Source organism: Haliotis cracherodii, unplaced genomic scaffold, assembly GCF_022045235.1.
Source record: "Haliotis cracherodii isolate W230 unplaced genomic scaffold, xgHalCrac1.p SCAF_7, whole genome shotgun sequence".
NCBI lineage: Eukaryota > Metazoa > Mollusca > Gastropoda > Lepetellida > Haliotidae > Haliotis > Haliotis cracherodii.
Window position 1 is genome coordinate 9,722,353 of NW_027266330.1, and position 60,948 is coordinate 9,783,300.

The 60,948-nt window shown below is 39.6% G+C and overlaps 3 protein-coding genes across 3 annotated transcripts; 2 read left to right on the forward strand and 1 right to left on the reverse strand.

Moving 5' to 3' along the window:
• Nucleotides 1–5,947: 5,947 nt before the first annotated feature.
• Nucleotides 5,948–15,181, forward strand: LOC139447337 (SPRY domain-containing protein 7-like). Its single transcript, XM_071228640.1, has 5 exons — nt 5,948–6,065; nt 8,686–8,802; nt 10,229–10,389; nt 11,489–11,591; nt 12,441–15,181. Exons 1-5 carry the CDS (start codon nt 5,954–5,956, stop codon nt 12,536–12,538), a joined length of 591 nt encoding a protein of 196 aa, XP_071084741.1. The 5' UTR covers nt 5,948–5,953; the 3' UTR covers nt 12,539–15,181.
• A 7,897-nt stretch (nt 15,182–23,078) lies between these two features.
• On the reverse strand, nt 23,079–39,628 carry LOC139447408 (PCI domain-containing protein 2-like). Its single transcript, XM_071228741.1, has 15 exons — nt 39,582–39,628; nt 39,166–39,207; nt 38,303–38,424; nt 36,448–36,514; nt 35,721–35,816; nt 34,107–34,210; nt 31,972–32,047; nt 30,965–31,059; nt 30,130–30,176; nt 28,274–28,374; nt 27,346–27,419; nt 26,557–26,682; nt 25,742–25,811; nt 24,723–24,779; nt 23,079–23,251 (listed from the first exon to the last, which is right to left on the reverse strand). The coding sequence occupies exons 1-15, from the start codon at nt 39,615–39,617 to the stop codon at nt 23,162–23,164; spliced, it is 1,203 nt and encodes a 400-aa protein (XP_071084842.1). The 5' UTR covers nt 39,618–39,628; the 3' UTR covers nt 23,079–23,161.
• Nucleotides 39,629–42,004: 2,376 nt separating this feature from the next.
• On the forward strand, nt 42,005–58,570 carry LOC139447475 (trafficking protein particle complex subunit 14-like). The gene is made up of 12 exons (XM_071228867.1): nt 42,005–42,367; nt 43,532–43,754; nt 46,334–46,420; nt 47,258–47,366; nt 49,255–49,402; nt 50,857–50,936; nt 53,096–53,173; nt 53,438–53,538; nt 54,661–54,739; nt 55,267–55,336; nt 56,888–57,186; nt 57,571–58,570. Exons 1-12 carry the CDS (start codon nt 42,005–42,007, stop codon nt 57,704–57,706), a joined length of 1,773 nt encoding a protein of 590 aa, XP_071084968.1. The 3' UTR covers nt 57,707–58,570.
• The last annotated feature ends 2,378 nt before the right edge of the window (nt 58,571–60,948 follow it).

Here is a 60,948-nt window from a genome sequence, read left to right on the forward strand (position 1 = left end):
TAGCCCACTGAGATACCATGTCGCAGTTTAACATGCCACTCAGACACAGTATACTGACTCCGAGCCGACCAGTCCTTGTTCCTTAATGCCGAGTGCCAGGCAGGGCAACAACACGTACCATCTTTTAACGTATTTTGGTATGACGCGGCCGAGGATCGAACTTCCACTTCGGACAACGTAAATATACAGCTACCTCTCTTTAACAAGACAACGTAAATATGGTATGGCACTTCAGCAAGACAACGTAAATATGGTACCTCACTTTAGTAAGTAGCATAAATATATAGATACGGCCCTTCAGCAAGACAACGTAAATGTGGTACGGCACTTCAGCAAGACAACGTAAATATGGCACGGCACTTCAGCAAGTAACGTAAATATGGTACGGCACTTCAGTAAGACAACGTAAATATGGTACCTCACTTTAGTAAGTAGCATAAATATATAGATACGGCCCTTCAGCAAGACAACGTAAATGTGGTACGGCACTTCAGCAAGACAACGTAAATATTTACGGCACTTCAGCAAGTAACGTAAATATGGTACGGCACTTCAGTAAGTAACGTAAATATGGCACGGCACTTCAGTAACAAACGTAAATATTGTACGGCACTTCAGTAAGTAACGTAAATACGGTACGGCACTTATGTAAGTAACGTAAATATTGTACAGCACTTCAGCAAGTAACGTAAATATGGTACGGCACTTCAGTAAGACAACGTAAATATGGTACCTCACTTTAGTAAGTAGCATAAATATATAGATACGGCCCTTCAGCAAGACAACGTAAATGTGGTACGGCACTTCAGCAAGACAACGTAAATGTGGTACGGCACTTCAGCAAGACAACGTAAATATTGTACGGCACTTCAGCAAGTAACGTAAATATGGTACGGCACTTCAGTAAGTAACGTAAATATGGCACGGCACTTCAGTAACAAACGTAAATATTGTACGACACTTCAGTAACAAACGTAAATACGGTACGGCACTTCAGCAAGTAACGTAAATATGGTACGGCACTTCAGTAAGTAACGTAAATATGGTACGGCACTTCAGTAACAAACGTAAATATTGTACGACACTTCAGTAAAAACGTAAATACGGTACGGCACTTCAGTAAGTAACGTAAATATTGTACGGCACTTCAGCAAGTAACGTAAATATGGCACGGCACTTCAGTAAGAAACGTAAATATGGCACGGCACTTCAGTAAGTAACGTAAATATGGTACGGAACTTCAGTATGTAACGTAAATATGGTACGGCACTTCAGTAAGTAACGTAAATATGGCACGGCACTTCAGTATGTAACGTAAATATGGCACGGCACTTCAGTAAGTAACGTAAATATGGCACGGCACTTCAGTAAGTAACGTAAATATGGCATGGTACTTCAGTAAGTAACGTAAATATGGCACGGCACTTCAGTAAGTAACGTAAATATGGCATGGTACTTCAGTAAGTAACGTAAATATGGCATGGCACTTCAGTATGTAACGTAAATATGGCACGGCACTTAAGTAAGTAACGTAAATATGGCACGGCACTTCAGTAAGTAACGTAAATATGGCATGGTACTTCAGTAAGTAACGTAAATATGGCACGGCACTTCAGTAAGTAACGTAAATATGGCATGGTACTTCAGTAAGTAACGTAAATATGGCATGGCACTTCAGTAAGTAACGTATAAATGGTACGGCACTCCAGCAAGACAACGTAAATATGGAGCTACGGTTCTTCAGCAAGACAGCTTAAATATACAGCTACGGCTCTTCATCACGACAACGTAAATATGCTGCGGTAATTCAGTAAGACAAAGTAAACATGGTACGGCACTTTAGCAAGTGGCATAAATATAGAGACACGACACGTAAGCAAGACAACGTAAATATAAAGCTTTGGCTCTTCAGCAAGTAACGTAAATATAAAGATGGGGAAATGTAGGTATGAACTGGGAATTAGTAGTTACCAGTAGATGTCGGGTAGAAAAAGCAGAGCATTATACATAGCTACGTTTACGCATCTACACAAACATATACCTGAAGCATGACATCAACACAAGTTAAATGTATAGTTACGAACCCGCCCAATGACACGCACGCCACAAGTGTGACCCAGCTGACTGTGTGTTATCACACTCATGATATTAACCACAGGTTTGCCAGCCGCAGACTCCAATTTGTCAGGCTACCGAGGCAGTGCTGGTTGCGCAGTGAATAAACATACACCAGTGCCCGAAAATCGCTCGGATTATATGTTCCTACAGTATTTTCTTATTTCAGCAGAACTGCCCGGGGTAAAAATGAGAACCATCTTGTCACTGAACAATATAAAGGCATCTCATGGGGACTTACAATTCATTCACTAGGGATAGCCAATCCGTAATTCGGGGACACGGGTGGCCCAGTGTGTCTAAGGCACCGCAATTCGCTGTGCAGAGTTGCGTCACTTGGGCACGCCAAAAACCTATGATTGTGGGTGCGAATCCCGGTTCTCCCCGATTATGTTTCTAGGTTTGTCAGCACCCCACCTCGTGGGTTTCACCAAAGCGGTAAACGTCTGAGGCTGCAATCACTTTGGACTTTCTTCTCACATTAAGCTGACACGTCGTGATATAACTGGAATACTGTTAAAAGCGGGGTAAAACACAACTCACTCACTCAATGTAGAGCTAGGTTACCTGTAGATTTAACCTCGCTTAATTGAATTTGGAACCGAACGCGCAGCTGTACATTGAAAACACAGCATCTTTATCTCCATTCTACTTCATGAATAAATTACACGTTAACTCTTTGGTGTTAGCAAATATATTGAGTGAAGCGGCATGGGTTGCGCCTAGGTTTTTGTGTGGAGTTGTCGAACATATAGTACGGCAACTTCTAAAGCTAACATGAGGTGGGCAGCCCTCAAGAAAACTAAGCAAGCCTTGCAAATCTTTCGTTCTACACCGCGCGTCACCATTACAACGTCATTCCAGGTCATTGAACGCCGCAGTCAGCAACATTCCAGCTTTATGATGGCGGTCTGTTAGTAATCGAGACTGGACCAGCCAGTCCAGAGACTGACATCATGAGCATCGATCCACAAAATTTGGATACGATGACATGCATCAACCAAGTCAGCGAGCCTGACAACCCGATCCCGTTAGTCGCCTCTTACGATAAGCATAGTCGTCTTTTACGACCATCTCCCAGAGGAAAATGAGTTAACTGACTATAAAAGTCTAGTTTCCACCCTTGCCGAACCAGGCTGGTATTATGGAGTTACATTTTGGCTGGACTAACGAGCTTATGCATAGTCAAATCAAAATCGAGCTCCGAAATCGAAATCCGGTACGTAAACTGTCATGCAGATTTGGATCGACTGCAGGATTTGCAAAGCATGTGCACCGCTAACTCGTTGTCAACAGATATTGTCAAAATATGTTCATGTTTTTAATCAAGGTGCTCACGTGATTTGATGCACTTCGCGAGGTCAGTGTAGCGCCAGCGCAGCATACCCAAGGAACCAGGCTGCAGTTTTGTCAATCTCATTAAAAACAGATCCAAGTCCCAATCAGTTAAAATCAGATCTTAGTTCTCGCTACCGCTAAACAAAGATCTGAGGACATCCCATTACGGGTCACGTCAGACCGTCCTTGCGCGAACTTTGATCGACCAATGGAATGACCAATCAGAAACCAGCTTTCTCGTGCTTTACCGCACAAATTTCAAATTGGCGACTACGCTTCGAAACATATTTTGACAAATTCTCGATTACAAATTTGAAACCTGAACAAAAAAACACTCTGCAATGACTAATAGATGGTCTAGAATGTAAGTATTCAGTCGTTAAACCCGTAACTATCGTTCGGAATACCCCATGTTAAAGTTTTCGAGATTGCATGATTAGAAATCACATTCCGACAGTCACTTTCATAATCTGGTAAGCGACGCACTGATTGGTCCCTAATGGGATGTCTTCAGATCTTTGTTTAGCGATAGCGAGAACTAAGATCTGATTTTAATGAGATTGCAGTTTTGTTTGAAGCAAATGCAAGTGATACGAGAGGTGGAATCTCATTGGTCCATAGGAGAGGCATAGAAGGGACATAACTCGTACTAGCCACTGGTGGCGCTACCATCGAGACAAGGAATTCCAGCCTTGTTCGGCAAGGGTGGAAACTGGACTTTTAAAGTCAGTTAACTCTCTTGCCTCGGGAAGATGTTTACGACAAGCATGGGTTGCTAAAGAGATATTCACGGGCCCAGTCGTATAGAGAAAAGCGCCAAATTCCAAGCGCTCTGTTGTCTTCAAAACTTAAAATACATTCTCTTTGTAGATGTCTAACCTGTAATTTTCAAATTCATGGTAGAATGTTCCGGTAGACATATACACAAAAAGTAAAAAATAGAGAATACTACACTCATTCTCGTTAGATACCATTTTTTACGAAACGAGTGGACTTTCTATGGTATCTGATAGAGCGAAAGCGAGGTCAGATACCACGCTCGCCAAAGACATTCATGTTAACTGTACGACCCGATACAGAAAACGTTAAAATCAACAAACAAGTCTGCTTGCATGTCAGTGACAGCTTCAAACGAAGGACAAGGTCACCATCGGAATAAGAAAAGACAACCGTGATCTACTCACAGTGTTTTACGTTAGGAAATGTTGTTGTTCGCATTTGGGATGTTCTGGGCCACAAAATCAGAAGTCAGGCACTCTTCCAAGGAGTTTTTTTTAAATAATTTGTATCGGAACTGTTCACTTTGGGTGATCTCGTCGTGCAGACGTGTATGTTTGTTCATGAACAAACACCTCACGAAACAATGCCACAAAATTCGCTTCTAAAGGGACACTGATGACACAATCAGAGCATCCATCGTATGTCCAAATATATATCCAGAAAGTTAAAACTGACTTTATATTCACCACGCTTATCCTTTTATTTTAAATCAAATTGAAAGTCGAGAAAGTGGTTGGGTGCGTCACTCTAATAGGGACCCTCGATCGATGACTAATAGTACATTACAAATAGATACAGCTCGATTATATAATGGCTGTAGTAGCTCTGTGCATAACTAAACAGAATGCAATGTGAAGTTGATGCGTGTGACTATCTTGTTTGGTTAGTAAAGTGTGTGTAAATGTCTCTCGCTTTCATGAGATTGCTTCAGATCTGCAACGCTCGCGATTATTTTATGAATGAAAAAAGTAGTTCCGGTTTGACAGAGGTCACGGTTATCCAATCAAAACGAATAAAACAAGGTCAACCTTGTAGGACACACATGTGACGTACGGATTTAGTATCTTACCACCTGGGTAATAAATCGGATATATTCCATGTATCGAGTGAAATGTCGTGGAATTATCTCCCTGCATCGGTCATTCTGTGAGAGGCTATATGGGAATATCCTCTATTTTACTCATTTATTTTTAAGAGAGAAAATGAAGAAAATAAACGCATGAAATGTCAACTCTATAGAGAAACTTCACTGAAGACAGTTTATTGTTCAGATGACGTAATGCAAACAATTTGTGACGTCATAACAAAGGAGACGCCATGTTGCATGTTCGCATAATAAAGCACTGTGACGTCATATGACTTCACCTGGCTAATCAGCACTGAGAATCGCTAAAATGCACACGTGCGTATATCGGAATATTACTGCACACGACCATTCTTAGACTACCCTTATGGGTAATATAAATATATCAGAGACCATATACCGGTATATGGTCTCTGTATATATGTATAGGCTACATTTAAGCTGTACCATGTATGGTCTGTCTATCTCCTTATATCTCGTGCACTGCAAACATGTTTTAATTTGGACATGAAAAAATATGTTTCAAAGTTTCTTATTAAACAGCGTTCAAGCAAGTCATTTGTTTACTTGCGCTGAGGCACACAAGGGAATTCCCACTGACGTCATATCCGCTTCCGGGTATTTCCCGAAAGCAAGATGGCTGCGTGTTTCTGTTGTTTTCGTTGTTGTTGGCCAGGATCGGGCTTTGGGCAGGGACACATCAAGTTACAGGAACTCCCGATTGTGAAATTAGACACAACGCATATGGGTTCGTTTCTACGTTAATCATGCTATTGTCTTTGCTCAGGTAAAATGAATCGGACGTGTAAGGAAGTTTGACAGGGCTTGATTTAGGTGCAATAGTAATGGCAATACGATGTCATCAATATCCACACCATGGATATGTGTTGGTCAAAAGCGACACTATAAGTATAAGCGTTAGTTAAGCATCGCTGTCAATGTTAGCAGCCCACTGTGCTACAGGCCTATCATGATTCGTTGTACGCAATATGCGATATCTCAAATTAAGATAACATAATTGTTGTGAACTAACATAGAAAATAAGACTCTCTTCTCTCTTGACCGCGATATAAGGACACGTCGCTTTTACAGTAATAAAAGAAGTTGTTATCCATAAATTGTGTCTACTTTGTGAACCGTCCACTTCAAAGTAATGCCTATCAAACACATCAAGAAACACTTAATTGAAAGACCTACCAAACACATACGTTAATATATGAGGATCAGAATGGAAATACACACTTTATTCTTCAAACCAATGGCAACACTTGTCGTAAGGCCATGTTGAAGTATGCGAGTTACGATTGTTTTAGCACTATTTATGATCGCTTTGTGCAGCGTTCGAAATTGGCACTAGTCCTTATAGTCCTTGCCAAACTACACAAAAATGGTTAAGGTATCATAAGGACTAGTACAAATTTGCCATTTTTAGGGGTTTTGCTATATGTTATCATTATAAGGACTAGTGGACTGAAAATGTTACTTTCTACCGCTTTTAGTGACCCATGTTCAAATCCCCAACAATGGCACAATCTGTGTAGCACATTTTTGTTGTCCCTTAATGAGACACTGTGGTAATATTTCTGTAAGAGGTGTCTAATCCAACTCACTTCCTCAATCACACACTGAAGACTTTACTCAATTCTCCAATTTAACATGGGTTCCTTCTATGTCCTCAACCCTTGTAGCTTGTTGGTTTGGGCTGTTGGCAGTTAGCTAAACACCACCTCATCCAAACTGTACAAGATAAAAAATGGTTCAGTGAAAAAGGAGCCTCGCCCAAAGCAAAAACGGCTACTATTGTGAGATGAAAAAATCAGTGCCTTATTTTTTATGTTTTCAACAGGCAATAAATGAAATATACTTGCATATTCACATGCAAATGCAAATAACTGTGAAATAAGAATGTTTAGATTAGAAATCAGCCTCTACTCAAATTTACTTGCCACCTCTAAACTTATTGTGAAAACATTATATACTTTGAAGCACCGTTACTCAATTCACTGTTTATTAGATGTGCCATAATCCTATAATTTTGGGTTCGTAGCCTGGTTCACCATGTTCACCCTGATTATTGGTATTGGGAAGATATACCGATGCATCAAGGGATCGCGATTTCTTTCTCGATATAAGTAACAATTAGAAGTGATAATTAGTATTGAAAATGTAAATATTTTAATCTATTGTGCCATACTTGACACTGCCAACTGTAAATCATCAGTGTGCAAGGTATTTGGCCATCCTGTCTGTGATAAATGCACCACAGATGAAAGCACATGCAGTATCATGAGCTAAGTATCGTGATACATATCGGATCACACTGTTGGTGTATCATCCAGGCCCTACTGATTATGTTTCTCTATTTATCAGCGCCATACCTGTGCTCATGGGTTTCTCTAAAGTGTAAGCATGTTGCGTAATTTCGGGCTCTCAAGATGACACACAGTGACAGAAGTACATGTACTGTTTAAACGGACACTAAAGTACTCATGGAAATGAAAAAAAAACTGTTTTGCTGGATTTGATAATCGACACAAAGCATACGTAGATGTAAATATGAAATAACAAAACAACTGGAAAAATACTAGTCTGGATTTGCTAGCTCTATCTCAGTGCTCAAAACAAAATGTACTTTACAGGAGGTAATTTGTAGGCACTTTCAACATTCAAAAATTGACATGGCTGAAACAGGCTATAGGCATTATGCAAATTAGCCTGGAAAAAAGTAATCAAAACAACAATAAAAATAACAGCTATGTTTATGTACATAATAATAATAATAATGACATGTAAGTTGTTGTTTGAGAAGGGAATATGTTACTTTTACCTTCTGATATTTTGACGATGATTCACTATCCCACAATGCCACTCACAAATCACTAACCACTGACAAATCACATGCATGTGGGTTTCAAGCACCTGTTTTCACCTGTCGTGAAGGTGTCATAAGTCATGGACATTCACCTTTATCTACTAACACCTGGTTATGCTCAGTTTCACAATAGTCTGTTTTGTTTATATTTTTACACACTTTTACGTGTAAAAAGACATAAAAACCTTTGATACACTGTATTTGTGCCAAGGCCCAATTAGTACTTATTGGGTTGTTTGAATATATATATATATTGTATATTAACCATTTTAACTGCATTTATTTAAAATCTGAGATCGAAAAAACAGGGTTTTTTTTTATTCCGTGAGTACTTTAATGAAACTGACACACTCATGCACTCATACACACTACTGAAACTAAGACATTTGGGCAAAGTTCTCTAAATCTTGTTCCCAGATTGCAACGTGCAGGGACTTGTGCTTTGAAAGTTATTGTTATACTGAAATATGATGAATATCCTTCTGTGTTGTTCCAGGAAATGATGTTGTGATTGTGAAGAGCGGGAAGAGGATATGTGGAACTGGAGCCGCACTTGCCAACGCACCCATCGTACAGAATAAAGCATACTTTGAAATCAAAATACAGAGCTCAGGTATTGTCCAGGACATAGAAAAGTAAACCTCAATATATTGAAGTAAAGAGAAGAGTAACCGTGGTGACAGTTAGGAAAATACTTAACAGTTAATCAGGTTCTCTTCAACACAGTGTTTGTTTGTCACACCTAAGTTTGATTCCCCACATGGGAACAATGTGTGAAGCCGTGATATTTCTGGAATATTGCTAAAAGCGGCATTAAACCATACTCACTCACTCATTCTCTTGAAGATACAGTTATGACAGTGGTGATTGTCACATGCAGACATCAGGGATTTATTTTTATGGTCTAGGGACTCAAAACATTTACTTGAAGGGGTTCAGTTTACATGGTTTAAACAATGGGGGTCCCAAATTACAAAATAGAAGTTTCCATCTGGTCACTAATACTTTCTGATTTTGTATTGTCACATGTTTATTTCAAACCCAATTGTAGCTGCTAGCCTGTGATAATGGGATCGGGTGGTCAGGCTCGCTGACTTGGTTGATGCATGACATCGTATCCCAATTGTGTGGATCGATGCTCATGATGTCAATCACTGGATTGTCTGGTTTGGACTTGATTATTTACAAACCACCGTCATATAGCTGGAATATTGCTGAGTGCAGCCTTAAACAACAAACAAACAAACATACTTGAACTCTATGGCAGTGATATGCGCAAGTGTGGAACATCTCGTTTGTTGTAACTAAAACATGGGACTCGCTTGGGGAAGCACCTAGATGCTAATTTGAAGTTACATGATTAATAGAATTTTTCAGACCATGGTTGTGAGTAAAGCCTACTGCTATATCACACCAAAGGGGTTAAAACAAGGACTGGTCGGGTCAGAGTCAGGATACTGTGTCTGACTGGGGTATTCTTGTCAAGATCCAACATGGTATCTCAGTGGGCCAGCACAATGAAACAGGCATTAGTCAAGACTAGTACAAGCAGCTGCACACATGCATGTCACTATATGGATCCGTGAAGATCTGGTTAGATTAGGTCTTCATCAACCCATGCTTGCTGTAAGCGGCGGCAATGTTTGTCATAAGAGGCGACTGACGGGATGGGGTGGTCAGACTCGCTGACTTGGTTGATGCATGTTATCGTATTGTTTGGATCGATGCTCATGATGTCAATCACTGGATTGTCTGATCCGGACTTGATTATTTACAGACCGCCGTCATATAGCTGTAGTATTGCTGAGTGCGACGTTAAACAACCAACAAACAAACACTATGAAACAGGAATAGGTCCAGATTAGTAAGAGCAGCTGCACCTACGTGCATGTCTCTATGTGAGTGAAATAACATTTAACACAGAGTTAAGCCCCTTTTCACCTCACCTCACTGATGTTCCTATCCATATCATTGCTGAACTCACACTACAAAAAAGTAACCGTGGTTGCCTGTGAAGAATGCTGTTATTTTGTGCCCAGGTGTGTGGGGCGTGGGCTTGGCCACACGGAAGTGTAACATCAACGTGGTGCCTCTGGGTGACACAACTGACTCGTGGGTACTGAGGCATGATGGGACGCTGTACCACAACAACGAGGAGTTCGCCAAAGTGGCCCAGATAGCGCAGGAAGGAGACATCGTGGTGAGATGGTCCATACAGACTTGTGCACACGAATCTTGATCAGCTTCTAATATTTCAGAGAGAACATTCACCTGATAAGATTCCTGAAAGATTTTTGGAAACAATAGCTGTTATCAATTGACTAAATGTTGTATAGTGATCTGTGCTTTTGTTACTCTAAATCTACACCTACGCCCTTTGTGAAACTGATACTTGATGGTTACACTTAATATGACACTTCTAAGTTTTGAAATTTCATTGTTCTTTCAGGGCATAACACACAAGCACATTTCTGTTTCAGGGCATAACACACAAGCACATTTCTGTTTCAGGGCATAACACACAAGCACATATCTGTCAGGGCAAAACACAACCTCATTTCCGTGTAAAAAAACAAACAAACAACAAGCACATTTCTGTGTCAGGGTACAACGCACAAGCACATTTCTGTGTCGGGGCAAAACACACAAGCACATTTCTGTGTCAGGGTACAACACACAAGCACATTTCTGTTTTGGGGAATGACACAAGCACATTTCTGTGTCGGGGCATAACACACGAGCACATTTCTGTGTCAGGGTACAACACACAAGCACATTTCTGTTTTGGGGAATGACACAAGCACATTTCTGTGTCGGGGCATAACACACAAGCACATTTCTGTGTCAGGGTACAACACACAAGCACATTTCTGTTTTGGGTAATGACACGAGCATATTTCTGTGTCAGGGTACAACACAAGCACATTTCTGTTTCAGGGCATGACACAAGCACATTTCTGTGTCAGGGTACAACACACAAGCACATTTCTGTTTTGGGGAATGACACAAGCACATTTCTGTGTCGGGGCATAACACACAAGCACATTTCTGTGTCAGGGTACAACACACAAGCACATTTCTGTTTTGGGTAATGACACGAGCATATTTCTGTGTCAGGGTACAACACAAGCACATTTCTGTGTCAGGGCATATCACACAAGCACATTTCTGTGTCAGGGTACAACACACAAGCACATTTCAGTTTTGGGGCATGACACACAAGCACATTTCTGTATCAGGGCATGATACAAGCATATTTCTGTGTCAGGGCATAACACACAATCACATGTCTGTTTCAGGGCATCACGTACAACCACATTGAGATGAACTTCTACATCAATGGGGATGCTGTCAACGTCCCATTCACAGGCATCCGAGGCACAACATACCCAGTGTTCTATGGTATTGTCCATGCAACTAGTTTACAGAACCTGATTTTCTTTGACCTCACTACGTTCAGTTGTCGGGAAAGCATATATATATATATATCCTTCATTGTTTGATAGAGGTTACAAATTTGACTGACAAGTTTTGTATTTTGTATGTTGCTTATCCTTTGGTTTTTTAATTTTGCAGAGTTATTGTGCATTTGATAGCATAACTATCATCTCTGCACTAATGCAGAAATAATTGATGCGAATCATATGTAGAACCATATAAGGTTTTCAGATTTTTAGCTTAAGGTTTAGTACCAATGAGCTTGAATCGGTCAAAATGATTGTCAGTTTGGACGTGTTGGCGGTCATTAATTCAGTTTATTTGTTTAGGTCGGTCAGTTTTTGTTCGTATTATATGCGAATAAATAAGTCTTGTATACATTCATCAATCGGAAGGGGTGCTAATTGGGATTGTTCACTAGCCAATATATAAGCAAATATCTCTGTGGGCACTTATTAGAGCGGGGCGCTCATTACGTTGAATACGGTATGTACTTTTGCCTGTCAGTAAGGCTTTGTTTTTTTCATGTGTTTGCAGTGGCCAGAGACTAAATGAGACATTCGAGCAAGAATTATCCATTTAATAGTTAACACTTACTTTTTTGTTTGATTATTGTAGTATCTTTTCATATTTCAAATCAAACAATGATCAATAGACCATATAACATGATATCAAATTTATTTAGCTTTTTTTATTTTATTTTATGATTATTATTTTTTTTTGCTCTGGTTGTCTGAATCTGTCTCCTGAAGAATAACAAACTGTGGCCTTGTGTCAACAAGCACCCATAAAATGCATATTTTCTTGTTTAAGTTGATGATGGTGCCGTCTTAGATGTCCAGTTTGAGAAGTTCTACCACCAACCACCAGAGGGCTACGACAGCATCATGATAGAGCAATCTCTGCTCTGATTGGTCAGTGTGAGGACTTCTTGACTGTGATTGGCTGAGAGAGAAACTGTGTTTGATGCTATGGCAACTATCACTATGGTTGCCACACATGTTGATGGGAGGGGAAGGAATCTATTTGCCAGGAGAAGCACCCAGAGATGATGAAGATGTCTTGGCACTGGGAGACAGACCGGTTGATGGAAACATGCCAGGATGGCGTCAGTCTCTAACACATGTTGAACTGCCAACTTCCAATTTGTGGAACATTTATCCAAGACAAGACAAGATCATTTCCGTATCAATAGGTACTCTGTGAACGAAGAACCAGCGCAAATATTTATGAACTTATTTCTTGATGAATTTCTTCTTAATATTCATATTAATATTTTTCTCATTCATAAACTGTAGTTCTTTTAAAATATATTACCCAAAAGAAGTCAGCATGACAGAGCTGCTATTGATGAAAGAATCAGGTGTTCTTTGACTTCTTTTGAGTATTATATTTGAACAATGGTTTTAACATATAGAGTGAAAGTCAAACATATTACATGTATAATCATATTTACTTGGTAAAACAGTTACAGTGAAATGTTGTGATGTCATAAACCTTCAGACGAAATAGAACCCTTTTGGATGTTGAAATAGTTAGTGTCTTGACCCACACTCTCTGAAGGTTAAAGTTCATTACATGACCCCTCACCTCCTCCTCCATCTTGGTCAGTGACATTCAGTTATTGTGATTTGGAAAATAGCCTTGGTCCTGAAAGACACATGTATATACTGTATGTATATACTTAGCTGATGGGCTGGCTTTCAGATTCAAGATACTTATTTTTTAAATGAAATTAAAATTAAAGTTCAGTTTGTAACAACACCGAAAAATACCTTTGAAGAAAAATGATTAATACAGACATCCTTATGATGTGTCCAGCTTCTGATGTTTAAAATGAACATTCACTGTAACCACAGTAACAGACTATATTAGCAGCATAGCCAAACCAATACCTGATATTGTTTTAATCCAACTACATCAATATTCTGGATTTTAGTACCCGTATATTCATGTTTTGGTTTGTATGGTTTATTGACCGAGATGAAGTATTCAAGTTGCTTGTAACTTAGCGTCAAGTTTGTTGGCATGTTACCCAAAAGCATGAGAAGGAATTATCGAAGTCTGGAAAACTTGTGCATTCTCTTTTTCTTCAAATTCGATACATTTCAATAAAACTCACCGAATATATTCATATATTTACAAATAATTGTACTTCATTGTAAAAAGCATGATATTCACTTTTTTATTCAATGAAAACCATTATGAGATTGGCGTCATGAAGATAAACACGATATAGACTTGTTATTGATATTATTTATCCACACGTCAATCTTAATTTTTCCCTTTTAATTCCAGACCAAAGTTCTTTTCTTGTTCGGCCATTATTTTTGTATTTCTGGATCACAGATCCGCAGAACCCTTTTTCTTCAAATTTGAAAATCATAAATAATCCAAATTTACACATATTTGATTTCTGCCAACACGTCATACACGTAAAATTGTTTTGCGATTACTCAGTGTTTTGAAACCAAAATCATCTGTAAAACTTGTGATGCCCTTTTTGACATTAATGTTTTGATAAATTGTTCAGTTCATGAGTTGTAGCAAAATTCCTTGCATAGTAAACCTAGAGTTATGTCCCTTCACTTTTACACAGATCTGTAGAATTAACTCCCTTCGTCTTTGGACAAAAGACAAAGCTTGTAGCAAATCGGGGCTAAAGAAATGGAATTCATTTATGTTGTATTTTCTTATCCCCTTACTCCTACCCACTAGATAATATAGAAACAATCTGTCATCCAGTTTAAAAAAGAAATTTGATGTCAACATTTTTTATAAAATCTTATTCCTTCCTCCAACTTCTGACTTTGACAAAACGAATCTGTCATCCATCAAATAAAAGAATAATGTCCTTATACAGAGGAGTCAAGCTTAATAGTTTGCATAAGTAAAACAAATGTGATAATTTGATTAAATATGTACTTTTTTAAACATAAATGAAAATGTTTGTGAAATTAACCTCAAACTTTGACAACCCTTTTATTTTTCAACTTTTGCCTCCTGTTGTTTGCCATGCTAACTGAATAAAATGTAGGAAAAAGACATGGAAATTAATTTGGTCTGGATTAAGATTAATAAAATTTCATTAATTTTGGTAGCACACTTAAATATATGACTAGAATTGGCTGCCGTCCTCATCAGATGTAGAAGAAAATACCTAAGAAACTATTGGTTTTATTTTTTCATTCGTGATCAATTATGAATGCTGAAGTACAAGGCGAGTACAAGATGGTAGTAGTTGTACGATGTGATGCTGTCATTGACTATTTGTGTCACCAGTTGTATGCTTGTTGTAAAGCTAGACTGTCTTCAGTCTCTACTCTATGTTTTGTATGTATGCTTCATGTCCAGATCTGCATACAGTCACTGTTCATTGCATTGATAACTGTTGATGATGTTGGTAGGTTGTATTTGTGAACTGCATCTTACTGTCAGCTGAAACTGTCAATTATCAGTAAATTAAAAACTATGTGTTCAGGGTTACCCAGGATGAAGAACAGGAGACAAAATCCAACATGGTATTAAGATTAAAAAATACTTGTCTTGGTTCTCAGGCACCATAATCATAAAATCTGCCGCACTTTTCTTTTTTATTTTCATTTTCAAAATTTAATAAGAAATCCTTATACTTAAAAAACATGTGATCCAATTTAGCAAGCAGTTACTTCCCTTACATGCACACTGCTTTACTGCATATCTCGTGTTATGGTCATGGCGGCAATAGGAGTTTGTGTGCTTGTTTATGTAGGGAGGCCCTTTTCCCAAGGGTGATGATACACAACTGTTTATTTGGTTACATACTTGTTTGAACAAGGGAAAAAAAGCACCGCCAACCCACCTGCACCATATTTGCAAAAGTCATTGTCTGAGAACCAATTTTTAAATTTTTTTAAGACCAACAGATGATTTTTTTCATTTTCTTTGTCATGCATAATAAAAAGAGCAGTTTTTATCATTATTTTTGTTTTTGTTGTTTTAAAACAAACAGAAGCAAAACAAAAAGGTTGTTGTTGTTTACATTAGTAACCATGGTAACATTAATGCACAATGATAACTGCATTAAACTGTTTCTTTACATCTTGCAAATCTTTCTTGATTCTAGAAATATCGACAATGGTCTTTTTCTGGTCTTTTTAATTTGATTTCTTTGGTAGTTGGATTAGAATAGGTCCCCAGGGATAGAATAGGTTCCCAGCAACTTATGCTGGTCATAGAGGTGGCCAAATAGATCAGGTGGTCAGACTAGTGACTGTGTTGTTAAAGTGTCATCGTACCCAGACAGTTTGGATTGTTGCTCAAAAGATCAATCACTGAATTGTCTGGTCCAGATTTGATTATTTACAGGCCACTGACATATTGCTGGAATATTGCTGAGTACAATGTTAAACAACAAACAAGCAAATCTGTATTTGCATAAGTATTCTGGCGATAATACTTCCCTAACTCCTACTTGTAAGAGTTGACTAAAGTGGTCAGGTGGTCAGCCTCTGTGACTTGGCTGACTGCATGTCATCGTGACCCAGATGGTGCTCATGCTTTCACTCACTGGTTTACAGGTACAGACTGGATTATTCACAGGATGCATCGATATGCATGGAATATTGCTGATTGTGCATTAATAACATTCACTCACTCACTCAAAGGTTTATCACATGAGAATCAAAGTCTCTTCTCATTTTGGAAAATCTTGTTTATGGAGACTTGGCACTTCCGTCGAACCACTCCTTGTCATGTATATATAAGACACCTTTAATATTGCTGTCATTGAATATAAATGTGTTAATGATTAATGTTTATTAAGCAGTAGTACCATCTATTCATTTTTTCCCACTAACCGACTGACCCCAAAACCTTCATGCCAAATATTTTTACCAAATATTGAGTTTCACAAATGTGGTTTTGTTGTGACAATCTCAAGTTTATTTGTAAACAAAATTATTTGAACCAAAATGTATAAATGCAGGGACCTGATATGGGTGCTTTAAATGTTTACTATTGAAATACATGTCAATAGTAAAGGTGTTAAAAGACTTCAGTGAATCCCCCTACCACCATATTGTTAGTACCGTATTTGCTGTAATAGGCACCTGGGAAAAAAGATAATTGACAAAAAAAGTGGTGCTTATTAAACCATACACAACAAGTTAAAATATTAAACAAATTTGGTTCAAATGTTGATGGAAATTGAACATTTTAATAATAGTTTCGTGGCAGTTATATAAATCTAGATACACTGCTGTTTTCTGTAATACATCTATAATATACACTAGGAAATACAAAATGTATTGTAAATTTTCGAGCTTACTATGAATCACTTATGACGATCATTTACAGACTGATGTAGTTGGGACACTTAATACTGACAATACGGTAATGAGAGCCCTACAGATCCATGTGTTCAGTGTTTTGTGGGTCAGTCTTCTATGTATGTATCTGTGTTCCCTGTCATGGAAAACCATGTCAAGTTGTTGTTATTTATTTCTGAGAGTACTTCTACTCTTGTTGTTTTACCTCTGCCCATGTTACAGTTCTGCTTTCTACATTGTAAACAAACATGCACATATGTATTTGAATAAACATGGTGAAACTGGAATTGAATACTGAAAAACATGTTAACTCATCATAGCATATTTATTTTGTTCTTCGGCTTAAGAGAAAGATAATGTTTCACAGGCATCAGTACATCACTCAAAAAAACAACAACTCATATTTCCTGCGTCCTATGAAGCAGACTCTATTATTCATTCAATGAACATAATTGCCTCTGTTTGTTATAAAGAGCTGAATTCAGTGTGTGCTCATTCGTGTTTGTTGGTATTCTTAGTGGTAAAAAGAGTTCATCTCTCATCACTTCATCTTCCGGAGGCAAAGGACTTAACTGACTATAAAAGTCCAGTTCCCACCCTTGCTGAATTAGGCTGGAATTTCCAGGCTCGATCGTAGTGTCACCAGTGGCTATTTTGAGTTATGTCCCTTCCACGTCCCTCCTATTAACCAATCAGATTCCATCGCTCATATCGCTTCCATTTGCTTCAAACAAAATGGCGGCACCCAGTCATGACGATCTGATCGAAAATCAAGATCTATTTAGTAATAAAACAGGTCTTACCCCGTGAAGTGCATCAAATCACTTGAGCACCTGGATTAAAAACATGAAAAAAATTGCAAAATATCTGTTGACGCCCAGTTGGAGGTACATATGCTTTGCAAATCCTGCAGTCGACTGAAATCAGCATGTTGAAATCTGTGTTTACAATGTCTAGTTCGTTATGCGATTTTGATTGGACTATGCATAGACTCGTTAGTCAAGCCAAAATGTAACTCCGGAATTCCAGCCTAGTTCAGCAAGGGTGGAACTGGACTTTTATAGTCAGTTAACTCTCTTGCCTCGGGAAGATGTCATCACTTTTGAGATGATGTGCCCAAGAAACATTGTTACGTAATACATTAGCATCCTTTTTTTCACAAAATATGAAACATGTTTCGAGATGTCAACATGCATATTTTGTCATTCAATGTTCATTTTACTAACATTTTCAACATTTCCTTGCCAGCCATCTTTCCTCATTCCACTAACTTGTGATGAGGCAGTTCTGTTGTCATGGAAACAACCTTTTTGTTTACAATGATGACAAACACTGTGTTTTGATGTTTGTGCTTGCTATAGAGCATTGTATTCCTGGAACTAATCTTGTTTGTCAGATGTGTGATATATAAGAACTCAGAGCCCATTTCAGTGATAGAGTATTGGGATTATAATCATTGAGATTGCACGTGGAACGAGAAAGGGGCATAAAATATTTCATGATATGATATTCATGATTTAGTAAGTTTCTGCTTGAACTAGTCAGAGGTTACATATCTGAATCAAGGCAACCACTTGAATAAGTGAATTACAATTTTCAAACCCGTTTGCTGACCCACCTGTCTCGGGATGTGTATGCCAACAATGTGATGTTTAGAAAGTTTTGGAATCCAGTTATCTCCCTTTGAAGTTGTCTCCCCTCTTTGATTGTTTAAATAATAGTTACTGTCTCTGCTGGTTATGGTAGATCACACTTCACATCCTTGAAGTCTTCAATGAAACAGGTTTTGCCTTCTTCACATGCTTTGAGAGTAGACTCTCTTCCGTGTTAATATTATTTTAAAGGCAATATCAATATTCTTGTTTCTCCAAACTGACTGGACAGGGAGGTAGTATTTTTCCATTTTTAAATTTGTTACATATCTGAGAAAGTAATCCTGATTCTTATCTACTTTGTGACCTTTTTTGACAACTGTATTTCAAGTATGAGTGAGTTTGGTTTTAGCTGCCTTGAACGGTATTCCAGTTATATCATAACTGTAAGTGATGCAGGCCTCGGACGTTTACCACATTGATGAAACCCACAAGCATGGGTATGGAGGTGACAAATCTAGAAACATAATCGGGGCAGAGTGGGTTGTGATCATAGGTGTCTGGCGTGCCCAAGGGGCACAATTCTGCACAGTATTCAACAAATGCTACCAAGTGCCATTAAGTGTAGCTATTGACCTTGACCTTTCCCTACTGACCTCCAACTTGTAGTGTTTGAGTTAACTCTTTCAATAAAAAATTAAAAAATGAATATGAATAAGCTGATGAGCTAATTTGTAAAATGTATAGGAGTGGGTGCTTGAATCTGTGTATGCCCAATGCTATCAGTTCCAAATGACATTTGGGCGGTCGGGTAGCCTGGTGGTTAAAGCGTTCGCTCGTCATGCCGAAGGTCCAGGTTCGATTCCCGACGTGTACAAGGTGTGAAGCCCATTTCTGGTGTCCCTCGCCGTGAGATTGCTGGAATACTCACTCACTCACTCACCCAAATGACATTGCTGTGCATCAAATGACCCAGAAACACCTACCAATCTGAATACACATGTTTATTGCCTAAATATTAAACAGTTTACATAAAATCAGCCTGTATTACACTGTTTTAGATGGAGTCTGTGTAGGTAAGAGGTCAAGGTCGCATAGAGATCGTGTAGGTAAGGGTCAAGGCCGCAAGTCTGGTAGGGAAAGGTCTCATGCAGTGTGTATGGTCTTAGTCTGGAAGGGTCAAGGTCGCATCGAGTAGGGAAAGGTCAAGATTGTTCCATGGCCCAGAATAGTTTTATCAGCTCGGCGCCTGTATTGTGATATCTATGTTGTGCGAGAATGTTGTGAAGTCTATTTTCTGTTATGTTGGTAAGTTATTCAGTGGATTGTGATAAACAGCTCAAGCTATGGTACTTCATCATTAAGACATCTGTGAAACCATCCTTACAAGGCCTCTGATAAATAAACACTGATTTCATTCTCAGTCAACTTTTGTAACATATGCATTTAAGAAAAATGGCAGAGAAATCGTGACAAATCTCTCAAATTTTGATATGGCTGTTTTGAGTATCTGGAAGGGCTTCTTCCTCTATTGATGCATGTTATCATGTCCCGATTGCGTAGATCGATGCTCATGATGTTTATCACTGGATTGTCTGGTCCAGACTCAATTATATACAGACCGCCGTCATATAGCTGGAATTATGCTGAGTGCGGCGTTATACAACAAACATCAAACATCCTCTATAGTCCAGTGTCTTCGTACTCCATTATGGCCTATTTTTAGGATCATGTCATTCAACCGGCCTCAAAAATGAAGCTGAAGTCGGGAATGGGTCCTTGGTATCTAACCTACTAGCATGAAGATATAACACCCTTGATAATGCAGGATGGATGACTATGAAGACTGTTGAATCAGGAATATGTAGTATGTGATACTCTCAAAGTACCGAACATTTTCAGCTTCATGTCATATTATGATAAATATAAGTACACATTTCATGATACTGGTGTTCATGATACTAACAGTATGAAGTATATCGGATCCCTATCCAACTTAAATATACATAGCAAGAACAGTCAGGACAATATATATACTGAGCAAAATAAGTTTGGGATCATGAATATTTTTGGGGATATCTTTTCTAGATTCATTACAAAAAATATTCCTCAAAATATTCCTGATCCCAACTTTATGTTTTGTTCAGTATATCATTATGCTGTCCTGTTTTGAGCCTTAATAAATTAAATAGACAAGAAAATGAAATATGTGTGTTTTTAATTGATCAGATATCAACCTTTTCCCGAATCTATTGTCATGTTGAGAATGCATTAGGCCAAACGAAAAAAACATTTGTATTTCAGCTTTTAGTTATCATGGACCAAGAGATGCAGCTGGTTTGTTTTAAAATTGAAAATGTTTTTCATATTTCCAGTTCCTGTATGAATGTTTATGCTTGTCAATTTGGCAGGAAATTCAATGTTGATTTTGGCGTGAACTTTGTTTGAGAAACAGTAAATCTGTATTCAAGCTTACCACTTTTCGTCCATTTTGTACAGCTCTGCCCTCTGCCAGTAGTGACGGCCTTCCTGTTGCTCTGTGTACACTAACCTCAATGTATTGTCTGTATGTAACATGTCAATAAAATGTTACAGTCATGCTATGTCTGTGTGTATTTCAACATCCAGTATCATGAGTATTGTCTGTCACAATAAGAGAGACATGTCATCGTGTCCCAATTGTTTGTTGTTTAACGCAGCACACAGCAATATTCCACCTATTTGACGGCGGACTGTAAATAATCGAGTCTGGACAAGACAATCCAGTGATTGATATCATGAGCATTGATCCACGCAATTGGGATCGATGACATGCATCAACAAAGTCAGCGAGCCTGACCACCCGATCCCGTTAGTCGCCTCTTACAAGCATAGTCGCCTTTTACGGCAAGCATGGGTTGCTGAAGACCTCCTCTACCCCAGATCTTCACGGGTCACAACTGCGATGGATACAGTTTGGTTCAGTGACGAGTCAGCTGCCATATCATTTAAGAAAGCTGATATCTGATTGGCTCAAGAATCCATGCAGCCTTCACGTAGACTGGGGGGTCAAAGTTAACGTAGGGTCATCGGACATGACTTCCTGTGGAGGTTACCTCAGATCTTCACACAGAGAGGTGTGGTATCAGAGTAAAAGATCTGATTGTAATGCGAATGATTAGGACTTGAATTCTCTGAATCTGAACTTTTAGTTGTTAACTTGTGTTGAGGAGCATATAAACAACCCTACACTTTATAGTACAAACAATCAGACAAATGGACATGTTTAATGTTTATTTGTACAGTGAGATGTATATGATATATACAACAGGAACATCAAGATGAATATGTACATGTGAACAACACAATGGCCGTGAAACATCTATCTTCCCGAGGCAAGTGAGTTAACTGACTGTAAAAGTCCAATTTTCTTCCCTTGCAAAACTAAGCTAAATTTATGGAGTAATATTTTGGCTGGACTATTGAGTCAAATCAAAATCACATAATGAAATTAACACCCAGTTTGTAAAGTCCCGTGCAGATTTCAGTCGATTGCAGGATTTGAAAAACATGTACCATCAACTCGACAGATATTTTCCCCAATCTTTTCATGTTCTTCATCAAGGTGCTCATATGATTTGATACACTTATCCCGTTTTATTACAACATAGATTTTAATTATCGATCAGAACGTCTTCTGGGGGACATCATTTTGCAAATTCAAATGCATGGTGGAATCTGATTGATCAATAGGGGGGACATAGGAGGGACATAACTCATAACAGCCACTGGTGAAGCTACGATCAAGGCCAGAAATTGCAGCGTGGTTCGGCAAGGGTGGAAACTGGACTGTTACAGTCAGTGATCTCCCTTGCCTCAGGAAGATGTGAAACATACTTCAACCTTACTTTGTCAATACTCCCAGGAGAGACAGACGGCAGTCAGCCCATGTGGGACATAGTCAGCTAAGTAGAGTATTTCTCCCGATTGCCTTTTGATATCAAATATATCAACACGATTTGATAAACGTTAATAACTCTGAGTCTTGTCTTGATATGTTTGATATCAAAAGACGAGAGTAAAATTCCATTAATCATCCGAAATCAGTCTTCCAACTATTTCAGTTTGTAATCAGTAAATAGTGGTAAATAATAGTCTTGGTTCTCAGGCACTGCCTGCATTATCAGAGTCTGCCGCACGTTTCGTACTTATTTCCATTTTTACTTATTTCTTTAAAAATCCTTACACTTAAAAACAATGCGATCAAATATATTTCGTGTGATAGTAATGGCAGCAACAGGAGTTTGTATGCTTGTGTATATAGGGAGGCTCTTCCCAGGTTGATGGTACACAACTGTTTATTTGGTTACATACTACTAGTATGATACTAGATTGAACAAGCAAACAAAAAACAAACACTGCCCGCCCGCACTATATTTTCAAAAGTCACTGCCTGAGAACCAATTCTTTTATTTTTTAAGTCTAATAGGTATTGTCTTGTGTGTGTAAAGTACAGCTAACCAACTTCAGTAGCAGAGAGAATAATGATGACATTTGATTTTGATGTCATGGTAACTGACAATGTCACAATGCTCCACAAGGGTCCACAATGATGCTGAAGTTGAGAATTGATTCGGATGTTGCTGATGGTGTACTATAAAACTGTGGCCAGCACTGGGAATGGGTTCTGTTTGCTGACAACAAGCTTCTGATGCTGATGGGAGATGTAGCCTTTGATTTTGTTCTGAAACCAAATGAAATATCCGTGTATCCATACAAAATGTTACAAGAATAATTAAGGGTGACTTAAAATTGTACGAGAATTAATTGTGACAAAGGTGAAGTGAGGTGAAATGGGGTTTAACGTCGCGTCCAAGATTATTGCACTTGTATAGCGACGTGCATGTACGTGTGTGTGTTTGTGTGGCTGCTTGTACTAAAGTACTCACGGAAATGAAAAAAACCTGTTTTTTCGACCTCAGATCTTAAATAAATGCAGTTAATATACAAAATATGTAAATATTCAAACAACTAAATTAGTACTAATTGGGCCGTGGCACAAATACAGCGTATCAAATGTTTTTATGCCTTTTTACATGTAAAAGTGTGTATAAATGTGAATAAAACAGACTATTGTGAAACAGGGCATAACCAGGTGTAAGTAGATCAAGGTGACCTATGACACCTTGACAACAGGTGAGAACAGGTGCATAATGCCTATAGTCTGTTTCTGCTATGTCAATTTGGACTTTAAGTTTTATTTTTGAATGTTGAAAGTGACGACAAATTACCTCCTGTAAAGTACATTTTGTATTGTTCACTGAGATCAAACTAGCAAATCCAGACTAGTACTTTTCGAGTTGTTTTGTCATTTCGTATTTACAGCTATGTAACACTTTGTGTCGATTATCAAATTGAGAAAAACAGTTTTTTTTCATTTCGGTGAGTACTTTAGTCTGGACTGATGCCGATTTATAGTGCTAGCACACTGAGATACCATGCCGCAGTTTAACATGAATACCCCACTCAGACACAGTATACTGACTCCAAGCCAACCAGTCCTTGTTTTAGCCCCTTAATGCCGAGCGCCAGACAGGGTAACAACAAGTACCATCTTTTAACGTCTTTTGGTATGACGCGGTCGGGGATTTGTAACAAAGGTGACTATGCTTGTCGTAAGAGGCAACTAATGGGATCGAGTGGTCTGGCGTGATGACTTGGTTGATGCATGTCATCGTATCCCAATGGTGTGGATCGATGCTCATGATGTCAATCACTGAATTGTCTGGTCCAGACTTGATTTTTTACAGACCGCCATTATATAGCTGGAATATTGCTGAGTGCGGCAAACAAAAAATAATTGTGACAAACTATTTCTGCTGGTTATAACATGGGATCTCAAGGCACTTAATTACCTCAAATCTACTAAACATTTTTTGGTTAGGTTGTCTCCAAAAATGGCAAATGGCAAATTTCATCCATAGTATTTTGCATTGTGTATTGTATCGACATCGCCCTATGGACAAGTGTATCAATACAAAGTCGTTGACAGTCCTAATTGTGTGTGGGATGGCACAGCTGAAGACACACGTTTGTCAGATCAATGGTGTGCTGATGACTTTAACCATCCAGGTCCATGTGAGCTGCCATTGTGTCCACCTGATCCCCGTCTTACCCCTGAATCCCACCAGGTGAAACCCGAGCAAGACACCTACCTCAAATATTAGGTTAGCGATGATACACTGCGTCTCGTCATCATCGATGTCCTCAACCTGGAACAAACATAGGGCACATACATAAACCTTTGACAACAAGCAGCAGTCTTACACATGACTCAGACCCACACAGTGCTACATCTTTAATAGTTCTGTGTATGGAAATATAACTAATCTCATTAAAATCACATCTTAGTTCTCGCTTCCACCAGTGATTGATGTTTTGAGTACTGATGTCATGACAGCCTTCATATCATCAACTCTGGACCAGACAAACCAGAGATTGATGTTGTGGGTACTGATGTGATGACAGACTATACATCAACTCTGGACCAGACAAACCAGTGATTGAAGTTGTGAGTACTGATGTCATGACAGACTATATCATCAACTCTGGACCAGACAAACCAGTGATTGTCTTGACATCAGTACTCACAACATCCGACTAGATCATCAACTCTTGACTAGACAAACCAGTGATTGATGTTTGGAGTACTGATGTCAAGATAGACTATATCATCAACTCTGGACCAGACAAGCAAGTGATTGATGTGAGTACTGGCGTCATGACAACCTGTATATCATGAACTCTGATCCAGACAAGCCAGTGATTGATGTGAGTACTGGTGTCATGACAACCTGTATATCATGAACTCTGATCCAGACAAGCCAGTGATTGATGTGAGTACTGGCGTCATGACAACCTGTATATCATCAACTCTGGACCAGACAAACCAGTGATTGATGTGAGTACTGGCGTCATGACAACCTGTATATCATGAACTCTGATCCAGACAAGCCAGTGATTGATGTGAGTACTGGCGTCATGACAACCTGTATATCATCAACTCTGGACCAGACAAGCCAGTGATTGATGTGAGTACTGATGTCAAGACAGACTATATCATCAACTCTGGACCAGACAAGCCAGTGATTGATGTTGTGAGTACTGGTGTCAAGACAACCTGTATATCATCAACTCTGGACCAGACAAGCCAGTGATTATATTGAGAACATACCTGCATGAGTCTCAGGGCAGTGGTGAAGTCGTCGAGAGGCAGGAGATGGTTCTTCTGATGGATCAAGTATCTGTAACAAAGCACCAATAGAGATAAAGATGTAGCATAAAGGTTAAAACATCTTTTGTGTTCGTTTGTTGTTTAACGCTGCACTCAGCAATATCCATACTATGATGGATGTCTGCAAATAACCATTCAGTCCAGTGATTGATATCATGAGCATCGATCTACGCAATTGGGATATGATGACATGCATCAACCAGGTCAGCGAGCCTGACCACCCGATCCCATTAGTTGCCTCTTACAACAAGCATGGGTTGCTGAAGACCCGGATGTTCACGGCTGACATCTTTTGTGATACCTAATAATAAATAATTTGCAAGTGATTCTGTGACATTTGATTGGCTAATCACAGTATTTTGCAAAGAAAAAGGCGGTCTACTGTTTCCTGATTGGTTGATGGTAGGGTGGGCAGGACTTGTGTTGCAATACAGCATTGAACGATGTCACTGTCTTAGTCTTTTTGTGTCAGTGATTAAATAAGGACTCTGAATTTATTATCCAAAATTGTTATTGATTAGAATTGACTTCAATATGAATTTGTATTTATGGTATAAACATAAAAGACATTGTGCACATTTTGCGTAAGTCTGATTCTGTGAGGATTTACACAGCGTGCACATCGGTTGCTGCAGGTGTACGTCCAATCCCTCAGTACTTCTTGCCACGTGTAGGAGGTACTGGAGCCTACTCAGCTGGATAAGTAGGAATGTTTCAAGACACCTGCACTGACGGGAGCTGGATGTCGGACTTACACTTTCTTGAAGAGGTTCCTGTAGGTGATGATCTTCAGCTTCTCCAGGATCAGGTAGATGCCACACTTGATGAAGAACGCCTCGTGTTTCAGGAGGGCTGTGTTCAGCTGCAGCAGGTTGCCTGAACTGGGGAACACCATGATGACAGTGTTAGAGACTCCGATAGTCACAGTAGTGTTAGAGAAACTAACAGCAGTGTTGAAGGGTGTCACAACAAAGTCAGAGACAGTAGGATGGATTGGTAACAGTGTTCAAAGATGGATTCTCAACAGTGTTATAAAAAGTTTGGATTTTCAACACTGTTAAAGAACAATGGGACCTTAACAGTGCCAAAGAAGGATGGGTCCTCAACAGTGTTAAAGCAGGGTTGATTCTCAAAATGTTAAAGAAGGATGGATTCTCAACATGTTAAAGAAGGATGGATTATCAACAGTGATAAAGAAGAGTGGATTCTCAACATGTTAAAGAAGGATGGATTATCAACAGTGATAAAGAAGGGTGGATTCTCAACAAGTTAAAGGATGGATTCTCAACCTGTTAAAGAAGGATGAATTATCAACAGTGTTAAAGAAGGATGGATTCTCAACATGAAGGAATGATTCTTAACAGTGTTAAAGAAGGATGGGTTCTCAACAGTGTAAAAGAAGGATGGGGTCTTAACAGTGTTAAAGAAGGATGGCTTCACAACAATTAAAGAAGGATGTGTTCACAAATGTCTATACAGACATTCACCAAATTCAAGGAATGTTAGATTATTCTCGATTCATGTGCATGAGTTATCTCCCCTACCTCACAGCCCGAGCAACATCTGCAAACTGCTTGAGGTTGTACTTGTGTAGAACGGCGAATGTCGGCATCTGTCCCTGGAGAGAGAGGACAAGATCAACACATGACTATATATTCCTAGGTAAACATGAACGAACGATTCGTAGGGTCGTGGTGGATGTAATTGATACAGGATGTATGCTCTTCCATCACACTGGATACATGAAAACTTACATGTTACATGAACGCTTCATCTGCATCTAGCGTACATGGTTCAGTTTGCGTCCAGTTTAGTCTGCGTCCAGTTTAGTCTGCGTCCTGTTTAATCTCAATCCACTTTAGTCTGCATCCTGTTTAGTCTCAATCCACTTTAGTCTGCATCCTGTTTAGTCTGCATCCACTTTAGTCTGCATCCTGTTTAGTCTGCATCCACTTTAGTCTGCATCCACTTTAGTCTGCATCCTGTTTAGTCTGCATCCATTTTCGTCTGCATCCTGTTTAGTCTGCATCCACTTTAGTCTGCATCATGTTCAGTCTGCATCCACTTTAGTCTGTGTCAAGTTTAGTCTGCATCCTGTTCAATCTGCCTCCATTTTTTAGTCTGCGTCCTGTTAAGTCTGCCTCCATTATAGTCTGCCTCCATTTTAGTCTGCATCCTGTTTAGTCTGCGTCCAGTTTAGTCTGCGTCTAGTTTGGTCTGCCTCAAATTTAGTCTTCGTCCTGTTAAGTCTGTGTCAAGTTTAGTCTGCATCCTGTTCAATCTGCCACCATTTTAGTCTGCGTCCTGTTAAGTCTGCCTCCATTTTAGTCTGCGTCCTGTTAAGTCTGCGTCCAGTTTAGTCTGCATCCAGTTTAGTCTGCGTCTAGTTTGGTCTGCCTCAAATTTAGTCTTCGTCCTGTTAAGTCTGCGTCTAGTTTAGTCTACGTTCCTGTTAACCTTGCAGTCACTCACCAGCAGCATCTTGACAGGGATAAGGTAGATGAGGATGAGACGTTTGTTTTTCTTGCACTGCCGATGACATCTCTCAAACGCAAAAGTGAGATATTCCTCCGCTGAAACAAAGATAATAGACAATAAAGCTAATTTACACAGTGAATCTCAGAAACATCAAAGAGTGGATTCTCAACAGTGTTAAAGCAGGGTCGATTCTCAACAATGTTAAAGAAGGATGGATTCTCAACATGTTAAAGAAGGATGGATTCTCAACATGTTAAAGAAGGATGGATTCTCAACAGTGTTAAAAGGAGGATTCTTAACAGCGTTAAAAGGTGGATTCTTAGCAGTGTTAAAGGATGGTTTCTCAACAGTGTTAAAGAAGGATTGACTTGCAACACTGTTAAAGAAGGATGGATTCTTAACAGTGTTAAAGGATGGATTCTCAACAGTGTTAAAGGATGGATCCTCAACAGTGTTAAAGAAAGATGAATTAAGTGATAAAATAGTATGGATTCTCAACATGTTAAAAAAGGATGGATTCTTAACATTGTTAAAGAAGGATATTTTCTTATCGTGTTAAAGGGTGGATTCTCAACAATGTATTAAAGAAGGATGGATTCTTAACAGCATTTAAGGATGGATTCTCAACAGTGTTAAAAAAGGATGAATTCTTAACAGAGTTAAAGGATGGATTCTCAACATTGTTAAAGGATGGATCCTCAACAGTGTTAAAGAAGGATGGATTCTCAACAGCATTAAAGAAGGATGGATTCTTAACAGTGTTAGAGAAGGATGGATTCTTAACACGTTAAAGGATGGATTATCAACAGTGATAAAGAAGTATGGATTCTCAAAAGTGATAAAGAAAGGTTGATTCTCAACAAGTTAAAGGATTGATTCTCAACATGTTAAAGAAGGATGAATTATCAACAGTGTTAAAGAAGGATGGATTCTTAACAGTGTTAAAGAAGGATGGATTCTCAACAATGTATTAAAGAAGGATGGATTCTTAACAGTATTAAAGGATGGATTCTCAACAGTGTTAAAAAAGGATGAATTCTTAACAGTGTTAAAGGATGGATTCTCAACAGTGTTAAAGGATGGATCCTCAACTGTGTTAAAGAAGGATGGATCCTCAACAGTGTTAAAGAAGGATGGATTCTCAAAACAGCATCAAAGAAGGATGGCTTCTTAACAGTGTTAGAGAAGCATGGATTAGATGGATGGAGATTACAAGCACAGAACACCTGGGACCTATTCTGAACCAGGACCTTCAGGAGAATACAAGCATGGGGGGGGGGGGTACTTGGGATCTGTTCTGCACAAGTATCCCCATTTGAAGACGAGAATTGTGTAGTTGAACCTTATTCTGCCCTGGAGTCCTGTAACGGTCAGTTACCTACAAGCTTATTCTCCCCTGGAATCATGTAACGGTCAGTTACCTACAAGCTTATTCTTCCCTCGAGTCCTGTAACGGTCAGTTACCTACAAGCGTATTCTGCCCTGGAATCATGTAACGGTCAGTTACCTACAAGCTTATTCTGCCCTGGAATCATGTAACGGTCAGTTACCTACAAGCGTATTCTGTCCTGGAGTCTTGTAACGGTCAGTTACCTACAAGCGTATTCTGCTCTGGAATCATGTAACGGTCAGTTACCTACAAGCGTATTCTGCCCTGGAATCATGTAACGGTCAGTTACCTACAAGCTTATTCTGCCCTGGAATCATGTAACGGTCAGTTACCTACAAGCGTATTCTGCCCTGGAATCATGTAACGGTCAGTTACCTACAAGCTTTTTCTACCCTGGAGTCCTGTAACGGTCAGTTACCTACAAGCAATGGAATACTAGTATGTTCAAGTCAACACTTACCCCCCTTGTAGTCGCTGTCAAACATGGCCTTCCTTCCGACATAGTACCTGAAATACGAAACAAGGGTGAAATAATATATACCAAGGAGTGCATGGAACAAACATTATGACTTTGGTCCTTAATTCCAAATTAATGGTGTTATTCTTTGTGCAGCAGGATCACAGCAGCTAGCAAAATGTCTTTTGATTGGTACATACCCACTTGTTGATAATTGTAAATGTAAGGTATTTTATGCTGCAGTTTGTAGAGGTGCAAGTGTGTATGTACAAGCCTCAAACCCACCTGCATGTGATGAGATGGGAGAGACAAAAACATACCTGTACTTGATGAGATGGGAGAGACAGACGGACCTACCTGTACGTGATGAGATGGGAGAGACAGACAGACCTATCTGCATGTGATGAGATGGGAGAGACAGACGGACCTACATGCATGTGATGAGATGAGAGAGACAGACAGACCTACCTGTACGTGATGAGATGGGAGAGACAGACAGACCTACCTGCATGTGATGAGATGGGAGAGACAGACGGACCTACCTGCATGTGATGAGATGGGAGAGACAAAAGGACCTACCTGTACGTGATGAGTTGGGAGAGACAGACAGACCTACCTGTATGTGATGAGATGGGAGAGACAGACATACCTACCTGTACGCGATGAGCTGGGAGAGACAGACGGACCTACCTGTATGTGATGAGATGGGAGAGACAGACAGACCTACCTGCATGTGATGAGATGGGAGAGACAGACGGACCTACCTGTACGTGATGAGATGAGAGAGACAGACAGACCTACCTGTATGTGATGAGCTGGGAGAGACAGACAGACCTACCTGTACGTGATGAGCTGGGAGAGACTGAACCGATCCTTGATCACCAGACTGTCGATGGCTCGAATCAGAGGTTTACACAAGTGAAGCTTGTTAATCTGGAGTAGAAGTGACACATAGTCAAGGCCAAGGCCACCAATTATATGTGGGACCAGGGGCATGAGTGCCTGTTTAACCCAGGTCACCCTACACTCAGCAACATTCCATGTCAATGAGGACAGCCTGTCAATAGGTGAGTGTGCTACAGACAATCCACTGACAGATACTATGAGCAATGATCCACACCATAGATCAAGAAAGTCTTAGAGCCTGAACATCCAGTTGTGTGGAGAGTGTGTGTTTACTAAAGCCTCACTTAGAAACAGCATACCGACTCTGAGCTGAACAGACCTTGTTTATCTTCTCAATGCAGAGCATCAGGCAGGGTAACAACAAGTTCCATATTTTTACATCTTTTGATTTAAGGTTTCACCTTCCACACTTCATGCAAAAGCTGTATCCGCTACACCACAGAGGCGGTTGTTCAGCAAATGAGTGAGTGAGTGAGTATGGTTTTACGCCGCTTTTAGCAATATTCCAGCAATATCACGGTGGGGACACCAGAAATGGGCTTCACACATTGTACCCATGTCGGGAATCGAACCCGGGTCTTCGGCGTGACGAGCGAACGCTTTAACCACTAGGCTACCCGACCACCCCTGTTCATCAGATGAACACTTTATACTAGTTCATGTGAGAGTGAGTGAGTGAGTGAGTGAGTGAGTGAGTGAGTGAGTGAGTGAGTGAGTGAGTGAGATGGGATTAGCACCACTTTGAACAGAATGTCAGTTACATCACAGTGTGTCTGCTTGATATGAGAAGAAGCCCGAAGTGATGCATTTCTTTGACATTCACCGCTTTGATGCAAATCCTCAAGCACGGGGAAGGAGCTGACAAACCCAGAAACATAATCAGATGACTCTGGAGTCGAAGACACTTCCGAGCATAGAACATATAGAGGCTCCTATTACCTTGAAGTATATTTTGAACAGCTGGTTGACAAGATTCAACATTCCCCACTTCTTGGAGTCTTCCACGGCGGCTCGGCTGTAATTACACAAGTTTGCAACATAACAATAGAAGTAGCTCACGACCAATCACACAGACGACAATCACCCCAGTACTCAGAATAGGGCTGGGACGAGTCTAAATTTACTACCTGGGTACCCACCCCATTATTACCCGACCCTGCCCGGGTACCCGCTGCAGGTCTCAAGAGTTGGATACAAAATGTCCGACATGTCCAAAAATGTCCAGAATAGTTTGACCGAAGCCCTGGTAAATTGTATTTTGATACATGTATAAAATGCTCTGGTCATGCATACAATGAAGTTGACTGAAGTTTTATTTTTATTCAAACCTGTAAAGGTCAGAAGCAATTCTTCTTAGTCAGAAATAATTAGTGACTTGTAGTGTACCCATAGAGTTCCAAATATTTTTTGTCATTAAACAATATATCACATGACTAACCACGGGTCCGGGTAGTCCTGTGGGTACCCAGGTCCTACTCAGTACCCACCCAACCCGAGTACCCGAGTGACCGATCCAAGCCCTAACTCAGAAGATGTCAGAAGGTACACATGTCCTTGTTTGGAACAGTGCTTACCATCTCATAACAGTGAGTGTGTCAGTGAGTATGGTTTTACGCCGCTTTAAGCAATATTCCAGCAATATCACGGCGGGAGACACCAGAAATGGGCTTCACACATTGCACCCATGTCGGGAATCGAACCCGGGTCTACGGCGTGATGAGCGAACGCTTTAACCACAAGGCTACCCGACCGCCCCTTCTCATAACAGACACAGCAAGTAGTTGTATGTGTGGTTACTTCTGCTATTTGGTAATTTGGTTTGAAAATTCCACAAATAACAACTTGTGACATTATTTTCATATGTGTGTACAACTGGTACGGAGTAAGCATCAGCCATTGATATAAAACTACCAAAACTTAACATGCTAAATGCACTGATGAAGGAACAAACAATATGAAGATGCAGCCATACTGTCCCTTCCCCCAGATATGGACGTGTGACTCACTTGTCACTGGCACACACACGGAAGCAGCCATACTGTCACTTCCCCCAGATATGGACGCGTGACTCACTTGTCACTGGCACACACACGGAAGCAGCCATACTGTCACTTCCCCCAGATATGGACATGTGACTCACTTGTCACTGGCACACACACGGAAGCAGCCATACTGTCACTTCCCCCAGATATGGACGTGTGACTCACTTGTCACAGGCACACACACGGAAGCAGCCATACTGTCACTTCCCCCAGATATGGACGCGTGACTCACTTGTCACTGGCACACACACGGAAGCAGCCATACTGTCCCTTCCCCCAGATATGGACGTGTGACTCACTTGTCACTGGCACACACACGGAAGCAGTCATACTGTCACTTCCCCCAGATATGGACGTGTGACTCACTTGTCACTGGCACACACGGAAGCAGCCATACTGTCACTTCCCCCAGATATGGACGCGTGACTCACTTGTCACAGGCACACACACGGAAGCAGCCATACTGTCACTTCCCCCAGATATGGACGCGTGACTCACTTGTCACTGGCACAACACACGGAAGCAGCCATACTGTCCCTTCCCCCAGATATGGACGCGTGACTCACTTGTCACTGGCACACACATGGAAGCAGCTGTACTGTCCCTTCCCCCAGATATGGACGCGTGACTCACTTGTCACTGGCACAACACACGGAAGCAGCCATACTGTCCCTTCCCCCAGATATGGACGCGTGACTCACTTGTCACTGGCACACACATGGAAGCAGCTGTACTGTCCCTTCCCCCAGATATGGACGTGTGACTCACTTGTCACTGGCACACACGGAAGCAGCCATACTTTCACTTCCCCCAGATATGGACGTGTGACTCACTTGTCACTGGCACACACACGGAAGCAGTCATACTGTCCCTTCCCACAGATATGGACGTGTGACTCACTTGTCACTGGCACACACACGGAAGCAGCCATACTGTAACTTCCCCCAGATATGGACGTGTGACTCACTTGTCACTGGCCCACACGGAAGCAGCCATACTGTCCCTTCCCCCAGATATGGACGTATGACTCACTTGTCACTTGCACACACACGGAAGCAGCCCATGAGTAGCTCGGCTGCCTTTTCCATCCTCTCCCCCGCCTTCCCTCGACTCTTCATCACTGCCTGCACGTCAGCCTGCAACATTATACACACTGTGAGGGGGAGGGCTGTGTCTTGGGGGGGTCAGGGGGAGGGCTGTGTCAGAGGGAGGGGGGTGTCAGGAGATGGCGACAGGGTGGCATCAGTGGATGATGTGGGGGTCGGTGTAGTGTCAGTGCATAGTGTCAGTGAATGTCGTCAGGGGCAGGTGTCAGGGGGGTGGCAGGGGATGGTGGCAGGGTGGCATCAGTGGATGATGTGGGGGTCGGTGTAGTGTCAGTGAATGGTGTTTGGGGGAGGTACCAGGGGTTGTAAGTGTTACCATCAAAGTAGATTTTCAGATTTAAGTTGTCTGTGGACAGAGTATAACTTCTCTAAAAGATAAAGTGGAAAAGATACACACTTTACACACATCCTCAGATCCGACCTCCAAACACACGGGTTTCGGAGTCCATACCACACAACCAACTAAAACCACACAATCCTTCCGACTCCCAAATAACCAATCAATATTCACGGCAGAACTAATGGGCATGGCCTCAGCCCTCCACAATCAAGAATCCAAAAACCACCAAAAAATCCTAATACTTACTGACTCCCTAAGTGGACTACAAGCCCTCCAAAACAAAAATACCAAAAACCGACCTAAATTAATAAAACAAATACTTAAAAGCTCCAACGACCTAACAAAAGCAGGCAAACAAATAACCTTATTGTGGATACCCGCCCACGTAGGAATATACGGTAATGAAAACGCCGATAAAGCAGCTAAACTATCCCTCAGAATCCCAGAAATAAGCTTAAACTTACCCATCTCAAAATCAGAAATTAAAAGTGTAAACAAACAAAAAATCACAAAAAAATGGCATAACCTATATCTAAACTCAAATAGCCAAATCAAAAGAGTGCTCAGCAAACCACTAACCAAACCAAAAATTCTCCATCCATCAAAAAAAATCGACAGAGTAATCACTAAACTCCAAACAGGACACACCAACCTAAATAACCACCTAAAAAAAATTAAAAAACACACTACAGGTAACTGCCCAGAAACCCCAGAACACGCACTCATCCACTGCACACACTACCTAACACATCGAACCGCATTACAAACCACCCTCAATCTAAACAAGGCTCTCACTCTAGAAGCAATACTAAACCCACAAAATAAACTAGAAAACTTCAAGGCCTTAGGCGTATTCTTAATAAAAAAAGAACTAATAAAACGCATCTAAAACCATAATAACCTACCAAATCAAAATCACATAAACAAACAATCATCCACCATACCCAGCTCCCTTAGTTCTCCTCCCCAACCCCATCGGCATCTATTCCAAATCTCAAAATTCCCAAATTCTATATAAGCAACCCCTAAAGCCCCCTCTTGGGTTGCACAGACCACCCTCGCCCCTTTCGGAAACACATTAAATGGCCTGGCCGGGCCTGTGTGCGAAATACGCATCAGTCGGAAAGCGCACGTTAAATCTCCAAAGTTAGTAAAGTAAAGTAAGATACACACTGGAATAAAGACTGGAGTTATACTCACACTGATGGCGAAGCGGCGGAGGTCCAGGCACACGCTGAACATTAGAGGCAGGGACCAGTTCTCCTCCTTCTGACTCTGCATGGCCTTGGTGAATGCTGTGTCATAGGTCAAGGTCAACAAACATGCATGCTCAATCTAGGAATAGGCTCACATACAGTGATTGTCGAAACATTTGAGTTTACAAGCGTGAAATAAGTTCAGACATCACATGAAAAGATTTGGAATATATCTGTTGATGCCAGGTTGGCAGTACACATTCTTTTCCTGCAGTCAACCAAAATCGGATGTCGATTTTGTAACGCGATTTTGATTGAACTATGCATAAGACTCGTTAGTCCAGCCAAAATACAGCTCCATAATTCCAGCCTAGTTCGGCAAGGGTGTAAATTGGACTTTTATCATTTAACTCCCTTGCATCAGGAAGATGGTCAGCTTGATGCAGGAGACAACAAAGAAGACACAATTCATGGATAACAATTTCATTAATATCTATAAACTGTTTTTACTTTGTCATCCGTCGACTTCTAAGTAATGCCTAACAATTCTTGATGTAGGAGGAAAGCCTGAAGTTATGCAGGTCTCTAATCAGCTGATGTTTACTTCTCTCGGAGAAACTTTTTTCTTTCCTCCTTACGAGCTTTGTTGAAAAATAAGTCACATTTGCAAAATTACGAAAGTATGAAAACACTAATCATAATTGCATGCACATGTACAATGGTGAAGGATATTGCACGACGACAGCCTGACAGCCGTAGGCCTCAATGAAGTCATGGTTGGCGACAGCCCAACAGCATCTGGTGGAGAAAAGTATCATTACAATGTTTGTTTGTTTGTTTGTTTCTTGATAAACGCTGAACTCAGCAACATTCCAGCTACACGATGGCAGCCTGTGATTAATTGAGTCTTGACCAGACAATCCAGTAATTGATATCATGAGCAACGATCCAGGGCATGAAGACATGTATTCAGCCAAGTCACCAGTCACCTGATTCATTTGGTCGCTTCTTACGACAAGCATGGGTTGCTGAATTTGCTGGGGACCAAATCTAAACTATATAACTCACACAACAGTGAGTGAGTGAGTTGGGTTTAACGCCGCTCTTAACAGTATTCCAGTTATATCACGGCGTGTCAGCTTAATGTGGGAGGAAAGCCTGAAGTGATGCAGGTCTTACACGTATACCACTTCCACAGGTAAAATATGGTAAAAGAATTGTTACTTGTTGTTACCCTGCCTTGCGTTCGGCACAAAGGAGATATGGTAAAACTGGTCGGCTCGGAGTCAGTACACTGTGTCTGAGTCGGGTATTCAGCATTAGTCCGGACAAGTACAAGCAGCCATAGACACAAAGACATGCATGCGCACCAATTCCTACGTCCTGTCGCTATACAAGTGCAATAATCTCTAACGTGACATTAAATCCCATTTAACCTCACCATAGGCATAGGGTTCTGGGGTCCGTTCCTCAAAGAAATCATAGTGCTAAGGTGATCGTAACTCCTGTAACGGCCAAATTGTCTGTTAATGTGGTTACGCTCGGGTTATTGCTCCTGTTTTGTATGTTACTTAATTAATCCAAGGGAGGCTACTCTGGAAGAGACTGGATATTGGCCATGTGGCTGTAAAGTTGGTCACCAAAGCAGTATTAAATTCAAAAAGGTACTTTCAAGATAAGAAGGCATAAAGAAACGGTAAATACACATAGATAATAAATGATATAGAACCACAGCTGAAATTTACTTCACTTGCTTGATTATTCCCTGTATCATATTGTAATGGTCTGTTTTTGTGGTTTTTTTCAGTCAATTGGCCTGACTGTTGGTTCAGTGGGAATCTGAAAAGACGATGTATTGATGTTCTTTATCCTAGAAGATTATGAAGTGTATAACTCCCATACTTTAACATAGACCTACGACAGTCTTAGCGCTATGACCGACCAATGGAATGACTGATGACAATTAGCCAATCAGAAGGTAGCCTTCTCCTGCTTTATGGCACTAATTTCAAATTGGCGACTACGCTTCGAAACATATTTTGACAAATTCTCGATTAAAAAATTGAAATCTAAACAAAAGAACATTCTGAAATGGCTAACAGATAGTCTAGATTGTATGGATTCAGTCGTTAAGCCTGTAACTATCGTTCGGAATACCCTGTGTTAAAGTTTTTTGAGGTTGCATGATTAGCAATCACATTCTGACTGTCACATTCATGATCTTGTAAGCGAAGCTCTGTGTGGTCGGATGAAAGGTCGTTCTGACGTGACCCCTAATTGTCCTCAGACCTTTGTTTAGCGGTAGCGGATCTGATTTTAATGAGATTGTTATGGAACGGGGCCTGATGAGAAGAAAGAATGAGTACTGGTGTACTTGAGTACTGGTGCCTCCAACCTTGACCTGGACTTGAATGTATCTGTCCCTCCCATACAGTAGCAGTGTAATCCTCAAACACTGGAAGGAGAAGTAGCATGACTGGGACCTGCTCTGAAACTTGACCAGCAGATCCTGACATGGGACGAGTTGACTTTCACCTGACCCCTCTCAGCCCTATGACATTGGTATCAGTACCACCAGTACTCTACCTGACGTGGGCTGCTACCATTTCATCAAAGGGGGGATCCAGGACCCTCTGCACCTGGGACTCTGGGTGTTCCAACTGGCACCGAGGACTTGCAATGTGAGCGTGTTGAAATGACAAAAGCTCCTGCAAACATCAATGAGTAAACTGTTCACATAGGTCAGGTAGGCACAATGAGAGATTCATTTAACAGGTACAAAGATGCTCTTCTAATTTACACAATTTCCATCCTATATCTCTATCCTTTGGCCAGTGGCAAGCAGAAATAGCAGATGACCTATTTGATCAAAGTGAAGTATTTCTGTTTGTTTGTTGTTAATAGCCACACTCAGCAATATTACAGAAAAAAAAGAAGAAAAAAATGGCTAGTGGTTAAAGCATTCGCTCTTCACGCCGAATACCCGGGTTCGATTCCATACATGGGTACAATGTGTGAAGCCCATTAAAGGTGACCCCGCTGTGATATCGCTGGAATATTGTTAAAAGCAGCTTAAAACCATACTCACTCACTACAGCAAAATGACGGCTGTCTGTAAATAAGTGAGTCTGGAACAGACAATCCAGTCATTCACTTGCATCAACAAAGTCACTGAACCTGACCACCCGATAGTCACCTCTCACTCTCAGTCACGTCTTACGACAAGCATAGTCAACTCTTATGACAAGCATGGGTTGCTGAAGACGAATTCCAACCCAGATCTTTATGGGTAGAACATTAATAGGTATAAGCAATTGACCAATCTAGTATATCTATTGTCTCCTTGTATCCAGGCGAATTAGTGATTCTCTTGTAAATGGAGCATTGAAGATTTTTTCCACAATAACAATGTGTACACTTCCCTCTGAAAATGTTGAAGCTATACATACCCCGGCTGACAATCCATCTTTGTTTTGTAGAGCATAGTCAATCTGAAAAAATCAAATTGGGAATATGGTTTATTATAGAAAATTCGAAAATTGTCATAGGAATACATTGTTAGTTGACTGATCACTGATTTCTTCTATCTCGACATGCAAATTTGCGCTGCATTTCTGTTCTCGATAAAATGCAGTGTTGTCAAAACATGATTCTTTTCTTGTTCACTCACTGCTCGGCGTGTTTTGATTTTAGAATTTTTGAACATGACAATCTGAAAATGGGGAGCCAAAAAGTGAAAAAAATACCCATAAGAGTCTCAACTCTAAAATGTAGATGACATTTACAGTCCATTAAGAGTTGAACCTTGACATGTGTAAAACGAGACGAATAAACATCGGAATCTACAACTAAATAATATTCGTACCGACTGTAAAAACGAATTTAACGAAACGTGCGCCATGATGTGTGGATTATGTCCCTTGGATGGTACTTTCTCACAGCTATAGTCTGTGCGTGAATATCGCACTTTAAACGAACAACAAAAACATTAACTCATATTCTTTCCCTCGCAATTCTTAATTTCCACATATCATTAAATGAACAAAAATGTTCGCTTTACTAAAGCGATTGTTAGTGAAACTTAAAGGCTGTCTATTAATATGAGAATACCTCTTGTCAGTTCTCTCATGAATTTCCCTGTGTTTAAGGAAGTAATATTTTACTTAGTCTTTGATAGTAATACCAACTACTTTAATGGTACATGAACTGTGCATTAGTTATACCTCTCTATTATATTGTACGTGATTTTTTTTTAATTTCTGTATTAAAATTGCCAATGTGTATATGTCATCATCGGGAGCGGTATGTATGTAAGCATTGTTGCTTGTTTACCAATCCCCATTTCATCATACACGTATGTGTTGAAATAAAAATATGTTTAAACCAAATTGTGTCTTATATTATATACATTTATCCTGAGACGAGTGATGTTTTATTATATATATCCTTGGATAAGTGATGTTGTATTATATATATCCTTGGATAAGTGATGTTTTATCATATGTATCCCTGGATAAGTGATGTTTTATTATATGTATCCTTGGATAAGTGATGTTTTATTATATGTATCCTTGGATAAGTGATGTTTTATTATACATGTCCTTGGATAAGTGATGTTTCATTATACATGTCCTTGGATAAGTGATGTTTTATTATACGTGTCCTTAGATAAGTGATGTTTTATTATATGTATCCTTAGAAAAGTGATGTTTTATTATATGTATCCTTGGATAAGTGATGTTTTATTATATGTATCCTTGGATAAGTGATGTTTTATTATGCATTTCCTTGGATAAGTGATGTTTTATTGTATGTATCCTTGGATAAGTAAGTGATGTTTTATTATACATGTCCTCGGATAAGTGACGTTTATTATACATGTCCTTGGATAAGTGATGTTTTATTATATGTATCCTTGGATAAGTGATGTTTTATCATATGTATCCTTGGATAAGTGATGTTTTATTATGCATTTCCTTGGATAAGTGATGTTTTATTATATGTATCCTTGGATAAGTGATGTTTTATTATATGTATCCTTGGATAAGTGATGTTTTACTATATGTATCCTTGGATAAGTGATGTTTTATTATGCATTTCCTTGGATAAGTGATGTTTTATTATATGTATCCTTGGATAAGTGATGTTTTATTATATGTATCCCTGGATTAGTGATGTTTTATTATATGTATCCTCGGATAAGTGGTGTTTTATTATACATGTCCTTGGATAAGTGATGTTTTGTTATACATGTCCTTGGATAAGTGGTGTTTAATTATATGTATCCTTGGATAAGTGGTGTTTAATTATATGTATCCTTGGATAACTGATGTTTTATTATATGTATCCTTGGATAACTGATGTTTTATTATATGTATCCTTGGATAACTGATGTTTTATGAGTGTGGGGAGTACTAATACACGATGATCCATAAACGACATATATTTCTTTATTAGTTATGTCAGTTATGTGATTTGGATGCCATAGACGACAGCTACATACTTGAATGACGTCATGCAGACAGCCGCTTTTACTTGTGTGACAATACCTCTTTTTCGCAAGCTGTTTGTACAAGCAGTGATTAAGCCAATCAGTGATGTCAAACACGTTGAATGATTGATGGCATTTATGAGAGGGAGTCATCCATTATCTCCCGTTCTTACTCAACACTTCATAAATTATAAAGGTCAAAGAAAAACACTTCATGACACCTAGACATAACAAAGAAAACACGCGTATACCTGTCTGGTAGAAGACGACTTCTTAAATACTTAAGCTGAGAAAACCCAACCACTTATACATCGCGTTGTCTGGTTTGAGAACGGACAGCTATATAGTTTTAGTTCATCTTATACTCTAACGGTGACACTGTGACTCATTCACGTGATTTTGTGGGATATACAACTTGAATCGGTAGGTATTACCCCGTTAATATATTTTGTATTAAAACTATATACGTATGTCTATCTATATAAATACATTGATATATATGTATATAATATATGTGTGTAATTACTTGCACATCAGTAATGACGTTTATGATTTGTTGATTTAGCAATAAAAACGACTGGCCGACTGCATCGACTGTCAGAATTGTTTGTGTGTGTGTATGAGAGAGAGAGAGAGAGAGAGAGAGAGAGAGAGAGAGAGAGAGAGAGAGAGAGAGAGAGAGAGAGAGAGAGAGAGAGAGAGAGAGAATAAATTATACGTTCGAATAAGTGTCATGGTGAGAACAAAGTACCTCTTATGCAAAATACATTTTCAGACTTCCACTTCCGGTCATAACAATGGAGGATGAGGAGGGGGATTTAAGAAACGTGCAGCTGGTTTTTCCTCAAAATGGAAATATTGAAAACTATTCCCTCGAAGATCTGTGTGACAAGAAAGCAATATATGTAGGAGAAGCAGTTGAAAGTGCAATAATTGTCACTTGCCCCAACGAAAATCAGAAAGAAGCGTGGAAACGACGGATAACACAGCTCGCCGGGCACTGCTGTTTTGGGCAGATCAATAACAGCCCCAAGAAAAAGGCAACAGCTGCGAAATCAAATAATGGCAGTGATTCTTTTGTAACTTGTTCAGTTTCTGCCACATACAACACAGCTATTTTTAACAGACAACCCTTGTCAGCACAACCAACCAGCTCACTGGTAAGCAGTATTTCCTTTTGGTTTCTATAATTCAGTGCGTAAGTTTTCTTTCTGTCATCACCGTTCACGAATCTTGAATATGCATTATGAAGCCATCTTAGCTTACTTTGTGTCCTACCTTTGTGACAGAATTTATTATACTAGATATTCCCTATATTAATTTTCATAGACTTCATGCAGGATAATAATATAGATCTATAGATCAATGTTTTGTTTTGCATTGCTATTCTCAGGTCGTACTAAAGTACTGCCAGAAGTGGTATAATAAACCATTTGCCCATTCAGTCAAGACAGAATGTTTTACAGACTGAAGCTATTGAAATATTGACTAACTACCTACCTGTCGTGTGAGCATGGTGAGGTTTTTCAGTCACGGAGTCCTATCGACAATCATACAATCATCAAAATTATGTTGTATGTGTAATTTTGCTGATTTTGATTGGAAAAGTTAAATCGCACCTCCCAAGAACAAACATAAATACTTACTTTAGGTGGTTTATTTCTTTAAAAAGCCACTCGCTTCTACCCTTCTCATTTTGAATTGAATAAGAAAGTAGTAAATAAGCCTTCTCCTGAAACAAAACTAACTAAGGAGTGAGATGGAAAATCATGTTTGAATGCTCGGTCGTTTAGACTGTGATCAGTCTTTGTTTTTCAGTATTCGAGAGGGAGCTCTCAAAATTAGGAATAGGGGGCTCTTATTAGAATTTTTTGGTGGAAAAAACAGAGTTGAAAAATAAATTTTGTGGTTTAAGCTGACAACCTGAAATGTTTATCATGTTTATGTACGACAGATATATTTTTCCAGAATTTAACACACGAGTGTGTGTCATACGCGAATAAATAAGTCTTGTGTACATTGATCAGTTGGAAGGGGTGCTAATTGGGATTGTTCACTAGCCAATATATTAACAAATATCGCCCTGGGCGCTTATTGGAGCGGGGCGCTTATTACGTTGAATACAGTATTTTAATTAATCGTGTTAATTGGAACACAAGTAACCATGGTAACAGTATCCAGTACAAGCAGCTTGGCATCATGTAAAAATCATGAACACTAAAACAGGATAAATTGTGTTTTGCAAATGTAATGACCATGGTTATAATCATTGTCAAGGTACTGCTCCTTGGAAACAACAATTATCTTCTTTTCAATAATTTCAGATCGTGAAGCCATATTTCTTCAATGACAACACATTCATCCTCCCTCTACAAACAGTCCTGAACAATCTCTCCACCCCCTGCAATGACCAGAAAGTCTTGTTCAGTGTCACAGTCTGGCTGTGTGCATCACCGGCGAAGCCAACACCGGACCAGGAGGCCAAGAAAGACTTCCAACTCAACAGTTTTGTCAGTCTCAAGAGCAAGACGGTGCAGGAGAAAACAGGTTGGTTGAAACTCCATTCATCACTTCCAGGTCACAGTCCCATAAAGTGATCCTAGGGCTACGACTGTCATAAACCTGTAGTAAAGTTTGGGAGTTCCATTTGTCTCCATGCTAAGATTGCTTTGTGCATGTTGTGGAAAGGGGCTCCTGCCTCTATCTAGGGACATTTGCAACTTAACAAAAGAAAAAGGGATTATCTAGATTAGCTTAGAGCATGTAGAGGCTGATATTCGTTCCCAAGTTGGCAGCAAAAATTCGCAAATTGGAATTAAACATTCCCCAATTCATGTCATCCGGTGGTTATGCCACTTGTATATCACTGATAACAGGGCCAATAAAGAGGGCTTTAATATGTGTGAAATTGTTGCAGTGAATGCAATGTCTTTGAGAAATCTTTCTTTACATTCAATATTCAGTATCAGGTGCCGTCAATATCTGACTGCCTCAGTGGTCTAGTGGTGGAGCATCTGCCCGGTAAAGCGGAAGATCGGGGGGGGGTGCATGTGTTCTTTAACGCATTAACAAAGCACAGTTTGGAATGATAGATCATGTAGATTGGCCCTTAATCCAATTGGGCGGTCGGGTAGACTGGTGGTTTAAGTTTTCGCTCGTCACACCGAAAACCCGGGTTCGATTCCCGACATGGGTACAATGTGTGAAGCCCATTTCTGGTGTTCCGTGCCGTGATATTGCTGGAATATTGCTAAAAGTGGCATAAAACCATACTCACTCACTCACTCACTTAATCCAATTTTAATAAGCAAATAAATATCAGGTGGGAATTTGACACCAAGGTGAAGCTTGAGTTTATGTCACCAATTGCAAGACGACCATGCTGTGTGGTAGTGACTTAATCCAGAAGAGTATGCACACTTTCAAAAGAACCCTAAGGCATGTTTGACCTCCAACCTCTTCTACGATTGGTTTCTTTTTCCTTTGACAGGCTGATGCGTCAGCCAAGTTTTATTCTCATTCATTGTTTTTACTTGTATGAAGAGAATGTGTGTGTTTAACATTCCATAAATGAGCTGTTTGTTGTATATAATGTTGTGTTAAGTAGGGGAGCTAACTCTGGTCAGTTTCCAAACTGATTCACATACCCAGAAATTTGTTTATTCGCATAATTCCATGAAATACAATAGTGTCTGAATAAGAAGGGTTAAATTGTAAATAATGGTGGTGTTAGCCATGTTAGTTGTCCCAAATAGTTTTCACAGATCAGCAGACTGAAGATATAATATATGTTAATTACTTGCCTGTCTCAAACAAGTGATGTTGATGAGATATTTGAAGTGAACACGTTTTTCCTTTAGTCTGTTTTGTTGCAATGGATTTAAGGAATTATGCACAAGACAGTACTTAACAAATGTAACTCACCTGGAGAAAAGGACCTTATGGGAGCTAGGAAACAATTGTGCTGTGACGTTATAAAGAGGGACGTCTGTCATCAACTTACTTCCCTTATAAAAGGGCATGTGTGTGAACTGTAAACATGGTAAAATATATCTCATTTTTTTCTCCTTAGTTTGTAATGTAATAACAATGTTATTTCAAAACATTTCAGCATACATATCTACCTTCAATTAATCAGATTTTAAACTGTAAATCTGGAAATTAATGCGTCTCCAGCCAAAAATGCAACTCAATATCAATGTGACTCCCCCCATCCCATCCCCAGTGGAATGATACATATCCTTACCTAAGTCCAGCCTCACTTTAATCCAATCAAACAGCAAAATTATTATTAGCACTGAGTAGAGCATGTCCGTAAAAACAATAAACAGTGTTTTCTTTAAAGCAACACTCTGTTTATGTGTTTATTCTGTCGACTGGCATTAAGGAAGTTCAAAGGCAATAAAATAATTGAACCAACAACAGTTCACTGATTAGCATGCGGATGCCCATTGTTGTATTCCTATTCTTTGAATGACATTGTTATGTACGTATAACAGGGTTACTCAATAAACCATGTTTGTGCTTATATTCAAGTTGGTATTTGCGCTATCCAAAGTGTGCAGTGAGGCTGTCTTATTGTTGAATGTCATCTGGGAGACATAAATGTAAAGATAATTAATGCGAACAAAGACCCCTCGTATTTTTCGCATTTAATTCACGCTCACGTTAACTTAAAGATTTACCATATCTAAAACCTGCAATTAAACCATAAACAGATGCAAGAATGATCATGATGAAAAGTCTGAAAATGGGACTTTGCAGAAAATGAGTGTTTGATGCTATGCATCTCTGTAACAATATGAATTGAAGCTTAAAAATTTTATTTTCATGGTCCTAAGATACCGTGGTTTTAAAATACATTAAGAAGCCAAAATGTGATTTTCACCCGTATCTCATAGTTGGTCCCCTATATTGCACAGTCAAACCTCCATCTAATTTTGCTCTTTCAGCATGTTCAGTACGTCAGTTGCTTTCAAAGACTAGGATCATACTACAGTTAAAGAATCATTTTGGGAATTATTTGCTCCATGCTGTAATTGATCTTTGAGGCATGTGATACAACCATGACCCAAGAACCGACCAGCACAGAAACGAGGGAGCTGAGATCTGTTTTTTGTTTTCAGTGAGCAAGGAGCTGACCGTCATCAACCCACCCGTCCTAGCCATGAAGCATGTGTCGGCAGGGGGGAGACAACTCCTGCTTCTACAGAGTAAGCAGATCTGTCATATTATGTTCTTGTAACTGAGGCTTAACAAAATAAATGAATTGGTCCTCAGGCAACGGTTTTTGAAAATATAGTGTATAGTGCGGGCGGGCGTGTCTTTTTTTTAAAATAGCTACTCAAAGTCACATTGAACAAATGCTGCAGGAGTCTAGTAAAGCGTCTTCTGGTTTAGGCTAAAAAGAAAATAATAGTCTTGTTGCTCAGGTTCAGCCTGCAAAATCATAAAGTCTGCCCCATGATTTTGTTTTATTTCCATTTTAAAAAAAACCCAAATGCTACGATAGTTAAGAACAATGTAATTTCAAGAAATTATTGAAAATAAATCTTGAACATAAAATCTTTTTTTTTCAAAATCCACCTGCCAGCCCGCACTATATTTTCAAAACCCATTGCCGGAGAACCAATTTATCTTTTTTAAAGCCTTAGTAGGATCAGCTTATACTAGTCCATATATTAAGACTAAAATCTACTGAAAATAAAGCCATAAGACATGTTCCTACCACTAGGCTTAAAAGTTTTTGGCACGGACTGAGCAATGCACCATTATCACAAAAGTTGCATGATTTTAGAAGGCCTCAAAATGTTATGGTGCTATTGAAAGTATTTTATTTGAAAAGGTATTTCAATGAAGTGGTAAACGTCTGAGACATGCATCACTTTGGGCTTTCCTCCCACATTAAACTGACACGCCTCGATAAAACTGGATTACTGTTATGAGCGGAGTTAAACCCGACTCACTCACTCACCTCAACTCGTATGTGTAATCTCTGTTATGAGTACTTGTTTTAAGGAAACCTTGACCTTTATTTATCTGTGTTGCAGTCAACAACACAACGGGGAAGTCTCTCCTCATCCATGACTGCAGCATCCTCCCCAACAAGAAGGAAGACAAACCAGAGTCCAGCGACAGTGACTCCACTGATAATGAAAAGTATCTATCTCTCAAGTTTTATATGCCTTATTTAGTTCAATCTGCCATTGTGGTTTGAAAACAAAATATCAAGCTCAAACGACTATTTGTCCGATCAGAGCATCGCTTTAGTGAGAGTCTAAATGTGTATTTTTGATCATGCAAAAAGGTTACCACAGGGTATTTGGAATGACAGGGGCTGTATGACTGGTTTTCTCGCTTCCCCTTTCAGTAGGATAAACGCTAGAAATGGAAGAGACATTTTCATAGTCAGTGGGAAGTAAAGCCATTACGTCTTGGCCAGACGTTCTAGAACACTGTAGAATGTTCAGTTTTCATATTTTGAATTAAGAACTTTGTCCAAATATTTTTCCTGAAGCACATGTGGGTGGTCGCCTAGTGGTTAAAGCGTTCGCTTATCACGCCGAAGCCCCGGGTTCGATTCCTGACATGGGTACAATATGTGCAGCCCATTTCTGTTATCCCCCACCGTGATATTGCTGCAATATTGCTAAAAGCGGCATAAAACCTCAATCACTCCTGAAGCACATGTTTTTGTTCTTTGACCTTTGATAAAACTCTACATCTTAATGACTGCAGTGATGTTGGAGTAATTTTTTCGTGTTATGTTGTTGTAAACTCAATGAAACTTTGTTTGTTTGTTGCCACCGTACTCAGGAATATTCCTGCTAAACGACGACAGCCTGTCAGTACTTGAGTCTGGACCAGACAATCCAGTGATTGATATTATGAGCAATGATCCACTACGTTGGGGTACAGTGACATGCATTGAACCAAGTCAACGACCCTGACAACTCATCCATTTGGTGCTGGGGACCTGCTCTTACTAGGAATACCATGGGGTCACATCATTTGACAGTGAGATAAGGTTGGGGTTTGTAAAAAGGATTAAGTCCTCGGAAATGTTTGAGGTATGAGGGATGCTTAATTGCTTATACACACATTTCTATTTGCCATTTCCCAGATCGTGACTAGTGCCATCTGTACCCAGCTTCTGACAAAGACTCCTTATACCTGCTAGTGGCAATATGTTTGGAAAATAGGAATCAAACTAGACATTATCTGTTGCAACATTTTCAAACACGACTCTGTATTAAATCATGGAAGAAAAATGTGTGGACACCTTGAACATGGTGATTTTACTATTTACTATTTCATAATGGTAGATGTCCGAAAACAGTTCGAAGATCAAGGCAGTAGTGAATATTCACAAAAAAATCTACCCAGATAGTCAGACTGACAACTCACAAAAGTTGCCTACCCATTTAGAAAGTTTGCCAGACCAGATTTTGTAAATTGAATGCACCAACTCTGTGAAAATGATAATAAAATCACAGTCAGTTAAATGGCTTGATATCATATCTTATTGATATTGACGTTGTTGATTGATTCAAGAATTTGCAATTCAACTTTTTTTCAACATAACAAGAATTTTCAACATGCTTGGTTAGATTGGTAAACAAATCTAATGCTCGCATTGGCCACAGTAACACTTTGTGCAGTCACAAATGAGTCAATTTTATAGCTGTATTTATAGATCATCATGTCAGCTTATTTGAGTTTTAAACAAGTTTGGATTTATTAATTTTACATATATAGTGTTAAAAAAAATCTTTATGATTGTGGGGCATGCATTTTCTATATAAATGACAGAGAACAAAACATATATTTCCAAGTCTGATTTTGGCCTGCATATTTGTATAAAATATATTTAATTCTCCTCATTTCAGGGGCTGTGGGGTAGCCTGCTGGTAAAAGTGGTTACCCGTCACACCAAATGGGTACAATATGTGAAGCCCATTTCTAGTGTCCCCGCTATAATATTGCTGGGAAATTGCTAAAAGAGGCGTCAAACCATACTCACTCACTCCCTCACTCCCCATTTCAGCCCCTTCTCACGGGAAAGTGGGTGTGGTCTGATCTCCCCGCTGTCGTCCGACGCCCTCTGCTACCCTGTCACACTGCTGAGTCAGGAGAAGCTGTCTCTTGCCTACACACTAGCAACTGAAGACCTCGACGCAGAGGTCATGGAACAGGTCAGTGGAGGTCATACTTCCCACAAATTAACAACTTTAGTGCAGGTCTCCCCGAGGAGAAGATTTAAAATTAATATCCTATTTTTCCCTGACCTAATGTCACATTAACCTTGTCTGTAGTATTTGCTAGCCATCAAATTTTGGAAAAATCACAAATACTGTAATAGTCTTTCATCCCTCACTCATCTGTTACAAAGTGATTTCAAAATTTATACCCAAAGGTAAATAAAACATTTCTCCATTCAGAGCTTAATTGTAAATTCCGTGAATGTCCACAAAGAACAATTAATAGCATATTCGACGTAATGAGTGCCCAGGGTGCACGCAAAATTAGAAATAGGGGGCTCTTATTAGAATATTATTTGGGTGAAAAATCAGTTGAAAGATCATTAATTTCGTGGTTTATGCTGACAGCCTGAAATGTTTATGACAGATATATTTTTCCAGAATTTAATTGCCCATCTTTATGAGGGTGCATATAACACGCGAGTGTGTATTATACGTGAATAAATAAGTCTTGTGCACATTGATCAATCGGAAGAGGTGCTAATGTGGATTGTTCACTAGCCAATATATTAGCAACTATCTCCGTGAGCGCTTATTACGTCGAATATGGTAACTTATTTTGAAGCACTCTGTTTTAGGTTTACAATATAACATGTTGGTCAAATACATGGAGCAGCAATTCCTATATGTTTAGGACAAATCAGGTTGAAAAAGATACTTCAAAAGATATCACGTGAGGCCACGTGTATTTTCATCAACCAGTGGCAGATAACTCCAATCACACTTCCTGTTCAAATGAGCTCTTTGAACTAAGACCAGGGATTTATGTAGGATTATTAAAAGCTTGTGTCCTTGGCCGGCAACTGGGAAAAAAGTTATAATTTCTGAGGTATTGTAAAAATAAGCATTAGGGCCTCTTCGTCTTTATGGGTCCTGTTGTCAGTGATATACAGTAACCTCTCCAAAGCCATGCCATTAGTAAACTAGTAACATGAACTGGGAATCGATAATTTCAATTTGGGAATTTTTATAGACATGTATTGCAGATGTGGGGTCAAACATTAGCTTCTGAGCAGGTCTGAATAAACCTCTGATCATGTTATATCGTAGGTTTCACCAGAGTGGTAAACGTCTAAGACCTGCATCACTTTAAGCTGACATGCAGTGATATAATTGGAATACTGTTAAAAGTTAAACCCAACTGACTCACACACTCACTTTGTCACCCCACTGTATGACGTCATCAATGGATTGTTGCAATATGTCAATAAGAATGTTTGCTGGAGACCTATTCTACCCCGTATCTTCACAGGTCTATCTTGAATGTCTGGATATCTCGAAGTTACAACCTATCACTAGGTTCAAGATAACATGGTTTGACTGTACTTTCATTAACAATTTTATTATTATGAATGTTGGAGTTTTGATGTTTTTGTTTGTAATTACAGGAACTGACCTTGAAGGGGTTTCTGAAGTGGAGTCACAAGGATGTGATTGGAGAAAAACCCGAAATAATAACTGTCTTCAAGTGAGTCACTTCTCTGTATTGTCATCATCACTGTTTGCTTGTGTGAAGATGACACTTAGAAGTTAATGGTAATAATCATGATCATACATTTCATTCCGATGTTGTGTAAACTAAGGGACATGTATGATAAGGGCCCTTTGGGGTCCACAGTAGCAGTACATGGAAGATTGGTTAGGAAATTTGTGTTCTTTGTAATGAGACTCGAGTTTGTTTTCTCCAAACTTTACATGATTTCGATATCAAATGTCGCGATATCTTTGAAATATGATCAAAAGGCGGATGTTAGAGGTGTTAGGTAGTGTTTGCTTATATTTAAGAAATAAGTTACAAAAAAGATTGTTTATTGTACTATAAAACACTGCAGGGAGAATAAACCAAGAGGGGTGCATCTTACGATAAACAACGACCTCAAGTCCTTTATTTCTTCTGTGAGATATCAGCATTATGTACACCCTCTTTAAGGACGTTAATAAAATGTACAAGCTTTAAAACTATTTGCCCAATTTCAATATTGATTACTCCCTGAATAGAATTTGACTTCAGAAAAGTCAGACAAGTCCATTTTATGAACAGTGGGTTAAGTTTGATATTTTCCCGGTTATTCTCACAATCCTCACATCGATCATCAGTACCTTTTCTCCTGATACCAATTGTCAAATCTCTCCCACATTTGGATGCGATAGTTTGGCCTCTGCGTTTATCTGTGTAGCCAAGCTACATCTATGGGGAACAACTTATCAGATACTTCCCTCACAAAAATAACGTCGTCCTATATAGAATATATTTTGAATCTCCAAAAATGACATCATGATAGAACAATGTTTTATCGTGAAATAAACCATGCTTTGTTCTTTATTGTTCTTTGCACTTTACCGCTCAGCTATCTTACATCTGAACATAAGTAAGTCTTTTATCTGATCTCATTTCATCAGAAGATGTAGGTGAAGATGTGACAAACATATGGCAAGGAAAGTGTCATTTATTATGGGGCCTGGGTAGGGCGGTCAGCTAGGAAGCAGGGGAGGGTCACCAAAAATATGACAGTCTCTAAGGGAGGGCCATGTAACATAATACACATATTTGGGAAGGGTCATGAAAAATGGACATTTTATAATAAAATATTAAGTGCTTTTGCATTTTGTCTTTTCAGGGAGGGTCATAAGAAAAATGTACAAGGACATGGGGAGGGTCATCCCAAAATATGACAAGCATTGGGGGAGGGTCATGATTTTGATCAAAAACAGCTGACACCCTTCCCACTTTAATAAATGACCAGTCCCGAAATAATTAAATCAATCAATAATTGACTTGATGCTGGAAACATCTGCCTTTTTCATTCATCCGAACTTGGTGATGTCAGAAGTCCTGGCAACCCGTGAAGATCCGGGGTAGAATAGGTCTTCAGCAACACATGCTTGCCGTAAAAGGCGACTATGCTTGTCGTAAGAGGCGACTAACGGGATCGGGTGGTCAGACTCGCTGACTTGGTTGATGCATGTTATCGATCCCAATTGCTTGGAGCACTGGATTGTCTGGTCCAGACTAGATATTTACAGACTGACGTCATATAGCTGGAATATTGCTGAGTGCGTCGTTAAACAACAAACCAACCAACCAACCACCTACTTGATTCTCTGAGCCTCATTGGAGTCTGTGGAAAATGTTGGTCCTAGATCCCCAAAAGTCAGGCTCGCTGACTTGATTGATACATGTTATCGATCCCAATTGTGTGGATCGATGCTCATGATGTCAATCACTTAATTGTCTGGTCCAGACTCGATTATTTTACAGACTGCCGTCATATAGCTGGAATATTGCTGAGTGCAGCGTTAAACAACAAACCAACAACCAACCAAACCGTAACTGGCATGTGTGGGAAAGAAACAAGGCTAGTTGGAAACCATCTGAACATATCTGCAAACTTTCATACCACTATTTCCAAGTTTTCTGGAACTTCAAATTTGACATTTTCATTGGGCCCAAAGAGTGCCCTTATCCAACCTCGACCTTTGTGTCTTTTTGGTTGATGGTAACAGCAGTACTGGGATTGTTAGATAACTATGCTTTATAGTTCATCAAACACGTGACAAGAGAAACTACCTGTTAGGTGTGAGAGAAACAGCAGGTTTCTATACTAATGTCATCATATTTTTCATCAGCCTGCCAAAGTTACGAATAAGAAGAGCCCCCTTTACAGTGTCAATATCCGGCAACACCCAACCCAAGGTTGGAGAAAGGTAGGCTGAAACGTCGTGCTAGTCTAGTCCTCCATTTTCAAATAGCCAAGAAGGCACTTCCTAATTTTGTTAGTGTGTTATGAAGTAAAATCTGGACTAAAATTGTGAGATCTTGAAATGTATGTTTTTGAATACAGATCCTCACATTTCACATGCACTTTAAACTTTTTTTATCTGAGCTAGTTAATTTCCCAGTAATCAATTTGAAAGCTCTGATTTTCAATATAAACTGTGTCATTTTTTTATCGTCATTGACTGTTTCAGCTTTACCCTGACGTACAACATCGTCAACAGACTCCAGGATTTCCTGAGCATGAAGCTGTACTGGAACGTGGAGACCCAGCTGTCCACCTTCAGGGATGTCGGTGAGTTAGTCTCTCTGTCCACCTTCACGGATGTCAGTTAGTTAGTCTCTCTGTTCACCTTCAGGGATGTCGGTGAGTGTCCACCTTCAGGGATGTCGGTGAGTCTGTCCACCTTCAGGGATGTCGGTGAGTCTGTCCACCTTCAGGGATATCGGTGAGTCTGTCCACCTTCAGGGATGTTGGTGAGTGTCCACCTTCAGGGATGTCAGTGAGTCTCTATGTCCACCTTCAGGGATGTCGGTGAGTCTGTCTCTCTGTCCACCATCAGGGATGTCGGTGAGTCTGTCCACCTTCAGGGATGTTGGTGAGTCTGCCCACCTTCAGGGATGTCTGTGAGTCTTGCCTCTTGCCAGGGGCTTCAATGCGACTTTATCCATCCACACTGCTCTATCCATGAAGTTCCTACAGAAAAAGAGGGCAGAAGGGTGTGACCATGTCATACCAAAAGACATTATGAGATGCTTTTAGTTTTTACCCAGTCTGGCGCCCTGCCTAGTGCTTGGCATCCAGGACTGGTTGGCTCAGCATCAGTATACTGTGTCTGAGTAATATCAATATTAAACTGCCGCACAGTGGACAAGCACTATAAAACCGACCTTCGTCCGGACTAGTTAGAGCAGACCCATACACAGGTGCATGCCGATGCTATTTTTTATGTGTGACATAATATTGTGTTTTGTTTGTTTGTTGTTTGAACTGCACAATAGCAATATTTCATCTTAAAAAATGGCAGTCTGCAATTCATCGAGTCTTGACAAGACAATCCAGTGATTGACATCAGTCCACGCAATTGGGATATGATGACATTCATCAACCAAGTCAGTCGCCTCTTACGATAAGCATAGTCACGTTTTACAGCAAGCAAGAGTTGTTGAAGATCTATTCTACTCCAGATCTTCACGGGTCGATTGGCATCATGAGCATAGTTACATGGGTCAATAATTGACCTATTTCAAGGGATTCATCTGGGTATTTCCTGTATGACCCTATTTCCCAAACTATTTGTTGTAACTCCGGCTCTGTTACAGATAGGAATGAGTGTTCATAGTTGCTGCAGTGCCAATAATTGAAGGCTCTCAGCCTGCCCAGTACTCATCCCTGTTTTGTTATGTGTTTGTTTAGTGGAGGATGTTCTGCCTCGGAAGCAGTTGGAGGACTTGAAGAATTCTGTGGTGTGTCACGACCCGGACGTTTATGTGGGGTAAGTGGGCCGGAATGCCTGGCTTGGTAAGTGTTAACTTATTGCCAATAACCTTTAATTTGATACATTATGAAATACGATGGGGTCCCATGTATTATTCATGAATTGATACCTCTATTAAGTATATGAATCGGGAGGGACACAGGTGGCCCAGTCGTCTAATTCTCTGAGCAGTTGTGGCCCTTTGGCACTTCAGAAACCATTGATCGTGGGTCCAACCACATTATGTTGCTTTGTTTGTCAACACCATACCCGTGATCGTGGGGTTCACCGAAGTGGTAAATATCCAAGACTTCAGGCTTTCCTCCCTAATTAAGCTGATATGATGTGATGTAACAGGAATACTGCTCAAAGCGGCATTAAACCCAACTCACTCACAAATAAAAGAGTCAACTAATTTCTCAGTCGTAGAGATTATCATGATTATTTGCAGTAGACTTGATATTTTTTCTGAGATTAATAGATATTTTGTTGTTGTTTATTTCCTCATATTGCATAAAGTAATCAAGTGACCTTGACCTTTCCAGAGCTTGTCCACGAGGCTGCACTATGCCGGTCAGTGTGTCCTTTCAGCTGCTGAAGACAGGACTCTACGAGGTAAGATGTCGCAGTACACATCTATGAAGCAAACACTGAATACTGTAGGAGTTTTAGTGGTCTAATATATGGAGAAGATAGACATGGATATATAGATAGTTAGCTTGTGAGTCAAAGCTTGTGAGAAAAAAATATGCAACATAGATGCAACTTATTCATGACAAAGTTGAACAACCTTTCACCACCTGCCCCGGTGGCTCTTTGAAAAAACAGTGGGTTACAAAACTTAACATGATATGTGAGGTTGCAAGTTAGATTCCCGTCATCCATAATGAAAAAGTTTCATTCGTTGTTGTCGCTTTTAGAATGTAGGGTGTTTGAAACATTCAGTCAAAATTTCATGTGCTACCCAGCTGATCAGGTCTTACCAGTAAAAAGTAAAACTCAATACCCCGGATGAGGTCTTACCAGTAAAAAGTAAAACCCAACACCCGGGATGAGGTCTTACCAGTAAAAAGTAAAACCCAATACCCGGGAAGAGGTCTTACCAGTAAAAAGTAAAACTCAATACCCCAGATGAAGTCTTACCAGTAAAAAGTAAAACCCAATACCCGGGAAGAGGTCTTACCAGTAAAAAGTAAAACCCAATACCAGGGATGAGGTCTTACCAGTAAAAAGTAAAACCCAATACCCGGGATGAGGTCTTACCAGTAAAAAGTAAAACCCTATACCCGGGATGAGGTCTTACCAGTAAAACGTAAAACCCAATACCCGGGATGAGGTCTTACCAGTAAAAAGTAAAACCCAATACCCGGGATGAGGTCTTTCTAGGAAAAAGTAAAACCCTATACCCGGGATGAGGTCTAACCAGTAAAAAGTAAAACCCAATACCCGAGATGAAGTCTTACCAGTAAAAAGTAAAACCCAATACCCAGGATGAGGTCTTTCTAGGAAAAAGTAAAACCCTATACCCGGGATGAGGTCTAACCAGTAAAAAGTAAAACCCAATACCCAAGATGAAGTCTTGCTAGGAAAAAGTAAAACCAGTAGTATAGGCAATGGGGGTTCTGGACCACTTCCACCAAAGCCAGATTTATATACCTATACTGCTACTACAGAGGGAAAAAGGGTGATGCGATTCAACGATGGTCATGAGATCATGTTAAAAGAAACATCAATATTTTTCCATAAAAAATTCCCTCTGTAGTAACATTATAGGTATATAGATCTGGCGCTGGTGGATGTGGTCCAGAACCCCCATTACCTTTACTACTGAACCCAATACCCTTGAAAGGTGTTACTAGGAAAAAGTAAAAACCCAATACCTAGGATGAGGTCTTACTAGGAAAAAGTAAAACCCAATACCCGGGATGAGGTCTTACTAGGAAAAAGTAAAACCCAATACCCGGGATGAGGTCTTACTAGGAAAAAGTAAAACCCAATACCCGGGATGAGGTCTCTCTAGGAAAAAGTAATATCCAATACCCGGGATGAGGTCTTACTAGGAAAAAGTAAAACCTCTCAAGAGGTTATTACGAGGTACCTACAATACAATAGGGATTTTTAGTCACGAAAATATAAGTGTTGAAAACCAGCCACCATTTATTTTAGTTTGGAGAAATGATGAAAGTGAACCTCCGCTACGCACTCCCGGACTCCCAGAGCACCCTGAAGCAGGACTCGGTCGGCACTCCTGTCTCCATTGACACCCCTTCCACTCTCTCTGCGGAGGACCAGCTGGCTGCCTCAGAGGAGTTGTGGCGGGACCGGAGTGGCAGCACGTCCTCACTCCACACTCCCACATCACACTCCGCTGAGGAGAGACGCAAGACCTTCGCCACCAAGTCCTACTCTTTTGGGGATCTAGGACCAACATTGTCCACAGACTCTGATGAGGCTCAGAGAATCAAGTAGGTGGTTTGTTGGTTGGTTTGTTGTTTAACGCTACACTCAGCAATATTCTAGCTATATGACGTCAGTCTGTAATTATCTAGTCTGGACCAATCCAGTTGATAAGTTCCAAGTTCACCATATCTTTGGAAGAAAATTAATATGTAGCAGATGTGATACTAGAGCAGTTTGATCATTTTGTCCTTTCGTTGTTTTTGATGTCACTAATTAATCGTTTGGCCTGTCATATTAGTTATAACTATCTATCGTATGAAACTTTTACCAAAAGAGGAATATCGTAAATATAATAGATTTGATCCTAGAGCAATTATAGGATTTTGTCCTTTCAATGTTTTTGATGTCGCTGTACCATGTTTAATAAAGCCCTGTCAAATTACTTTCAGATTCAAGACAATCAAACGGTCATCAGCGGTCCCTCCCCCGCGTCCCCCCCCTCCTCGTCTGTTGACGCAGATTGAAAGAGATGTCACAAATCCTGCAAATTTCATCAAGAAAAATTTTGAGATCTACGTTCCGTAACTTGGCGCTGTTGTCTGAAGTCCGAAGGTGTTGGACGACACTGAAAGGAAGACAATATACATCTTCCAGAGGCAAGGGACTATACTAACTGTAAAAGTCCAGTTTCAACCCTTGATGAACTATGCTGCAAATATGGAGTTATATTTTGGCTGGACGTTTTGTAAGCAACATGGATTTCAATGTGCATTTTTCTGTCGACTGTAGAATTTGCAACAGATATGTATGCCAGATATTTTCAAAATCTTTTCATGTTTTTTTTTATCAAGTTGTCAAATGATTTGATGCACTTCGCGAGGAAAGACCTGTTTTATTACAATATAGATCTTGATCATCGATCAGATCGTCTTGACTGAGCGTTGCTATTTTGTTTGAAGCAAATGCAAGTGATATGAGAGATGGAATCTGATTAGCCAGTTGTAGGGCATAGAAGGGACATAACCCATAATAGCCACTGGTGGCGCTACGATCGAGCCCAGAAATTGATGGACACTGATCGTTTACACTCAGATAACTCCCTTGCCTAAGGAAGATGGACAGTGTATGAATCCCCATAAATGGCAAGTCAGCATAATACAGGGTCAGACAAAATGGCATTCTGTGTGTACTGGCATTACTGACGGGCTTTTAGACCCGAAAAGTCCTGATTTTGAATCTGTCCATTATCCAAAATGAATTGCAGTTAATTCATGAATAGTTATGTTCATTCTTAAAATGTGTTTATTACTTAAGGTAATTACTAATATAGAAGTGATAAGTATAATATTATAGGTATTTTTGTTACAACTTAGTCACATTGCCGGAAGAAAGAGACTGATAAGATTTGTTTGTAACTTTAGACATAACACAATTAGCATCCTCTATTTGTTTCTGGGTTAATGTCGTATGTACTTTTATTGGCATACTGCTCTAGGATAGACTGAACATGGAGCAAACATTACAATGATGTAATCAGGCATTTCATTCCTGATTTTGATCAAAATCAAAATCGAAAACTGGAACAAAAAAAGATTTTAATGTTTGTATGAAGACAACTATGTTTATCAGTAGTTATTGTGAATTTGCTCTGTTTGTTGTCCAATGGAGATTACAGAGAATGTTTTGATGTACTTGTCAGTATTGTTTAAAGGATCTGATTTTTTTTAAGAGACAAATGTGCAATCCATTCCTTCTATTATACATTCTATCATAGTTTATGATAAACATCATAATGTTGTTTATGTGATATTTATTTGAAGATATTGTGATAGGCTGGTTGTGAGTATGTGTTGTCAATGTTGTAGCGGAACTATTTATTACAAAGAAGAATGTGTTTAGCAAAGCAGTTGTTAATTACTGTTCGTCATGTGTTTTATTTATGGTGATTGTGTAATAGTATGATGTCATTTACACATCGAAATGTGTTGTGTTACTGGAGACTTTTTGTTTCTGTGTCTGTTTCTACGTGTAGGCATTCATAGAACAGTGTATACCTGGGAAGATCCTCTAGCAGAGCTACAGAAAAGCTGCGTATTTGCGTAAAATACCCCCAAAACTATTCAAAACCCAATTACTTTCAATTAACTTGTGTACAGAAACCCATGCGTTAAATGAAAAACTAAATTGTTTGAAAACAACACGCGTAAATACCCAATGAATGTTTTTCAACATGAACACAATTACAAGCTAATTTACTTTCCAAGTCAAGCCTATATTTAGAACTGTTGTATACATCTAAAGCATTATTTCATTTTTTTGAAAAATCTGAAAATGCTTAGTCATTTTGGGAAAAAAAATCAATAAAGTGATAAAGAGATGAGTGAAAAAATATTGGTAACCCAAATAAACATTTATTAACCCATTTAAAATAGAAACGTTTGAGTAAACACTCAGTTGTCAAAAGGTTGTCTGGAGCTCTGTCTAGATACCGTATTCGCTGTATAAAGCACCCAGTGCAGTAAGTGCCACCGCGTGGGGATTCCGGGTCAGAATAGGTCCCCAGCAATCTGTTCTGGTCATGATGTGACCCCATCATTGTGTCAATTGTTAACTTTATTTACAGTGAATATGGTACTGTGTATTGACTCATGATATAAAATAAAATGAAAGGGTTATTCGTAAATTCAACAGCAAGTAAGCTAATCTGTAACCAAAATGATTAAGTCATATGCCAGAAATATCGCCAACATGACATTAAAGTTTACCTCACTCACCCAGAGCTGAATTTCTTAGATGTTGGTAAAGAACATATATTGTATGGTAAGAATTTCATCTTAGATATCCATCTTTGATTTTTTGCGAGATGTTTGAAACTTCAGTCTTTTTTAAGCTGTTTTAGCCATACTTGTTTACTGGGTCATGTCATCATAGTCACAAGTCCATAGTTGGTTGTGACAGGGAGAGGCAATCAACTTGTCAGTCATATGAAAATATCTATATACTTTTGGAAGACAGTTGTCCATAGCTCTGAAATCTGCCACTTCCAGCAGGCTACATTTGGGATATTTATACTTTGTCATCTGTATTCTGCAGCATTGTTCTTGTGTTGTTCTGATATTGTTCTTGTATTGTTATTGTCTGTGGATAACATGTTTGTGTTGGGGATATTCTTGTGATCTACTTCTTGTTTTGAATCTCTTTTAGAGCTTGTGCAATATATTGAGTTTTTTTAGAAAAGTATTATTTACAAATAATCATTCCTTCATCAACTATGCTGTAATGCGTCTACATTGTTTTGTTTAAAGGATATATCTGTGACATCATGCTGCATCCCAGGGATAGGTTTAATCCCATCAAAATCAGATATTTTACTCCCAATACGATTCGACCTGCTTAATGAGATGAAACTTCCATGGCACAAGCGAACACCAGGGAGTATCATCATACCATATCAACAACAATATTATGCCGAGGCCTTTATAATGTGTATTTGGAACTGGCCGTTTAAGTTCATTTTCACGATATAGGAATCAGATATACTGCTCTGAATGCAACGCACACTCGTAAAAAGAATTTAGAAGCCTTAACGCTGGTTAGCTGATAAGAATTTTCACTGATGTGATCCCCCATTGAGAGGTTGATAGATCTTCAAACAGAGGTATTGCATTGAGAGGTTGATAGATCTTCAAACAGAGGTATTGCATTGAGAGGTTGATAGATCTTCACACAGAGGTATTGCATTGAGAGGTTGATAGATCTTCACACAGAGGTATTGCATTGAGAGGTTGATAGATCTTCACACAGAGGTATTGCATTGAGAGGTTGAT

Bases quoted from the DNA above. Each gene is read 5' to 3' on its own strand.
- LOC139447475 (XM_071228867.1), top strand. From the start codon at position 42,005: ATGGAGGATGAGGAGGGGGATTTAAGAAACGTGCAGCTGGTTTTTCCT. The intron at 43,755-46,333 runs GTTGGTTGAAAC...TTTTGTTTTCAG, and splicing joins GACGGTGCAGGAGAAAACAG to TGAGCAAGGAGCTGACCGTC. The intron at 50,937-53,095 runs GTGAGTCACTTC...ATTTTTCATCAG, and splicing joins GAAATAATAACTGTCTTCAA to CCTGCCAAAGTTACGAATAA.
- LOC139447337 (XM_071228640.1), top strand. From the start codon at position 5,954: ATGGCTGCGTGTTTCTGTTGTTTTCGTTGTTGTTGGCCAGGATCGGGC. The intron at 8,803-10,228 runs GTATTGTCCAGG...TTTTGTGCCCAG, and splicing joins AATCAAAATACAGAGCTCAG to GTGTGTGGGGCGTGGGCTTG. The intron at 11,592-12,440 runs GTATTGTCCATG...TTCTTGTTTAAG, and splicing joins AACATACCCAGTGTTCTATG to TTGATGATGGTGCCGTCTTA.
- LOC139447408 (XM_071228741.1), bottom strand. From the start codon at position 39,617: ATGGCGCACGTTTCGTTAAATTCGTTTTTACAGTCG. The intron at 39,208-39,581 runs GTACGAATATTA...TGATTTTTTCAG, and splicing joins TAAATTCGTTTTTACAGTCG to ATTGACTATGCTCTACAAAA. The intron at 26,683-27,345 runs GTAGGGGAGATA...GGTGTTCCCCAG, and splicing joins GATGTTGCTCGGGCTGTGAG to TTCAGGCAACCTGCTGCAGC.